The following is a 72,089-nucleotide window of genomic DNA, read 5'->3' on the forward strand; positions in this document are numbered from 1 at the left end:
AAGATCAATAACTCATTCAAATTAAAAATAAACTAAAATTAAACTAAAAATATAATCTTTATTTAAACTTTCATGTAGATTAAAATAAACTAGCATAGAACTAATGAATTGCAATCATAAAAGAGAGACATTTAATCTAAGAAAAATAAAAGATTGTTCGAAATCGAGATTTAAAAGAATTTATCACAAACAATTAATTAAACCAATCAACTAAAACCCAAACTAAAAAGAAACATTGTATCAAAAATCCAAAAACTAACCTGTATTGTATCGAAAAATACTCTCTTGATGTGTCGAAATGGCAGCCCAATTAGTCCTTCAAGTCCTCTACCACTCCCTCCAAAAGACTCTTGCGTGTGTTGATCTCCCCTCAAAGAAAAAATCTCCATTTCCAAGAAAAAGTCCCACCGCCCTTCTTCTATTCCTTTTTGTCCCATTTATATGGCAACCTATCCTTTTCATGGAATATTTTATTTCCTTTTGGGATATGTACGTGGATATATGGAAAGTGATGTTTTAATTGCAAAGTGGTATTTTAACTTTTATGGAAAGTGTTTTTCTATTTTATATACATCATAATTCAAAAATAAAATAAAAAATATTAACAAACCTTTTTAAAGGTAATAATAATAATAATAACTTATCAAATTGGTATAAACAAATATATATTAAAAAAAACTTAACTTACCAAAAAAATATATTAAAAGCACTTTAAGAAAATAACCAAATAAAATAAAATAAAATACAAAACAATTTACTCAAAAAATGTGTTAACGTACATATTAGTAAAAACATTTAATAGTAATAATAATAGTAATCATAAAAACAGATAAGATAATTGATCACATGCAATCTTGTAAAAACAAATAAATAAATAACAATAAACAAATAGCTAAAAAAATATAATAAATAAATAAATAGATAAATGAATAAGAAATCAAGCTCGTGCAAGTATTAAGAAATACAAATCATGCGAACTATGCAAGTCATACAAGAGTTATCTAAAAGGTAACATAGGTGGGCCAGGATGCCTAAGTGGACCTAGCAAACCAAAGTGGGCCTAGATATGCCTAAATGAGCTTAGGTGAGTCTAAGTGGGTTAAAGTGGACCTAAGTGAGCTTAGGTGAATCTAAGTGGGTCAAGGTGGACCTAAATGGGTCAAGGTGGACCTAAGTGGGTCAAGGTGGACCTAAGTGGGCTAGGTGTACCTAAGTGGGCCTAGGGTGAGACTAGGTGGGTCTAACTAAGTCTAACCTGAAGTGCACTTAAGTGAAGCCTAATCTAAACTTGAAGGGCAGCCAAGGTCATAATGTGGAGCCGGGTAAACCTCTCAACTAAAGTCTCCGAGGTGGCTCAAGAAAGGTAAGTAGCGTGAGTAGCTATGGGCTACCAAGAGATTATTGTAAAGTATTGGTAATGGACTTTAAAACATGTCTTAAAGGGACAAAATTGAGGGTCTACATAAGTATTATTAATTTCATGGTTTATTCAAAAGGGACCATGGTGTTCCTTAAGTCAGTCAATGCATCAAACAATATCAAATACCACAAGCATATATATAAGCTATTGAAGACTGTTATCAAAGAAGTCGATCAAAAAATTGTGGTCCAAATTGTCATAGATAACGGGTCGGTGTTCATGAAAGCAGAAAAACTATTGATGAAGAAGTTTAACTTGTATTGGACTCCATGTGCGGTGCACTGCATTGACTTAATCTTTAAAGACAATGGTAAAAGACTCAGTGTTACAGATGTGATAAACAATGCTCGCAAAATAACTAACTTCATTTATAACCATGGTTGGTTACTTGCACAAATGAGAAAGTATTGTGGTAGAGACATTGTTCGACCAAGATTTATAAGGTTTGCTACTAATTATATTGCTCTTGACAGTCTTTTTAAAAAAGAAATGTTGATTTAAAAAAATTGTTTATGAATGATGAATGGGCACAACACAAGCTCAGTCAGACAAAAATTGGATGAGATTTGGAGCAATTATTGTTTGACCATGCGTATTGGGATAAAGTGGCAAATATAGTTTCATTATATGAGCCATTATACGTGGTGCTTCAACTTATGGATTCTAAAGTTGTTCCTACAATGCCATTTGTGTACAAGCTTCTGCATGTGATGAAAGAGAACCTTATTCGTCAAGGAGATAGAGATTGGATCTTTAAAATAATAAAAGATCGTTGAGAGAAAATACTAAAACATCCACTTCATGCAACAAGTACTTAAGTACTATCTATCTTTATAAGTTTTTACTCTATATTTAATTTTTTCTAACAAAATACTAAATTTACTTAATTTCATTGTAGCATACTTCTTGAATCCAAGATTTCAATATAGGTGTGGAGTTGGTAGTGATCCGGAACTACTTCAAGCGGTTTATGACATTTTTGAAAAATTAGACCCAACTACTAAATCACTTGGTCAATTTGGAAATGAAGTAAATAAAAAACTGTTATTTTTTACAATAAAACAATAATTTCATTCATTAATTTATTTGAACGTTGACTAACAAATATGATATTAACAAATTAAATGTTGAATACATAGCTTGTACTTTTTTTAAATGCAAAAAGAGGATTCGATGATCGAGCGGCGATTGTAGCAAGGTCAACCATGGTGCCCGATGAGTATTTATAGGAAAAAAATTGATTATCATTATTGTAAATTCACTATATAAATATTTATATCATTATCAAATTGGTTGCAGTTGAATGGTGGTTCATGTATGGGAATCAAACACCTACATTGAGAAAGTTAGTCATCAAAGTTCTTTCACAAACTGTGTCATCTTCTATCTGTGAGAGAAATTGGAGCACGTTCGCTCTCATCCACACAAAGCAATGAAATCGTTTGGCTTACCCTCGACTGGAACAATTAGTTTTTTGTTACTATAATATGAAGCTAAAGTTACGCGATATGGAGGCAGAAAATGATCGAATTGCTGAAAAATATTACATTCATCTTCTTGACATTTTAATTGAGGTGGGTAAAGAAGAAGATAATCAGTTGTTCCAATGGGTTAGACCTATAAACTTAGATGATGAAGTTTAAAATCTTGATCCACGAATTGTCGCTCATACTCGAGAATTTGGAGTTAATGTTGAACGTGTGTTGTCCGAAGAAGTTCACTCTGAAAGTTTTAACAAAGATACTGATGATTCATTTCAGGCGGCATTGAATTCCCACCAAGAGGTTGACTCCACAAGTGTTGGCCACAGTAGTAGACCTAATACTGTAGGTACTTCTACTTCTGGTTACGATGGTTCAAAAGGTGGAACTAATAATGAAGGTGATAATATGGGAGGAGATATTTGGGAACGTCAACAAAGTCAATATCCAATCAGTTAGTTTACCTATGAAAATGATTTCCCACACTGCACACAATATGAAAACCATGGCTCTAGAAGAGCTAGTCCAAGCATAGGAGCTATTGGGAAGCCCTATAGAGGAAGAGAACGAACAATGGAACCATATAATGAGGAGTTATTTTCAGAGAGTTTTGAATCTATGAGTATAGGGATTCAATTTAGTGACTCCTAGAATCAAGCTAACGTCTACCCTCCTCATATGATGAGTTATGGTCAACCTTCAAGTTCAACCGATGAACAGTATGGTATGTCACGTTGCTCCCCTTCCGCACAAATGTCATACCAAGTTCCATATCAGATGGAAAAAGGATTTGACATTAACACATGGGTGAACCTTGAGTATCCTATCTATGTAAAGGCAATGTGTAGGACTCAAGAGATATATGCATGTCATGTTAGAATTTTTAACCAATATTATCGAGGCTCATTGAGTTGGTACCAATATTGTCTCCAACAACAAGACAGGGTTCCTTCATCTACTAATTCCATTGAACCACATCGATCCTCATTTTGGTACTAAAGGGACATTGCAATGTAATGTGTACAAATTATTGATATTTAATGAAATGAAGTATTTTATGTGACTTCATAATGAGTGTACAATTACAAAATTAACATTTCTTATAGATAGACATGATATAATTATATCTAATATCGCAAATTATATCATACATATATCAAATTCTTCAATAAAATAACTTTAAAATGTTTATTATACTTCTAATTATATTGTTATGAGATTTTTCTTGCATTTCCATGAGTTTTTAACAATTTTAGGCCTACTAAAATTTTTTTTCAAAATATCCGCCGATATATCTTTGATATATCCATAAAATCGAATTACCGATGTATCCGTGATTACCGATATTTTTATCCTTAGTTCTAGTTTTGAGTTAAAGTTGACGTCACTGTGTTGCCATGGATCCGAAAACAAGAACTTCTAAGAAGTTTTCTTTTTTCTTTAACCACCATAGAATCTCAAAACGAAACTTCAAAATTCTTTATTTTCTCTTGGGTCGTCATAGATGGATATAAAAAAATTGAAATTTTTTATAATAACAAAAATTCCTATGCTCCTATAATGGAGCTTACAACCCATCTATAAAAAAAGAAATATTTTTACAACCAAATAAAAATCCTATATCCCTTATGGGGTGTATAACCCAATATAGAGAAAGAGAAAACAAGATATCACAATTATAATCATCGTATTGATATTCATTCAATTGAACAAATAAAAGCATTTCATTCATTCATCCCTTTGGGTCGTGGGATGAAAAAATGCCTTGCAAAATAGAGTTAGCACACCCTAAAACAAATCTAACATGCTAAAACTTATCTTACGGCTCTAATACCAGTTGTTGGAAACCTTGGATTACTCCACTCTCATGTCTTGGATCTCATAGAGTGCATGCATCTATCCCAAGCATCTCTAAATCTAATGTAACAAAAAATAATGACTTCAAAACCATTTTAAAATAAATATCTAGATATTTGAAACTCATACCTATGATCTGGATGTTCCTAGATCAAAATTCATTCGTTGAAGAACATACCTAAAAAATCTAGAAGTCTCGTACACCCAAGATCTTTTGTCCGATGACTCGAACCACAATCCTGCCACTCTAAAGTAGGGTAAAAAGGAAAAAAACTTTGGCTCTCTCTCTTTCTCTCAAGGTAGAAGACGACTAACTAAAATTCATTAGGAAACCATAACCCATAAGAAGGTATTTATAGGGTTATCCATTGGGCTTAAGTGACTTGAGCCCATTAAGGCTTTGGTCACTTAATCTAGCCCAAAATGGGTCATAATTAATTAATTAATTAACGACATAGGGTAATCTATTTAATCAATTAGCCCAATCTAGAGACCTTGTTCATTATCCCTTATGCAATCTTGCATAATTACTAAAACACTCCTATGCTCAAGAATGAACCTAGAGCCAATACAACCCTTATAAATCGCATCATCATGGTATATGAGCTTAGAGTAGAGACCATCGGGACCCATAGGAGTACTAGCTCCCTCAAAATCTAATTTTGAAGTTGATTCAACATTCCACTAAAAAAAAAATCAACTACACTCCATTATCCTATGTAAATAACGAGACGAAACTCAGGTCCGTAATCTACTATTTACTACATTCAAACTCCTCATCAACTGGTGTTTGTAATTTAACTAGGTAGTGATATCACCTATCAAGATTACCTCTCCAATCCTTGAGTTATAGATCTCACTTATTATATGATCAATTGACATACCTTACCTCCAAGGAGCATATGTCAAATTTCACTAAAGGAATTACTATGGTCATAGATTTCATTATTACATATCTTTTGGATCACCCAATGAGACACACTATTTCAATCTTAATAGATATCATGGTGCATTTATTGAGAATACTTGATGTTACCAACATCCATCAACAGTGATCCAATCCATAGGGATATATAACCACTTTAGGGTCTCACCCATAGATCAAAACCTCCTATTGATTTTGACACAAACTCAATATCCTCTAGATTGAGAGTCCATGCAGCATAGTAACTTGGTGAATCATGACAATTGATAGTCTTGCATCATGATTTACCATAGGTCTTATCTAGTATGCATCACATACACTAGTGTACTTACCATATGAAACTTATCCCAACGATCAAGACAAGTTATCCTTCCAATTATGAGGTAAGGCACTATAGTCTCTACTGGATTGCCTAAATCCATGAACCGACTATGGACAACTTATCTACTTACAAGGAACCTATGACTTGTATCTTTTATGCAACTCTTAATGCATCCAAGTCATGTTCAATGTAAGAGATACGAGTTGAATGTTCAAATCAACGTCAATACACCAAAAATAATAGCAAAGAGATAGTTAAGTCTAACTTTGTTATATCATATCTTACTTTTAGGGGCTCAATCCCAATAAATTCATTGACTATATGTATAAGTCATCTTGGGTTCTCATAACATTTGACACTCGTATGATCTTACCTCCCATGATACTTAGATTTGTCACTCTACTATTTGGTTCTCCATTATGTCTTAACTAGGAGAAACATTATCATGAGATTTATACTAGATGTAATGGGACGTTATGCATTTGATGTTCATGTTTGCAACATCCCTTTTTTATCATTATTTCTTGTATTCTTCTAAAGGTGTGTTTAGAGTTTTAACATGAGGTTCCAATCCTCGAATGGTTGGCACTAATTGACAAGCCCTCCTAGTCTAAGAATGGTAGTCATGTTTCCCAGTTATTGAAAGGTCTTAGAGCAAAGGTTGAGAAAGAGGATGTAGAGATTTAATTAGGAGATAGAGTAGGGGTTAAATTAGGTAGAATCCTCTCATATCCTAATTACTACTCAAAAAGTGCTATTTTATAGCTTGTAATTAACTCTTTTAAACACTCTTGAGTAGTAATTATTATCTTTTAACCCAATTAACATGTTAAGGCCCCTTGCAATCAATTCTAATCAAATTGTGTTTAGTTTTGGTGTTTTGATAGCTTTTTGATCACCAAAGCAATATGAGATTGAGGAGAGTTAATTGAAATCCTTGGCAAAGTAATGGAAAGCTTAAAAGTATGAAGAACCAAAGCTTTGAAGTCCTTTGCCATAAGCAAAGTAGAAATGCAAGGAGGGGAAGCAAAGAGAATCCAGCCATTAAGCATTCTTGATGACAGTCATTTCAGCCACTTTTGGAGCACTTCCTGGAGTCCAAATTATGCATGCTATATGTCATTTGAAAGCTTAGTAAGTCAACAATCCAATGCTTCAAACCGTGTTCGATTTGGAGCTGAAATAAGGAAGTTACAGCCTTTTGAAGATAACTGCTCCAAAGTGAAGGAAGGCTTCAGAAAAGTGCTGCGAAATCACCATTTTGTTGCGGAATGATTTCGCAGCCTTTTTGCACAGTGCTATGGATTTCCCCTGAAGCTTCACGACGTGATGGAAGCCAAACACCACAAGATGAAAGCCAACTTTGCAGTAGTGCAAAATCAGCTGGTTGCTATGAAGAAATTCCGCAGCCCTTGTGGTTCATCTACGAAATTTCGCAGACCTCATTTTTCTCCTGCGAAATGGTGCTTAGTGCTTCCTGATATTTGTAACCGACACTTGGAGATATTTTTCATTAGATTTTTGTTGCCTAAATGCCCAAATTCTCCTTGTAAGTCACCAATGATAGGATTCCTTAGCTTTTAAGTTAGGAATTTGGCAAAAATATCTATGTAATAGCCATCAATGTAATTTTGGTATAAATATAGCCCGAAGAGCCTGTTCTGAGGGTGATGAACCTTTTATAAAAGTTTCAAAGGAAGTAAAATACAGAGCACTTGCTCTGCTTTTCATATATATTTTTGTTTTCTCATTCTTTTTCTTTCTAGCTAATCAAACTTTGAGGATTTTTCCTCAGAGGATGAGAGGCTAGGCTCTTTGTCTCTTGGAGCTAAGGTAACCGGGTAAGTTTCCACATGCATAAATAGGAAGTTTTGTTGTTTTAATTTTTAATGAAGAGAAAGTGTGACCCGTTAATGGTTTTTATCTTTTTAGTTAACTTAAAACGCTTTTAAATCACCTGGGCCAACACTTGGTAAGGCAAGTAATCTCCGTCCATGGAGATTCACTAGTTTACCCCTTGCGAGCCTCTGGGAAGTGACTTGAAGGTAGGATTTTCTAGAATTGTCAACACTTGGTAAGCTTTTGGACTCCAAGGAGACATCCATTAGTTATCTCTTGCGAGCTTTTGACGGGTAATCCAAGGTTAAAGATCACCTTGAATGGCAAGTGCTAGGTGAGAGGTATGAGTCATTGCAAGGTGCATCAGTGAGAGGGATTTAGTGTTTGAACCCATTAATGGGAAGCATCTATACAACACCGGTTGGAGAAGGAACTATATGTTAATTCTCTAATGCGAGGAAAAGAAACAAGTGACCGGAACTCCCTTTTTGTACAAGGAATCTGAGTCTAATGATCTAAACTCCAAGAAACATTTTTCTAAGTAAAATCCAGTTACTACTATTTTTGGTTAGTTTAAAACCAAACCTTTTTCATTCAAACATATTTATGTTTTCTTTTAAAGCTAACCTTGAAATGAAAAGGCACCAATTCAACTTTGAATTAATATCATTTGTGAAGTGAAAACCCATCCCAGTGAACGATCCTAGAGCCACTATGCTATAGTATCTTTGTCTTTGCTACCCTAGTATATGGTGTAATAGGTTATAAATTTTGTTGATTACTTCCTCAATCAAGGAGCACCAGCTGGACACGAATCAGCTGAGACACCAATTAGGCATGAATCATATCCTCTCTCATGGAGGACATATCATACTTCTTTGTCATGTTTTGATAGTCCTAGTACTCTAATGACTACTACTTTAGATGTTGTGTATGAGTTATCAGCACATGATATTGTTTAGTTGTTGTTTACTTAATTAGCAAGTTACCAAAGCAGTTAATAACTTGCATAACTACTTTGGAACCCAAACTTGGGTCGATAGACTCTAAACTCCAACATATGAATAAGCAATTAACTATTATGGAGCCTTAGGTTTGATTCTTAGTCGAGTTCAAATTTTAGATCTTCCCTTCACCCCCTCCTCATTCCTAACATGGATCTTTAATGACATTAGATTAGTTTTGGAGTGAAAGACATTTCTTTATGGATGTAAAAGATTATCAACTTGGATATTTTGGGTTGTATTTTGTTCCCTTTGTTGGTTGCATGGTGGATATGGCTTTTTTTTTCTTATGCATATAATATATTTTATAATGGTTCTTTTTTTTTTTATCACTTTGTAATACCTACATTCTTTGGTATTCTTTTTTTTTTTTTCCTAATTTGTTAGTTTTGCAACAAAAAAATGGGAGTAGTATATTACTTTATTTTATATATTTATTTCATCACTATTTATTTTCCACACTACTTTTCATGAGTATATTAGAGTTCATGCAGGTTATGGAGAAGTGGAAAGAGTAATTCAAGAATAGGACTTCATAAAAGTTTTTTTATAATTAAGCATATTGCGGTTAACACTTATATAAAATGTGGGTTTAGTAAGCTTTATTTTGAGAGTTCAAGGAGTTCATTGTAATTTTTAGCTTGTGATAAAAAAAATATCCAAGATAAAGATTGTCGGTACTTTAGATTATGTTGACAATTTTGTTCCATTCATGTATTGTTGACTCTACTTACTCTTTTGGGTCTATACCATCATGATCAACTCCAAGATGTGCAAAAAAAATATTTTTGTTGGGGTAAATAGGTGTTTGGAATATTATGATAATGCAATGACTATTTAAAATGTAATAGAATGGAAGTTTGAAGAAAAATACACTTGAAAAGAATGAAAATAGGAAATAAGGGAGGGATGTTTGAACATACTTAGGGGAACTTTCAAATTTTTCGTGAGCTTTGCCTATGGGCATTCAATCACTCTCTTATGGGTCGACAATTTGAGCGCTCTACTAATTTTTAACCTATTTAGCAATTTTTAATTTTTTTTAGATGTATCTTATTACAAAGATAGCTATCGTTCAACCTTAAAACTCCTAATTTCAAAGCTTTCAATATCATGTCTTGAAATTCCTTTTGGTAGAAAGGCATGACGGTGCATTAATTACAAGCCTTGGAATGGCATTGAATTGATATACTAAGTATCATAAGACATTAAATTAAAAAATGTGAAAAAAAGAGCATAGTTACTAATTAATATGAGACCCTTGAGAGTAAGTGAATTTAAATTAGGTAAAATTGTACACCTTTTTTTAGATTCAATATATTTGTTCTAGTCATTTGACCAATGATTGTTTGCATCAATAAAGTTTCTAGCAGACTATTTATATGGTTTTTCCTTTATATATATTGAATTAATTGATTTCTAAGAAAATTAGAATAAATTTAAAAAGTAAGATACATAAAACTTGGATTACCTTCCACTCCTTTGCCCTACCTTTCACAAGTAAGGACGAAAATATCAGCATATATCGGTGATATATCATCGATATATTGTGTATCGGAGAAGATGGATACAATATAGGTAAGATATACCATATGACGAAAATATCGGTAAATATTAGCAATATATTGATAATTACGGATATATTGGTGATACAAGCAAAATATCGACCCGAAAAAAATGTAGAAATTTTGGAGATATATTGGATATATCGAAAATATATCGGTGAAAAATCAATAAAAAAAATTAAATTATTATAAATAAGTTAATTTTAATTATCTTATAAGTTATTTTGCATACTAATTAAATATAAAACAAATATAAAATCATAAATAAAATTATCAATATTTTTAAATAAAAATATTTTGTATCAAAATGTACCAATATTTTTAAATAAAAATCATAAATATATTTAAATAACATAATTAGTACATTTGCAATAATTTAGTTTTAAATTAATAATTTTATTTTATTTTGATATTCAAGTGTAATGATGGTATATTGAGAATAAATTAACTCAGTACATTCTAAATTAGTATAACATTGAATTTAAATTAGTATATTTTTACAATTAATTAATATATTTTCAATAGAGATAAGTAAATTAACTTAACATAGTAATATATTTAAATCACATAATTAATATATTTGTAATAATTTAACTTCATAATGAGTCTACACTTACAAAATTTACATTTCTTATTAGCCAACACTATATAATTAAATTTAATATTGCAAATCATATCATATATATATTAATTTCTTAAAAAAAAACACAACTTTAAAATGATTATTATACTTCTAATTTCATTTTTTAAGAGTTTTTTCTTATAATTTCATAAGTTTTGATGAATTTTTTGTTTATCGATATTTTGTGTCAAAATATCCGCCGATATATCTCCAATATATTCATAAAATCTAAGTACCGATATATTCGTGATTACTGATATTTTCATCATTTTTCACAAGTAGTTTCATGAATTGAAAATAAATTTTCTAATATCATTTGACTAAACATTTGAATACAAATGTTTTTAATTTTATAAAAATATCAAAATGTTCACCATGCCTTTTTAAAAATAGATATATGTTAGATTCCTTAACTTACATGTGACTCATCTTTTAAGTCATTTTCTTTACTTATTTCTATGTTTTCGAAACTTATATATAGTGAAATAAACTATCATATGAAAGTATAAAAATAGTAAATTGAAATTTACATCATTTACTTTTCAATGAAGCGACCTATGTGCATCAAAGAAAAATGAGAATTTAATTCTTGTTTATTATATATATAAAAAAGATGTCATTAGTCTAAGATATACAACAATTACAAATATCTATATATGACAAATACATATGTCAACCTAGTGACAGAGATAAAAATTTGACGACTAATCTTCAATTTACTCCCCTCTACTAACATTCCTCTTCAAGTTGGTGTGAAAATATCAATAGAGCCAAACTTAGATTATATATCTTGAAATCTAGCTATAATTAATCTCTTTGTCAATATGTCAACTAGTTATTGATTATCGTGAACAAAAAAAACTACAAATTACATTAGCTTGCACATTTTCTTAAACAAAGTGAAAATCCACTTCAATAAGCTTTGTTCGCTCATGAAATACTATATTGAAAGCCAATAGGGATAAATAGGTGGTCTAGTAGAATAAGCTCAAATTATTTTTTTAAAATTCATAATTATTTTTTAGATTTGATTTATTTAATTATAACAATATTATGAAAAAATGATCAACCATACAATAAGACACAATGTATGTAGAAAACCACCTATATAATCTCAACATGTGTCCTGCATGTGTGAAAATGAGTCTCGTCAACTTCAAAACAAAACTACTATATAGAAAGAAAATACATAGACTTACTTGAACTCAAATGTTACCTTATCCCAGGAGACTTACTTTGACAAACACCTACACTCCACCCTCATGTTATTGACACAACACCTCATGTTTCAAACCTCTTTAAGGGCTATTTGTTCAATTTGTACATTTTTAGGAGGTACTTGTTCAATATATGTCTTTCCAACGATTATAGGTTCATTAATTTTGGATTGATCAATCATTTTGTGGTCTCTTTGAAAATGTCAAGTTGTTCATTTGTTTTCCTCTTTCGGAGAATTAAATTTGTTGATCCAACAAGTCTACTACGCTTCAAATGCATCTTGGATTCATTTACTATTATAATAATTGTTTGCCCTTTTAGAACGTTATCTTTTGCTTCAAATATTTTACCACACTCCAGGCATGTATTTGTTGTTTTATTAGTTAAATGTTCCACAAGGACATTAGTTTATCATATTCACTTTTATAAAAAAAAATCTAAGAAATTTCCTATCATTCTTCTAGCCCTAACAATATTTCATACTACCCTTTATGTTATAAATAGACAGTCACTATATAAAAGAAACATTTGGTTCTTTAATGAATATTCATATAGCATTGCAACAAGTTGATGTATCGTTGTTCACCTTTGGGGACTAAGTTAAGCAAAATGTTGCTCATATGGAAATGTATGTCATTAGTGACATAATATTTTTTTTTTGATGAGCAAGCGAATATATATAAAAAAGGCTTAGAAGCCGCAAAGCATACATGACGTATACGAGGCTACCAACCCCTCAAACAAAAAACAAAACAACCCAATCCCTATTTGGAGGCTAACCACTCCAAGAAGCCTATTAGGGAGTTCGACTCCATATCAATGTTCACTTTAGCCCAACCCCATAAATTGTATACAAACGAAGTTTTTAACTTCTGAAGAGCCAGCACACCCTCCTTAAAAGCTAGCCTATTCCTCTCCTTCCATATTGTCTAAAAAATGAATAGCGGAATGGATCTCCACACTTTTTTCCTTTTTCTCCCCACAAAAGAGCCTTTCCAACTACTAATAACCTCCTTTACAGAATTTGGAAAGACCCACTGTACACCACACAACGCAATGATGATGTCTCACAACCCTTTTGCCACTGTACAATGAATTAAGATATGATTAATCGTTTCCTCTTCGCACCCACACAAGAAACATCGGTTAGGGAGTTGCCACCCTCTTCTCTACAGCCTATCCAAAGTGAGAACCTTCCCCCAAGTAGCTTCCCAAGCAAAAAAAACAATTTTGGTTGGAACTTTGTCCACCCAAACATTGCTATGAGGAAAGTCCGCTCCTTCAGTATTTGCCAACACACTATACGCTTTCTTGACTTTAAACAACCCGTCCTCTCCTTTCTTCCAAAAAACCGAGTCTTCTTCCAAAGTTACTCTATAATCCCTCAACTCAATTAAAAGATTGCCCACCAAGCCCAACTCCCAATCATTAAAGTCCCTTGATAACCTTAAGTTCCACCCTCCTTGACCCAAATTCTGATCCCAACATTCCTCCACTGTGACATTCCTATGGACAGCCATGGAAAAGAAGTCCAGGAAGCCTTGGGACAGCACATTGTTTCCACACCAAAACTCAGTCCAAAACCTTATTCTATTACCTTTTCCCACCTTGAACGCCATATTTTCCCAACACTAAGCGGACTCCTTCAAAATCTCCTTCTAAACTCCAACTCCAAACACCCCATTTGCCTTCCTTGTCCTCCACCCAAACTCCTCTTGCCCATACTTAGCCTTAAGCACTTTTTTCCAAAGCTCTTCCTTAGCACACGCAAATCTCCAAATCCATTTGCCTAGAAAAGCTTTATTCAAGCAAGCAAGCTTTCTTAATCCCAACCCTCTATTTTCTTTATCCGCGCACACCACCTCCCATTTGATTAGGTGAGCCTTGTTCCCCTCATTGGCTCCTCCCCACAAAAAGTCTCTTTGAAGCTTTTCAATCCTTCTTACCACTGAATTAGGCATACGGAATACCGACATTTGATACAAGGGAATGCTGGCCAACGTACTCTTTATAAGAATCATTCTCCCTTTGGATAAGTATTGGCGTTTCCAAAGGGCAAGCCTCCTCTTCATTTTCTTCTCCACCCCATCCCATGCGGAAGAGACCCTATTTGATGCCCCAAGAGGCAACCCCAAATAAACAATAGGCAGTTGTCCTACCCTACACCCAATTTCAGCAGCCATTTCAAGCACCCCTTCCACCTCCCCTACCGGAATAACCATACTTTTGTCTAGATTAATCTTTAATCCTGAGGCTACTTCAAACCAAAAAAGGATCCAGCTCAAATGCAACAAAGACTCTTTCTTTGCCTCACAAAATACAATTGTATCATCCACAAACAGAAGATGAGAAATATTGACGACCTGCCCTCTTCCTCTCCATATCATGCAGCCATTGATGAACCCCCCCTTCAACGGCCCTTGTGATGAGCGCACTTAGAACTTCCATTCCCATGAGAAATAAGTAAGGGGAAAGGGGGTCCCCTTGCCTTAGCCCTTTTGTACTTGAGAAAAACCCAGTTGGAACCCCGTTCACCAGCACTGAATACTTGACAGTGGAGATACAGCTCCACATCCATCCTATCCATTTTGGCCCAAAACCCATCTTTTGCATGACCTTTAGCAAAAATTGTCAATTGATGCTATCATACGCCTTCTCAATGTCCAATTTACAGATTATACCTTTCTCTCCCCTTTTTTGCCAAGAGTCTATTACCTCATTTGCGATTAGGGAGCCGTCAAGAATCTGTCTCCCTTTGATGAAAGCATTTTGATCAGGAGAAATCACCTTTCCTATAACTTTTTTAAGCCTATTGGCCAGCACCTTAGCCAATAATTTATACAAACCCCCGAGCAAACTGATTAGCCTGTAGTCACCTAAGTCCTCCACCCCCCCTTTCTTCGGTAACAACACCAAAAAGGTATGATTTAGGCTCTTAATGAAGGAGTTCTGTTCATGGAACTCCTTGAACAAATCCAAAATGTCCTCCTTGACAATTTCCCAACAACTTTGTCAAAAGGCCATTGTGAATCCGCCCGGACTCGGGGCTTTGTCCCCATTCATCCCCATTAATGCAGCATAAATTTCAGCATCAGAAAATGGGAGCTCAAGGGCTTCCGCTTCTGAGGGGCTGATATGTTTCAGCAAAAGACCCCCTATATCCGTCTTCCAACCCGAGTTTTCCTAGAGGAGTTGTTGATACGCATTTGTAATTCCTTCCCTCATATCTTGTTCCTCTGTGATCCTCACCCCATTTATCTTAATTTTAACCAGGGCATTGACTCTCATACGGGCATTGGCCATGCGGTGAAAAAACCCCGTGTTCCTATCTCATTCCCTTAGCCATAATTCCCTTGATAGTTGTCTCCAGTGCACTTCTTTCATTGACACCCACTTTGCATAATTCTCCTTAGCTTCCTTTTTGTGACCTAACTCCTCCTCTGTTAAATTTCTCTCTTCTTCCACTAAATCCCAGCGCTCCACTTGCTGGAGAGCTTCAGCTTTGTTTTTCTCCAATCTTCCAAAAACCTCCTTATTCCATATTTTTAAGCTTTGTTTCAACCCCTTCAGCTTAGTCGCTAACATGTAGATCGGCCTGCCTCTAACCATTATCCCTTGCCACCACCCCTCTATCAGCTCTTTGAACCCCTCTGCTTTGAGCCACATGTTTTCGAATTTGAAAAGGGGCGGGCCTCTCCTTAGCCCTCCACCCTCAAGCAGAATATGGGAAATGATCCGATGTTGGGCGGGGCAATCTTCTTTGATGAACCCTACTGTATTGGTCTAGCCAATTGGGAGTCGCTAGGAATCTATCCAACCTGGCCCACGATTGATTATTGAGCCCCCCACTCCAAGTGAAAGATCCCCCTTGCAATGGGACATCAACTAGCCCTAACTCATCTATGATCTGGGCAAACCTCCTTATAGCTGAAGTAATCCTCCCAATTCTATTTCTTTCAGCTTGGTACAGCGTTGTGTTGAAATCGCCTCCTAAGCACCACGACTCCTCCCACAATCCTTTGATTGCCCCAAACTCCTTCCACAAGCTCTCCATATCTTCTCTGGAGAAAGGCCCATAGACCCCTGTGAAAACCCAAATTGCACCATCTCCCACATTCCTAAATCTACAGGAAATGGAAAATTGGCTTTTTTCCACCCCCAACATCTCCAACGATCTTTTGTCCCAACAAATCAAGACACCTCCTGCCGTCCCCATAACATTCAAAACCTTCCATTCAAGGAATCTCCCTGACCCTAGACTTCTCACCACCTCTTCAGACATCACTTGCATCTTCGTCTCTTGAATACAGAACAGGTCCATCTTTTGGTTTCTGATAACTGACTTAATAACTTTCCTCTTGGATCTATCATTCACTCCCCTTACATTCCAACTCAAGATTCTTAAATTCATTGGACAATTGCACTCTGGTTCCCTCTACCCTGGATAGGGCCTTTCTTCTTAGAGTCCCCCTCATAGTTAACAGAGCACTCCAGTCTCTTAAGCTCCCTTTCAAACCTTGAGGTCTCCAACAGACCTTTACCTACAATCTTTTCCCTCATTTTCTTGATTTTGCCCAAAAAGCTTAGTATTTCCTTCTCCATACCTTCCGTTGAAAAACCCAAGAAGTGACTGAATTTAACAAGGTTACTCTCCTCCCAATTCAGCTGATCTTCCTTTCTACCCTCTTGGAACTCCGTCTGTTCTACAGTCCACCCCAAGTTTCTTCCTAGAGGGTTGACACTGTTGACCTCAACCAAGTCCCAACAGTCATCCCTTCTCCCCATATGTTCTTCTGCATTTGGTCTTCGTGACCCACTTCCAATCAAAACCCCCTCCTTTCGCACCTCAGCATGGTCGTAACCCTCTCTCTCCGGAGACCGACCAAAACCAAAGAAATTAGAAGAGGAAGACTCTTGTACCCTGAAACCCCCCAGATTTACATCTAAACCATACCTTGCAACTTCTTCCTCTAGCATCCTTTCTGCTCTCTGATGTTTTAGATCCGGCTGCTGCCTTCTCCCCATTTCTTCTTCTCTGCATCTGACGAACTCTCTCTCCATATTGTCCTCTTTATTATGACTGTTGGAGTCATAGGGAAAAGTTTTTAAAAGGAGCCCACTGTCCATTATATGGGCCTGGAATAGGATGGTTTTCCCCTTCTAGAGGTAGCCCAGCCCAGAGCCTGCAGCCCACCCCGAGCTTCTAGGTTGATGCAGCCCAATCTGATCCCCATTTGAGACTTCACTTCCTGGTGGCAATGAGGGCCCAAAAGTCCAACTCATCTCCCGGCCTGGAACCGCAGGCCCAGTATTCGATCTGGGCCCCCGCAGCAAGCCCACTTGCGTCTGTGAGCCCATTACTGTGGAGCCCACATCCTGCGTCAGACGACCAATCCCGTCCTCTGACTAACGCCGCGCCTTGAACCTCGCACACGCCATCTCCTCCACTCGCAACCCGGCGCGTGGAACTTCATCACCACTAACCCCCCCTCTTAGACAACTCCACAGGCCACGCTTCCTCCCCTCTTCCTACCTTAACGATGGCACCGCCTCCCACCATAGGGTTAGGACATATGTCATCCCTTCAACCCCTATCTCCAACGAGCTAGGGATATTCTCGTCGTCCGATATGACCAATATCCTAGCCCACTGCAAATCCTCCATGCTCTCCGTCTATGGGTTAACGTCTAAAAACCCACCGCAAGCATCTCCCACCTTTTTCAACACCGACGGGACCCATAGCGAAATTGGGAGCCCCAATATCCTCACCCACACTTCCTTTCTTGCCTCACCTTCTTCCAGACACCCCGATCTTTGATTCCAATTCTCCAAATCCAATTGAATTCCTCCCACCGCCTTATTACCCGAGAGATGTACCCGTCTTGCTTCTTCCGCGAGCTCAAATTCCAGTAGTACTCGTCTTTTTCCCATACTTGCAATCCCCATATTGCCTTTCAAACCCCATGCCTTTGCCATTTTCCAAATCTTCCCCTTTTGCATTGCTAGGGCTCCAACTTCCAATCAAGCAATGCTCCAGCCTACTAATATTTCTACTTAACTCTTCCTGTTCCATCTCCACTCGAATGATATTGGACCCCTTATTCCCCCAACCCTTCACCGTGTCCACAAACGACCTTCCCTTCACCATGTCCGGACACGACCTTCCCAATGCCCTCACTTCTTCTTGTTCCTTCTTGCCAAAATTGAAATCCATCTGGTGAAGAGCCTCCACCATCGTCGTCCAACCCTCCTTATCCCCTTTGCCCTTCGGGATACATATACTCTCTTCAACTCCAAATCGACGACCCCTAATCGCAAAAAACAACCCGCCCTGTTAGTTACACGCACCAGGGAGAAGCTTCTCCCCATCTCCTTCCATCCCTTTTCCCAACTTCCTACCTTCACATCCTCGATGCACTGCTGTAGGCCTTCCATAAAGATCCCTACGCTATTCAACCCCATTTGCACCCAAGACGACACCCCTTTCTTACTTTTCGTTATGATTAGGGTTTTACCTCCCCTCTCCACCATTTCCAGCTCAAAAGTCTTGGATTCCACCCCAAAACTGCTCGTCTTCCTTTTCCTCCTATTCTCCGCGCGACGAACATTCTCATCGCTGACGACCTCTCTTGCTCTCTCGCTCTCAGTATCTCTCGCTCATTTTTTGCGGCTTTTATCGAGTTTTCATTACCTAATATAGCTACTATCAGTGTTATACAATTGATGAGACAATTCCTTGAAAACATATTTATTAAGCAATTGATATGTATAGGTAAAACATAGACTTGTATTAACAAACATAACATGTATTTTGTTAAAATAAAATGACTCAGTATAACAAAGTAAATATTATAGGTGATAGTTTAAGAATAAACATTACCTATCAATTACTTAATTTTATTTTAAATAACATTTGGTAAAGATCAATGAAATACTTGATCATACCGCTAGCACACATTAAGTATCATTGCATGTCACACCTTTAATACTATATATATATATATATGTATGTATGTATGTATTTTATGATTTTTGGTAGGTTTATTATACAAAACGGGATTTTTTAATCATTTCACTAATACTAGTGGTAGGGTGCGATCTTTTTAACAATAACCACGATAATATTAAAAGTTATTTTTAATGAAAAATCATATCATGTCTAACCGATAAGGTATTGTAAAAACTATTATAAATGAATTTCTTATTTATTTATTTTTATTTTTTTTCCGAGTTTTGTATTGATAAGGTATTGTAAATGTAAAGAAAATAAAGAGAAAATTTGAAAGAAGTTAAATAGAAACAAAATTTCGAAATTTATCCACAAAATTTCGTATGTATTTATAAGATTATCTAACATATTTTAGAAATATACAAAATAATCAACAAAATCTAATAATCTTTAAAATAATCAACAAAATCTAATAATGTGCAATAAATTCAAGGGTGGAGATTTGATGGCGAAATAATAATATTATTTTATAATTGGAGAAAATAAAATGAAATAAATGTGCTTTGATTTCATCAACCCAAATTTACAAGTTCTATTAGCCTCCCATATGGCATCATGATAGGAAAAAAAATTAAGTTCAAGTTTTTAATATATTATTATTATTATTATAATAAAATAAGTAATACAAATTTTCACTAATTAATAAAAAATAAAATGAATATATATATATTTTTATTTTTTAATTGAAAATTAGAATTATTTTTTTTCTCTCAAAAAGGAAAAATAGAAGGGGCATGAATGAAATGAAATGAAAGAGAAGAACGCAAACGACAATACAAACAGAGAGAAAACCAAGAGAAGAGCTGGTAGAAACCCTAGCCTTGTATTCTCCGTCTCCCTCCTGAAACCCCAATCTTCTCTCCATGTTTGCATCTCTTTCTCTTCAAATCTAGAGTTTCTTCGTTTCGATCTTTCCTCTGATTCAATATCTTCAAAATCTACACCTTCCGATCCAAAAAAACCAATCGATTTCGAACATCGATCGAGCGAGATCTAGGGTTTCTCTGTCTCGCATCCGAGATATGTTTGATGAAAAGGTTTGAGAATCTTGTGTTTTTCGTGAACTTCTGAGGTGATAAACGAGGACATGTATAGAGAACGAGGCGGTGGATCGTCGAAATCGGAGATCGTGGGGGGTCCGCTCGATCGAAAGCGGATCAACGATGCGCTAGACAAGCACCTAGAGAAATCGTCCCCTTCGACATCCAAGGGCCTGAGCAGCAAGGACAAAGAGAGGTTGTCGGTGCCGTCGACATCAGCCGGAAAATCGCAGCTCGACCACCGCGACACTCGCGCCGCGTCTCTCCCTAAGAACAAGTGCTCTGATGGTCAGTGCTTTTTTTTTTCTTTTTTTTTCCAACCATTTTGTTATTTGAGTGCGATAAAGGTTGGTTTTTATGGTGAATTGTGGATGTTATGTTTGGTTTTGGGTGATTTTGTGGTGTGCCCCGTTGTCGAGGAGTTAATTTGTGATATGGGATCTGGGTCTATTTGTTTTTTGCGGCCTTCTGCATTTTTCTTTTGTATCCGAACCCAGAAAGGGTAAAAGGGAAAAGGAGAAGGAAAAAAGAAAGCTTGTATTTGTTTGATTGTGCTTATTTTCTCAATGTTAACTTTTACATGGACAGCTGGAATTGTGTTCTTTGGCTTTGGTGGAAGATTAGGTACACCATATGGAGATGTGTAGGGTATTGGCGAGCAACTGGGGGAAAAGGGCTAGCTAAGACAGCAAAAGGATTTTTGGATATGCTAGTTTAAGAATTGGACAGATATTTTTGGCTTTGCTAATGGAAGATAGAACTGTGGAGAGAAGATCTTTTTCTAGACATCGCCATTCACTTGGATACCCACCAATCAAGTGTATCTTATTTTTCTTTCCTTCTTTGCTTTGGTTTTGCTCTGTGTGTTCCATGTACATTTTCTAGGCCCATAGGTTGCAACATGGATTTGGGTTTCTGTACAATCACTTATAAAAAGCATATCTCATATTCAATGATGGATATTTTTACCATGGGAAGTGGTTGCTTAAGAAGTGTGCACTTGGGATTGGGTTTAGTGTCATTTGTATTCATGAGTAATGTTATTGGGACATGTAAGTGTAGTTATCTGATAAATGGACACTCTACAAATGGTTTACAATATCATGATACTGATTTTTTCAAGTTGTTGTAGATGGTAGCAGCCAGACAATTGCAAGGACTGCGTTGAGTACATGGTGAAGGCATATAACTTGGATGAGCTATAGAAATAGGTTCTGTGTAGCAATAGTTTTGCCCTATTTATATTTTTGTATAAGTATTTTGAGGGCAATCTAAAAATTGAGGACCTTGACTTGTGTAAAATGGCAGTATGCATACTATTTTATGAGATTGTCCAATTTTTGTCATTATGTAAGCACAAAAATACATGCACCTCAGGTATCTCCCTTGCTTATGTTTTTGGGAGCAACAGGCTAGAGTACTATGCTGGTATTGTTTACCCTGTTCTATTTGGTTTGTGGATGGAAAGTCATCCTGTCTTTGTTTTTTCCCATTTACTTGTGATTGGTTTAACTCTGACTAGAATGATGTCTGGTTCTGTCCTGTTATGAAGTTGGACATGCTTGTTTGTTTTTCTCCTTGTTGAAACTATCAGTTACTAATCATAATTCATAGGATTGAAAATTATTTTTGGAAACTGAAATGCGTATCTTTGGAATGTATACATCTTTTGTGCTCGCATGCTAATGATGATAATACTTGCATTAACTGCAGAGGAATCTGAAACTGACAGTGAAGAGTCAGATGTCAGTGGTTCTGATGGAGATGACACATCTTGGATCTCATGGTTCTGCAATTTGAGAGGAAATGAATTTTTCTGTGAAGTTGATGATGAATATATCCAAGATGATTTTAATCTTTGCGGGTTAAGCAGTCAAGTTCCATATTACGATTATGCTCTTGACCTAATTTTGGACGTTGAGTCCTCTCATGGTAAGCATCGTTTCTATGTTTAGCTTTAATCACTTTGAAATGATGTCTTTGGGTTATAGCTCTAAGATAATATGAATACCGTGTTGTCAATTTTCTTTTGATTTTGTATAATTGAACTTAAGTTTACCTTTATATTAAAGCATGCAATTTGGTAGTACTATTTGAACACAGAGTAGCAATTTTCTTCTATGCATTGTTGTTAAAAACTTATGATAAATGATATGCTACAATGATACAATACATTTTTTTTTTTATTTATGGAAATTGATATGTATGGTAATCTGTAGCTTAAGATGCATATCTTACGATACATATACGATATGTGATACTATGATATAACGATGCATACAACTTTAATTATTTTTCATAATTTTTTAGAAAATCAAATTCAATTATTATATTAATCGTTTAAAATGTACAAAAAAATGTTTGAAATTGATCATAAGAGAAAGGAAGGGTCAATAATCCTACATAAAACGTGACATTCTTGTTGTCAAAGGCCATAGTAGAAGTTAGTAAATTTATTCTTACAATGAATATTGGATATTTTTCCTTTGAATGGTTTGAATATTAACATTGAAAATAATTATACATGTGTCTATGTGTGTATGTGTTGGACAACCAATTTTCCTTAACTCTTAAGCTTTTAGGATTTGGACCTACACGGTATATTGTCACTCCAATGTCCTTCCTCACATGTGCTTCCTTTGTGCTTATACGCGGGCTTAATAAAGTGGCCTTTTTTTTAGGCTTAATAGATTGCGGAAATATGAACACATGGCCTCCTACCAAACAAGGCTCTAATGCAATGTTAAACAACTGATTTTGCTAAAAGCTTAAGTTTGTACATATGACTAGTTAAAATTTGGAACTAAAAATCAAATAAAAAGATTTTAAAGTTTATTTTTGTGGATTTTGTTATGAATCTATTTATTAAATTCATATTTTCTTTAATTGAACTTTTTAAAACTCTAGTACTTAATGATTTCATATGGTATGATGTAGTTTAATTCTTTAAATCCTGTTATATTTTATAAAATTGGTTATATATTACTCGATACTTCATGCATCCAATATATATTTACATGTTCGCATATTTTTATATTTATTTTTTACTGTATAAAAAAACTTATAATACATGATATACAAAAAGAAAAAGCAAAATGATGCATGATATGTTTTACCACTTAATAACTAAACTTCACCATGAAATCAGTAATTTTAAGATACAATTACAAAGGTCTGGTACTAAGCATGGGAAGCTAATTTCACAGCAATTTTCCATAATCCACTAAGAAATGTACTGCCCAAGAAGAGTTGCTGCCCTAAATATTTTTATTGTTATTTTTATTTAATATCCTTGCAAACTTCGAACAAACACATTCTTTAAGAAATCACTCAAGTGATGATGTGAGTAGAACATTTTGAGGAGAATAATGAGTGGTATCTAACAAGATTCCTGGATTATAGATAATAAAGCACCAAACTACTTAAAAATATTATTGACATCTGATTACTCAGGAGGAACTGTTTAAGGACTTCCGCAATTTGTTTACTTTAATGTTTGTTTCTTACTGGCCTATTTAGCATGTCTGAACCTTTCATGCATCAATCAAGATGAAAATCCGTTGAATATTAAACTGGGCTTGCCTAATTGCATTTTTCTTGATTGTATATGTTAGTTTATGCCTCATATGAAGAAATAAGTCCAATCCCTAGTAAAGAAACATATGGAATCATTCCAAAGTTGGTCACTACAGAAGAAAGCCAAAAACATGGGAATAGTCCTCTCAGTCCTAAAATCTGGCTTTCAAATCAACCTTGGAAGCATAGGTCATATCTTAGTACTAGCTTTGAAGTGTCTAGAAAGGAAAACCTCCTTCATAAGAGGGATAGATAGAGATTTACTGACTGCATCTAGAATGCTCATGAATTAGGCATTGAAGGTTCATAGTTTAGGTCTTCAACAGCCAACATTTTAACCAAACAAGGGCATTCTTTTGGGGTGTCATACAGGTGCTTCTAAAAAATTTCCCGAGCTCAAGTAAGCTGTCATGCAAGACTAACTACATAAAGATGAAATCCAAAAAGTGGCCAAACACAATTTTTTTAACTCAACATTGTCAACCTCATACAGGCTAAAAGTTGTCAAGTTGATTTCAAATTTTAATCTCATCAATTTTCTAAAAGACAAGGAGATCAAACAAAAGAATAATTGTTCCTAATATTAATTTGTTTAAGGTAAGATGGTGATGTTTTGGGCCAATAGTTTCCCAAAGAAACAACACCGTGTGTACCATGGTGCTCTCCTTTTGACGCTTTTATTAATACTATATCCATTTATCTATCAGAAAAAAAAAAACAAAAGTTTCCTAAAGAAACGATTATTGAGGTTTCTTTTTTAATCAGGAACTTTGATGTAGAACACTCCTAGGTGCTTGTCTACAATTGAATAAGGTGGACTAAGGCTTCATTGATTTTGTATTCAAGGCAGGGAACAAGGAATAAAGGTTATGGGATTGGGAAAAATATAAGAAGTGAGAAAATAAAGAAAATGTATAAAAGAGGAAAATTTTAGAATCTCACTAAGACATTGAAGCATTAAAAGACAGAAGATTATAAAGGAAAGTAAAAGGCCTATGCCATTTTAACTCTTCCTCCAAGCCATGATCAAACTTCACACTAAAAGAATTATCAACTAGCAAAAGATCGATAGACCAAGCAAAAAAAGATTTGAGAAACGAGTCCTTTGCCATCTGCTCTAATTACTCCACAATAGAGTTTCTATTGTTACATTCTTTTTAAACACACCAAAACATGGAAAGGAGGTCATTGTTAACACCTTCCTTTGGATGAACCCTATGATAAACCTTTTACTTTGCAGGAACACTTAAGAAATTCTAGAAATTCTAATGATTGGGAGATGGACGCCTTGGAAGAGTTGTTGCATATGTTGAGGGATTTGAGGATCTCTATTGAAGAGGACGCAGTGATATGGAAAGGAGAGGGACACGGCCGCTTTCGGATTAGAGATGCTTACAAGTTGTTGACAGGATCCAATGTCAATTCCTTCCCGAAAAAGAGCATTTGGGTGGACAAGGTCCCAACCAAAGTCGTTTTTTTGCTTGGGAGGCTTCTTGGGAGAAGGTCCTAACTTTGGACAAGCTTCAAAGACGGGGCTGGCAGCTTCCAAACCAATGTTTTTTGTGTGGTTGTGAAGAGGAAACTGTAAATCATATTCTTTTACACTGTACAGTTGTAAGAGCTCTCTGGGAGATTGTCTTGGCCTTGTTTGGGGCCAATTGGGTGTTCCCAGAGAAAGTCAAAGAGATGTTAGTAAGTTGGAGGGGCCCTTTTGTGGGGAGAAAGAGGAAAAGGATTTGGACTTCCATTCCGTTGTGTATTTTTTGGACGGTTTGGAAGGAGAGAAATAGATTAGCTTTTAGGGGGGGCTCTCTAGCTATTCAGAAACTAAAGAATTCATTTGTTTGTAACTTGTGGAGTTGGGCTAGGGTGTACATGGGAGAGGAGTCCTCTTCGCTTTTAGGTTTTTTGGAATGGCTTGCCGTTCCCTAAGGGGTGGTGAGTGTTGTTTTTGTTTTTGTTTTTGCGTAGGCTACTATGTATACCTCCTGTATGCTTTGTGGCTTTTTGCCTAGTTATATATATATGCGCTCACTTATCAAAAAGAAAACAAGGAAAATAGTGGATATCAGAACATGTGCGACTTTTCATAATGGATGGGGGTATAATTAAACATTGTCTCCCCGTGCACCAGCAGCGTAGGTTAAATAAGAAGCAATCTACACTTACGAGTCGATTGGTTGTCCTAAACCTCCTTAGTTGGCAGGAAATAGATAGGAAATCTCCAAAGGAAGGAAATTATGGAAGGATTTGACAGGGAAAGAAACCCATTATTTTTACACCTTTTTGCCAAACTATCCTTACTGCCCCATAAGCAACCATTTTTTAAATGTATTGAAGAATCAAACTAGCCATCTCCAATTCCCATTCATGAAAACTCCTATAGATACAAGTATTCCAATGGCCCTAATCCACCCTCCAACTCATATGATCACTATTCTAACAGTTCTGTTAGAAGATATGGTAAAGAAGTAGGGAAACAATTTCAGCCCCTACACAAATATTTGTTTTAGACAATAAATGAACTCAATGTCTTCAAATGGCTTCTCCCAAACCTGCTCAGAAACCTCCCTCACCTCCCTGGAACACCAATTTCCATTCACGTGCTGAAAATTACCAGTTTCCATCTGCTCACCTGCATACACCCACTGGCACTTACTCAGTAATCCAGTACCAAGGATAGAAATAATTCTGATTTTGAATCCACTCTTGCTCTTACTTGGAGAAATGGTTGCACACTTAATTAAGTGCTATTTTCTGACCCACTAGAGGTCACATTTAATCTTCCTCGGGTGAATCTTCAATACCATAAGAATCACAAGGAAATGAAGTAAATTGGTAAACTGGAGAGGATACTTTTAATAATTGTGATTCTCCCTTTTTGGCCAGTATTGCCTTCTACAGGAGGCAAGCTCCTTCTTATTGAGGCATAGAATCCATGCTGAATGATATCTTATGGACCACCCAAATGGAGGCCTAAATAAGCTGTTGGCTTACTGTTCACCCATGCAACAACATGAGCTCATTCATGTCAGCAACATCCCCTTCCAGTATGAGCTTACTCTTCCCTAGATTTTACTATAAGGCAAGACACCTCATTGAAATGAAGAACCCGCCTCAATAATTCAACTAATCTCTCTAGCTTGCAAAAGGAGGAAAGATGGATTATTGTGGTGACAAATGGTCATTGGATTTTTTCATAATGTCATCCTCCAAATGTGGCTTAAACTTGAGATGTAGGGTTTTGATGAAAGGTGGGGTCGGTGGTTGTGTGCAGATTGAATAAGGTGGGAGCATATCTGGTTATTCAACTATTTGCCCTACCCTTGCCAAAAGAAGAAAGATTGATTGTTGTTTTCATAATGCCATCCTCCAGGTTTGGCTTGAACATGGGATCTGGGGTCTTCATTGAAGGTGGTCTTATAGAATTCCTAGTAGAGATGTTTAGTTTGAGACACACTCTCTCTCTCTCTCTCTCCATATGTGTGAGTTTGCATATCTGGTTCACACATTTCCTATATAAAAAAATTTGATACTCCCTCTCTGTCTGTGTGTACAATTCCTATATAAAAAAATGTATAGCTTGTTGATATTGCCATATTGGGTTTCATCAGTTGTGCATTCCTTAGAACCTTAGATGTTGATTCTTGACTACATTTGCACCATCAAAAATACCTTCTGACTGTTCATGTAAATCTCGACTTTCTGTGCTTTTAGGTGATATGTTCACTGAAGAGCAGAATGAATTGGTTGAATCTGCTGCAGAGATGCTGTACGGTCTTATTCATGTCCGGTACATTCTTACCAGCAAGGGAATGTCTGCAATGGTAGGATTTTGTGACAAATTGTTTATATTGTTACTAATTGATTTTTTTGCTATATGTTTTATTCATTTGACTAACAAGAAAATCTCTGCAACAGTAGGATTTTGCAAGAAATTCTCTTTGGTCATTCTTTTTGGTGGTTGTCTTTTTCATATTGTCTTGGTCAATTTTTTGTGCTGGAAACCTCTGCAGTTAGAGAAGTACAAGAGCTATGACTTTGGGAGATGCCCAAGAGTTTACTGCTGTGGACAGCCCTGTCTTCCAGTTGGTCAATCAGACATTCCTCGTTCAAGTACTGTAAAGATTTACTGTCCCAAATGTGAAGATATATATTACCCTCGATCCAAGTACCAAGGCAGTATCCTTCTATTACACAAATATTTATCAACTTTTATTTCATTCATCTAGTTAAACACTGCATTCTCATTGTTCAGTTTTTCTACTTACTATTCTTATTGAGATTGTAGGGAGAGGAATTTTTGTTCCTGATGATACTGCAACATTGTCTGATGTTTCCATTATTTATAGGACTTTCTAAATGACAGATCATGAACAAATAGGTACTAAAAAGCATGCACCCAAGCATTGATAAATTCCTGGTCCCTGGTACTTGTGAAGTATACAAGATCCATGACACCCGTATAAGATGGGGGTAAACCAAGAAAGATACTGGATGACAGAACCTTAGAGCTTAACCATGGTCCCAGGCATCGATAAATTCCAAGATCTTGAATCTGCGTTATGATCTATTGTCCAAACATAAAGGTGTTACAATGACATTTCCTGGAGCATTCCACAGCATTCAAATTTTTTTCCTCTAAACTCTTTACCCAATCCCTGAGCAACACTTGAAGGGATTTCTCTCCATGCCACCTCCTCAAACTCTACATGCCAATTACATGTCATCTTGGCTCATTGTTTTTAGAACTATCCAAGACTCTTAATATAAACTCAAAAATATTGATCGCAAGTGGAGCCATCGGAGAATGGAAGCAACAAATGATTAGCAATATCCCCATCCCTTCTGCACATGCAGCACCAATTTGGCGTAATCTTTCTTCTCCTCACCACCAATCAATAGTTAAAATTTTTGTCATTGATGTCCACACATTGATGCTACCTACACGACCATAGAATCGCAAACACCTTAGGCTTTGGCCATCCATTCTGCATTATTTATGTTAGCATGCATGAAATGCTGGACACATGTGCCCTTTTGAATCTCAGTTTACTGTTTTTTAACTTTGCCTAGACATAGCATATGTGTTTATAGTTTTTTCTTCAGCTTGTTATGTTATTCTTTATGCTGTTCCTCAATTATTGATCATGTCCTTATATATTGAAATCAAATAGCAGTTTAACATAGGAAGCTTTTGACTTCAAACCCTGGCTATTTACCAATAGCCAGGGGCCCATGCTCATCTTCTACTGTGCGATATTGGTTCTAAATTTGCTTTCTTTGTGGTGTTTTGATTCAATATTTCCCTAACATTACCAAGATATTGATGGAGCTTACTTTGGAACCACATTTCCTCATCTATTTCTGATGACATATGGTCACCTGAAGCCACAGAAGGCAGCGCAGAGCTACGTCCCAAGAGTATTTGGCTTCAAGATCCACAAGCCATAATGCTGGAGCTGTACGATGCATTCTGTGTTGAGATCTCCCATTCCCTATCCATCAGTGGTGGTCCCCTTCTTCCGTCTGCTGAAATACAAGTGGTTCTAACTCTCCTGGTAAAGGTGCAGTAGTTTCAAAAGTGTTACAAAATTAATTCATCAGTGAAAATGTCTAAAATGCAAGGTGGTGTATCTGTTGAGCATATGCAGCTTTCAAATTTATTCATGAATTTAACAGAGCCTTTGTAAACTTATTTTCTTATCTCCTATTTCCCTTTTTTTCTTTTTCTTTTTTTTGGTGGGTTAACATTTGTTTGAAGTGCTTTGCACTGTAGTTCTTGATTTTGCCTCCCCTTTCTTTAATCATTGAGAGCACATAACAATATTAAGTCATCACTTGAAGACAGCTCCATAAATTCCAACAGGGTACCCATGTCTGTTAGATTCAAATTTCTTTGATGCCAGTATTTGCAGTGTAGAGACATATATACATGTAGAGGATGATTTGGCTCTTTGTGTTTGCTTCATTGAGTTATGCTTACCTGTATCCTAATAGTGATTTCCGACAAGTCAATTTCTAATCTGTTTAATTAAGTCAGCCAAATCTAGCTCCTGCTTGTCATCAGCTGAGAAAATAGATGTTGTCTGATATAAAAATGTAGAAGATCACATTCCATGCCCATTCTCTGTTGTAAAGAATTCTGACATTATTGTAAGGATTGCTATATGATGTTAAACATAATTGTTTGGATTTTTTTATGGTACCAAGAAGTGGCTTGTTTTTAATGATACTCAAAAGTAGCTCTTTCATAGCCCTTTTTCTCTTTTTCTTTTTTTTTTTTTTAGGTTATATTTTTTCATACTTGATCTCATTTTAATTCCATTTGTTTATATTCAAGCCTTGGCTCTTTGTAAGTTTTTTTTTAGCTGTAATTTAAAGTTTAGTATCAATGGATCAGCATGAAAATAATGTCTGATAAAATGCTGTAGGTTGAACAGATTAGATGTAGCAGGTGAATATGCATGGTGGTTTTTTACTATGAAAATTTCATTTTAGAAATTTTATGGTAAATTAGGTTTTTGGGATTCGGATGTTGATTTAGATATCGGATTATGGTGCGATTATTATCAATTTAAAGTTGAATCATATTCTCAATTGTACCAATTTGTTTACTTTTCATATCAATTTCATTCATAATTTTGCTTATAACAAATATAATCTAATATCATTGAATCTACTGGAAAGGAGTTAACAAGAGAAAATTATTATCACGAATGTAATTGGCAATTAAAGTTGGAGGAAAAAAAAACAAAAAAAAAAGGAGAAAATTTCACTGTTATAAGAGAAAAATTCTCACACCTAGTGTTTGGCTACCAAGAAAATAAAGAAAATAGAAGAAAATTGAAAAAGGGGGAAAACTTGATTGTCACAGCAATACTCATATTGCAAGAGGGTTCATCCAAAATCAAACCTCAAGAGCTCGTTGTGTTTCCACATGCTATAAAGTCTAAAAATGTCTCAAGAGCTCATAAAAGAAAATTTCCAAAATCAAACCCTAAAGAGGGGAAAAAAAAAGTCAACAATAATCCAAAAGAGAAGGAAAAAGGTTCATCCAAGAATAAAAAAGTTGAGGCTTCAACTATGGTGGATTATGACATATGGTTGCAGATTGTCCTAGTCCTAAAAGATTACAGATGCAAATTTTATAAATTTTGTTGTTTTTTGTCATTTATAATTTTGATCCTATAAATGAATACATTTTAATAATGAGTCTGAATGCAAGTTTGATACTACTCATGATGCCTATAAAGCTCCTTTTGAAGAAAGCCCTAAAATTAAGATTGAAGGCGTAAAAGTGAATGATAGGGTACATTAGTAAGGTTGAAACTCCCACTAGTGGGAAAATAACCTCTGTAAAGGCTAGGGGGTGTTCCTTCTATGGAATCATCCTCTAACACCACTCCTATTGCACTACATGATCAAAGTGCTACAATAGACTCCTTAATAGGTTTTAATCTCATGTAAATGGATTAGTGAATGAGTTCAACTTCCTTAGGAAAGGTAAGGAGTCCCACACTAGGTGTAGGAATAGGAAGAGTCTAGTAGTCACACCTTCCAATGTTGGGCAAATTTGGGCTGATAAAGATGATTGCATTTCAAAGTAAAGGCTTAGTCATTTCAAATGTAACTCCTTTAGATTCTCATAGGACTTCAACTCCTAATAAATATTCATCTCCTAGGAAATCTATAAGAGCTTCCTCTTCTCAATAGAACATTTTGTTCCATACCATAAGGTCTAACCTCAGTGTCTTATTCTCATCCCTAATTCTATGTCAATTTTCAAAGTGCATAGGGTTTGTATGTTCTCTTCTTAAGAATTCATTGTTCGAGTGTTATTTTTCTTCTTTGAGTCTTGGTCATGAATTTAGGGGAGTTTAATCTTTGGAATATTTTTGTCCTTTAGATTTCATTAGGTTTGATTCCTTAGGAAATATTTAGGTACTTGTCCCATTGATCAATGTCTTTTCATTGGACCTATAATCATTTATTTAGGGGAGTCATACTTCTTAGAATCCTAGGCTCACCAAACTCCATGTTTATTGCTTGATTTATGTTTGTTGGATACTTGATTTATCATTGTTTTCCCAAATATTTTAAGCATCTTATGCATTTGATATTCGTTGAGGTGTTTCTTCTTCTTTCTATCATCCCTAGAGCACTTTAATTTCATTTGAGAATTTGATTAATCATGAAAATAGAGAATTGGATACGATTGATCTATAAAATCTATTGTTGTTTCTAACTAAAAGGAAGTCTTCTCAAGATCGGACTTTTGTGTGTAGTTTCAAATTCAAGGAATTCATGAACGTCATACTTATATTGAATTGATTTGTAATATCATGTTTGATATAGTTCATAAATTGAAATTCATGAAGTGAAAATGGCTACCTTGGTCAAATCTATATTTCATAATTTTAAACCAAGAGTAAAAGTCATCACTTGCAAAATTGGGAAAACCCCTTAGTAGAAAGGCTAGCCAGTACATGAAAGATTATTTTCTATATTTATGGGATAAAGACTCTACTTTAAAGTGAATTCATCTAAGAATAAAAAATTAATTCATGAGGGATAATTGAAGTTATGTTTTAGAGATCAACATCTTGCCATGTTAAACAGAAGTATGATAGAAGTAACTCAAATTGAATGAGTGTTAGATTAATTTAAAATTAGGCATGATCTAATAAATAAAGTGGATATGTAATATCAATCCCCTTAATCAAACTGTAAGTCAATGACCTTGATATTAGTTGCTTTTGGTTAATACTGTTATTATTATAATTCACTCTTGAAAAGCTTGAGTCTAATGTTTCAATAGTTTACTTCTCTGAATAGTTTTATTTTATTGTAATTTTTTTTTTCAATAATGGGTTGTAAACTCCATTATAGGAGCACAGGAATTTTGTTTTTATTGTTGTAAAAAAAATTCTTGTTTTTTATCTATCTATGGTGATCCAAGAGAAAAGAAAGATTCTTGAAGTTTTTTTCTTGAAATCCTATGGAGATTTAAGAAAAAAAAGAAAGATTTTTGGAAGTTCTTGTTTTTGTGATTCATGGCAGCATAGTGACATTAACTTTGACTCGAAATCAAGGCTGCCTCCCATGAGTTTCTTGAGGCAACCCACATATGGTTTGCTTGGGAAATCAGGAATCAAACACTTGAAATGGTTTGTAAATCAGAGTTAAAACGAGGAAGATATGGCAATTGAAGTAGAGCCGGGTAAAAAGCATGTTGTTTTGGGGATTAAGTTTGGGTTAAATTGTTTTTGGTTGTTCAGACTCAATTTTAAGCCTTTTTTAGGCTTTTTGTTTTTTGCAGCACTTAAGCTTTTTTTAATGTGTTTCAATTTTTACTAACCCTGATATTTGGTCATAGGGTTATTTTGATAATTTAGATTTTATTCAAATTTTAATGACCAAATATGCAACAGAATCCTCAAAGGCCATGAGTAAATTTTTATTTAATTATTTCCTATTTTATGCTATTTTTATTAATTGTATATATAGTCTTAAAATATTTTGGTATTATTAATTGGAAATAAATTTTCATGATTTTTTAAATTTGAAAACTTATTTAAATTGGAATGTGCATGATTAAGAAATTGTTTTTAAGAAAAGATAAGTTGGAAAAGAATTAAGAGTTTTCTTTCCCTTTTAAAATTAATTTTTAAATATTTTAATTTTATTTAAAATTTTCTCAAAATTTTAAGATCTCTAAGAGTAAAGAATTTTTCCTTTTTGGAAGAGTTCTTATTTTTCTAAATCTTTATTTTATATATATATATATCATGTATAAGATTTTAATTTAAAGAAAATAACTCTATTTTAAAAATTCATAATTAAGAAGGTTACCAAAATAAATGTTAAAATTTAAAGAAAAGTGTTTTGATATTCTTATTAAATTTTCATGATTTTGTCAATATTGTTTATTTAAACTAGTTGTTGCTAATAAGAATGGTATTCTTTTTTAACTATCCACTAGGTGGTTCTAGAGGCTCCCCTCCGAGAAACTGTTCAATTTGGTTTTGGATGGTTCAAAAATAAAGAATAAGAAAACAATTTTTTTGGCATAAGAATCCAAATTTAAAAAGTAAATAATGAATTTAGAAAATCTTACGATAAAGAATTTATAAAAAGAAATGTTGCCAAATTATTTTCAAAGCTTTAGTAATTTAATAAAGATATAAATATTTTTAAAATACTTTCCAAAATGAATTAAATTAAAATAAATATTTTTGAAATTTTTTCATAGAAAATACTTTATTCATTAAGGAATTACTAAAAGGTTGTGATTTTGGTAATATTTAATAGAATAAATTATTATAAAGTTTTCATGAGAATATTTATTAAATTGGAAAGGTGTAGGGATAAGGAAAATAAATTTATGAGTAATTTTGAATATGAGAAGCAAAAGTTTCTTATTACACTAGAGTTTTCAATTTAGAAAATAAATATTTTGGAAATTTTCATTAGAGATAATTTATCATTAAAAAGTTCTTACAAAAAAACTTAGTAATTAGATGGAAATAAATTTCTTTAAAAACATTTCAGGGATAAAATACTTATTAATTATAATTATGTAGAGAAGGAGAATTTTATGAAAATATATTTTAAAATTTTGAGAATATATATTTTATCAATTTTTTTTTAAATGCTCTCATGGAAATTTTAAAATTTTCATGTTGACAATTATACTAAGTTTCCAATTAAAAAATAAATATTTTTGAAAATTCTCAAAATGGATAATTTATTCATCGGGGTAATTACTAATGATTTAAAATACTATTATTTATTTCAAAAGATTAAGTAGAAGAGGGTTTTAGGCAAACCCACGGCCTCCATTGTTGAGCCCAACTTTATTTTTTGGTTCATCACCTCCCCCATAGTGGGTTGAGGCTTAGGAATCAAGAGATATGAACTTTCCACATAGACGAGACTAAATATGTCTGTAGTGGGAGTGACCACCCCTATAATGGGGTTCTTTACTTTGTGATACTGATAGTTCAAGGACAATGATTATACATTTGGCATTGGATATGAAGTGGTAGAATCACCCATGTGGTCCCACTTGCATAGTCCATGTGCCAAACTTAAAAAACATGTTAATCTTGTCTTTCAACACCTTTCATGGTTAAGGCAAGGAGAGCAATCTAAGAGGGTCTCTAACTAGCAATAAGGTCCCCACATAAGCTTGATTCTTATGATACTAGGATATCTAACAAAAAAACATGTGGTTTGAAAGCATTACATTTAAAAAAAACTAATTACTAATTGCCTTGAATGATCAATTATGTTATATGCATGGTCATTGTTGAAGAGATTTGAAATAGCATAGGATCACATGTTAACATTTAAGCATGCATTTAATAGCAAAAAATGAACCGGATACCTTGGTTTATGCCATGGGAAGCCATTTCTTCCTCCTTTGATATCTAATAAGCTGCTCCAGGTGCGTGATGGTACGAAAATTAGGGATCAATGAGCTCTTCCCTTGCTTCCCGAAAATTCAGTCCAAGTGCAAGTGTGTGTGCGTGCAGTGCTCTCCAAGAGAAGAAAAGAGAGTTGTCTCCACGAAAATTCGTGTGTGTGTGTGTGTGTGTGTTTGGACCACTTGACTTAATGGGCCAGTCAAGTGAATTAGGGTGAGCCCATAAAAAATCAAGCAACAATATGTGTCCAGTCTCATTATGGACCACAATGCAAAAATTAAATTAACACTGATTTATGATATTATCAAATTGATTATGTAAGTCCACACATAAAAATTCCAACAATTTTTTGTTACAAATATCATATCAATTATATTTACTAATCACTCTCTTTCTCACAATGAACCTAGCCTAACTAATCACTTGGATTGAATTATTATTTAGGATATAGTAACTAATTGCATAGAAGCTAGTTTAAGTAGAACTAGCTATTCCTTATGAACTAACTTAGTAGAAAGAAAGACTGATATATCAAAGATAGTATTAGATGGATTAGAAAACTAAGTATCTAATACTTAGATCTTTGGATAATGTGTTAGAATACAAACACATGTATATTACCAGGGACTTGCATATTCTCTTTCTAATATGCAAAGGTTATTTAGTGATAAGGGTAGGTCGGATAGACAAGCTTTTCTTAGGACTGCTATAAACACCAAAGTCCATACAATCTTAGAGACCTTGCTAGTTTCCTTTGAAATGGCTAGGGGAATTCTCAAAGAACATAAGGTTGTTCATATGAGAGTCAAGGCTTCTTTAGGTTCTTCTACCAAGAAGAACAATACCAAATAAAGAAAGTTCAGGAAAATGAATAAGAGAGCAAACTCAGGGACAAGTGATTCCTTTATGATCTTTTAGGACACTATAAAAGGAATGTCCAATATACCTAAAGGAAAAAAAAAAAAAAAGGAAAGTATAAATCATTTTCTCGTTGTTGAATATTTAGAGATGAATTTCACCATTTTTGGTGGATAGATTCTAGGCCCACTATTTATAAGTCTTTATAGAGTATTTAACAAGTGAGAAGGTTAAATGATGGGATTATACTTAGGTTCAATTGTGAGATAATATCTTATTCTTTTATATGTAATTCATTATCACTTTGCCAAGTAATGAGAATAGTCAGATCATAGGATTGAACCTAGCACTAATCAACTATTTGGTATCTAAATTTGGGTCATATTAATCTAAATAAAATCGAAAGATTGTCAAGTTTAGACTCCTTTCTAGAAGATTTTCCAGTTTATGAATCCTACATAGATGGTAAAATGACTAGAAGGATTAAAGCCAAGGAATATTTAGTGTTGTTGCATACTGAAGTGTATAAACCTTCTTGTGTTTATTCATGGAAAATGTATTTCATCATTTTACTAATAAATATTTTAGGTTTGAATATGTATATAGAAAATTTGATGTCTTGAATACATTCATTGAATTTAAGACGGGATCGGATAACGTATTGGGTAAACATATTAGGCACTTCAATTAAATGGAAGTAGTGTGTCTAGTAAGTTTGATTCATTCCATAGGGAGCATGAGATTATATCCCAGTTATGTGCCTAGAAATTCTATTGCAAAATAAAGAAGTGGAAAGAAGATATCAAACTTTAATAGACACATTGAGATCGATAATTGATTTCTCATTATTTTTCATATTATTTTGAAGATATCTCTTAGAAACTGTGCAATACATCTTTTTCTTAAGAGGTCTATCGGTTTATAGGATATTTAAGAGGATTTATGAGTTATTGCTTTTATAGTTTGAATCATTAGAAGATATTTGTTGGTAAAAATGCCAAATTTCTAATAAAAACTATATGATAAGGAATAAGACAAAGAATGATATAGATTGGAGCATACATTAGAAGATAGTCCCACTTTTGCAAAATTTACTATGGATCTAAAGAGTTAGAGACATACCATTCCTCTAATTTCTAGTACACTAGTACCTCATCATAATGGGAGGTTTATATCCCATGGATGATGAAGTACTGAACAATTTTTGTGTTCATTCTTGGCAAAGAGCTATGAAAGGATAGTTAAAATCTTTGTATTATAACATGGTTTGTGTTCCTATAGAAACACCTGAAGAGATAAAACTCATAGGTGTAAGTTGGTCCATAAGATGAACAAAGGAATATATGGAAAGCTTGAGTTTTGGCTAGTCTGTAGCTAAAGGTTATAGTTTGAAACTTTGTTTCAACTATAGAAAATCTTTTCAACAATAGTCATACTACAATCCATCAAAGCATTCCTATTCATTGTTGCGTCTAATTTATGAGGTACAACAACTAGACATTTTCATAGCAAAGGGTCTTGTGTATACAAAAAAGCACAGAAAAGCATGGTAGTGCTCTTAGATCTTGTAGGTAGATGACAATCTACTAATTAAGAATGATGTAGGGATATTGTCTTCAGTTAACATCTGGTTGCCTACTCAATTCTAAATGAAAAACTAGAATGGACGCAATATATTTTTGGGTTTAAGGTCTTTTGGGACTATAAAAATAGGAAAATTGTGTTGTGTCTCCTACACCGAAAAACATTTGATTAAGTGCATGATGTGGGACTGCAAGAAGGGCTTTTTACCCTTAGGTTTGGAGTTTTTTTTCTCAGGATCATTGTCCTTGGACATCTAAGGAGAGAAATCGCATTAAGGTAATACCTTATGCCTTTGCAATGGGTAGCCTTATGTATATGATGCTATATGTTAGATCGTATATTTGCTTTGCTATAGGAATGGTAAGTAGATGTTAGGCTAATCCAAGATTAGAGTTTTAGGTGGATGTCAAGCATATACTCAAAAATCTTTAGAGAATGAGGGATTATATGTTTGTGAGTCTTTACATTGAGTTGGTATTCTTTAGGTATCAAGAATTTGACTTTCCGTCTGATGAGGACTCTCATAGGTCTACTTCTAGGTATGCGTACTTTCTAAGTGGTTTTTATTACTTTTGAAACAACAAAGGAAGTCATTTAGCTTAAGGGTAGTTCCCTTGGTTGTATCATCGAAGATCCTATTTTTTATAATAGTAGGATGGTGGCACAGTCTAAAGAACCAAGGTACCATTGGAAGGGAAAACACATAGAGGGAAAGTACTTCTCACTTTGTGAGATAGTTAAAAGAGGTGATGTAACTATAGAGCAAATTTTTTCTGCGATGCTTAGTCTACTTTTGAGGCTAGTGGAAGTTTGTTGGGATTGAGCCCCTAAAAGCAAAACATGATGTAACAAAGTCAAACTTGTTTATTTAATTTTTTGTTATAATTTACCATTTTAGGCAATTTTATTACTAAACCTATTTTGAGGCTTAATTCATTTTTGTAATATTTCCCTTTGTTTTTGTAGATATATATCACAATTGGCTACATTACATGCTTCGTGCTATTAGATGTCAATTTTCAACATCAAAATTGCCACATTCTCCACTCCATGGGTTGCCACATGGATTCTCCAAGCTTCATCCTTCTCTTTTACCTTATTGAATTGGTTTGAAATAGCTCTATAAAAGGGGGGCAAGGCTGGTAGCTAAAAGTATGAAATATGGAGTAGAATAGAGTAGGAAAGTAGAAGAGAATGTATGAATAAAGAGAAATAATGTATTCTTCTTTTAGTGTAATTGTAATCTTGTGTTCATATTTTGTATTTTTAATTTCAATATTTAATTTTCAATTTTATCTATTTGTCATGAGTGTGGGATTCTTTGGTTTAAGATGGGAGTCAGTTTGGGTTCCCGTTTAATTCAGCAAAGCTAAGTTTGGGCAAGTTGAGACAATAATTAACACATTCATTGTTGTCAACATGTGTCACTACTACTTGAAAATGTCCCTGACCAATTAGTAGTTAGTGAAGTGATGACCAAGGTGTAGGGCCTCCACAAGACTTGATCAATTTGGTTTCATAGGAATTAACCAAAAATAAGAGAACTCTTCTAGTGGCACCAATCAAAGACATGGGTCACAAACTTTACATTTACAAAGCTTGGCTTAATTTGGTTTTTGGTGTCTTAAGGAAGCAATAGGTAGAAAAAGTACAAACTCTATGGTGTAGCTCTTATCTAAGAGCTACAAGGGAAAATGCCTAAAACAAACCCTTAGACATTTTCTCTACATTTGATTTCTCGATTTAGCTCCATCATCTTATAAATTGAACATACAAAATACTAAAGAAAATTCCCTTACAAATCCTTGAACTAGTTTTGAGTTGCTTCCTTTGGGTTCAACTACCCAAATACTCAATCGATACTACAAATTTAAAGTCTCTGTGCTTGAGGACTTGATGTCAATGAGAACATAATGTTGAGTCGCAAGTAAATACTAATACATTAACATAATGCAATAATTAGAAATGAGCATTGCTTAAAAATTGTCTCAAACAAAGGCCACATCATGACATAATCATTGGTTGATGTTGAGCTAAGACGAAAGGTCAAGCTAGCTTCAAGCATTGTTCCATAGTCCAAGCATAATAAGTGTTTCATTAAGGAATATTGTTGGACTAAAAAAAAGGGATATAAATATACTTCATGATCAAAGATTAAGAATCTCTTAAAAATCTTATGCAACAATCAGATCATGATATAATAATTACTTATTGCTTAGCTTTTTTCTTTTTTCTTTTTTTTTTTTTAAAAAAAGAGAAATTAAACATCATTTTTCACTTCTTGGCAACTCTCATTCTACCATTGGTTAAAAATCTTTCAAACTTTAAAACAATGGTCGCATAACGTAATCGTTAGAAAATGCTTAATACCTGGAGCTAACCTTGAGCAATCATAACCATCATCTAGCTAAACTCTAAGTAACTAGAATACTTTCCAACCAATCTCGAGCAACCATAACCACCTTCTCACAAACACTAACTTGATACATATGCAAATTTTTCATATTTTAATTATTTATTTATTTATTCACAAAATATAAGATGTTGAGGGTAGCATTTCCTCTAAAATAATGATAATAATGACAAGGGCATAAGGATAGAAAAAGAGAATGGCATATGGGTAATAAGAAAGAGATGAAAGGGTAAATAAAGAAAGAAAGGAGGAATACAAATCCCTAGTAGTGACGTGGGGCATAGGCCGGCCATGTCTGGGTTTCAAAATTGCTCTCTCCGCAGGAGCCATCAACTCTACGCATAGACCGCTTTATAAGAAGGAAAATTTCAAGACATCGCCAACAAAGTGTTTGACAGAGAAAGAAACGGCAAATCCACAACCAAACACACACAGAGAAAGACCTCATAGCCCATAGCCTCATTCAAACTAGAGACAAAGTGGGAGAGAAATTCAAGTTTTCTTGCCTTTGTGTAATGCATCATAAGAAATCCGAAGTTCAGATCGGAAAAGAAAGCAGCGGCGTCTCTTCCGATTACAATCGCACCCCTTTTCACACCTCTTCTTCTGAATCCAATGCCCCTCATTTTCTCTCCTCCCAGGATGACCCCGTCACTCCCACCCCTTCCACTACGCCCATTCTCTCCACTCCCCACAAACGACCCCTCATGACCCACATCCCATCTCTCACCAAATCCCCAACCTTCGCCTCCGCTCTTCACAATTACCAAGCCTCCACAGCCCCACAATTCAATTCCCATTTCCCCGCAACCCCACAATTCAATTCCCATTTCTCTTCCCTCTTTTCCATCTCTCCCTCTCTGAAGACAATCGCTGTCCGCCTTTTCCACCGCCTTCGTCGTTTTCGGGTTCATTTTCGCTTTATTCTCCTCCTCACTCTGCCTTTTTTCTGGCTCCTGGTTTCCCACCCGACTCACTCGTATTTCCTTGACTTCTTCTCCGCGTTCTTTTTCTCCGCGGCGCTTCTCTTCTCGCTCAATCTCGCACTCCCTCGCCTGCCCTCGATACGTCTGTTCTTAGCCCGATCGTTTCCAGTTAAGCTCGTTTCGGGGTGTGCTATATCGAGGCCAGCTTTGCCGGTGTTTTGGTCAATTGGGTCCAGGCCGAAACCTGAAAAGAAGGCGAATTCAGGGTGTTGTGTTGAGGTTTACAATAATGGAGATGTGTATGAAGGGGAGTTACATAAGGGTAAGTGTTTAGGCAGTGGAGTTTATTACTATTACATGAGCGGGAGATATGAGGGGGATTGGGTTGATGGCAAGTATGATGGGTATGGGGTGGAGACTTGGGCGAGGGGAAGCCGGTACCGCGGTCAGTATAGGCAGGGTCTCAGGAATGGGTTTGGAGTGTATAGATTTTATACTGGTGATGTTTATGCTGGGCAATGGTCGAATGGGCAAAGTCATGGGTGTGGAACCCATACTTGTGAAGACGGTAGTCGATATGTGGGGGAATTCAAGTGGGGTGTTAAGCACGGCCATGGCCACTATCATTTTAGGTAATTTTGTTGCAGAGGTGGTTTCATTGGGTTTCTTGGTTTAATATGACTTACTGGTTTATTGATATTTGATGCTTTTGGTTTTGAAATTTTATGCTTCTAAGTAAGCTTCATGCATAGGATTTGAGTTTTAGGTGTTAATTTTGGATTTTGTTATGTTTGGTGTTTGAGTATAGGCTTGAAGGCTGTTGGATTTTTGCTTGGTCCTTTTTACTCTTGAATGTGAATGGTTTTATTCATGTTGTTGGACTCATCATGTGCTTGAATTTGCATATATTGAATTGGCTCTTCAGAATTTGTTGTTCTTTTCCTTATGCCATGGTTTGGAGGTTGTAATGAATGCTTATTGCAAGCAATTAAACATCTAGATGATGACTTTGTTTGGTTGGCTAGGTGCTAACCTTGGCGAGTAGGTAGTTTGCTCTAAGCTTGTGCATGTTATATGTAATTTGTCTTGCATGATCATTGCTGAATTGGCCAATGATTCTGCACTTCTGTTATTTATGGTGAAAACACTAATGAGAGCTTTTGAATAAGAAATTCTGTATCTAATAAATATTTTTGTGAAAAAGCATAGGTACTGGCAGGGTAGAAGACAAGAATTAGTTAGTTTTGACATCAAGCAATATATGACACAAGTGCAGAATAAGGATGGTGCAGAGAGAAGGAAAACAACTAATCTGCGTGATATGCTCGGAGAGGTTATTGGTGCATCTTAGCAATAACGAATGGCGACAAAAAATGAAACCGATGAGTCCATACAATATTGTGGAGAGGATATTCATACTCCTTATATTAAGAATTTAAGTGACAGGTGATAATGGGAGGGAGGGAAGGCGACTAATTTTCACGAATGAATGCTGCCAAAAAAAGGAAAACGACTAATTCTCAGAGTTTATGGGGACGGTGGACTTGATACTCTCCCCCTTGTATATCAAGACTTGGGAGATTCTTCCACTTATATTAAGCATTTAAGGCTTAGTCGCTTCCTAAAATGAGATCAACAAAATCACAGCATGATAAGAATTTAAGACACGGGGGAGGGAGGGAGGGCACTAACGAATAGCACCTGAAAAGAAAGTCCCACATAAGTGCAATATAATGACTTCAAAGATTTTTCTACTTATTAAAAATTTAAAACTTGAATCTAAGATGTGGGAAATTTTTGTGGATATCTCCTTTACTAGTTATTTTCGTATAAGCAGACTGTTTGATAAGAATTGGATGGGATGCCATCTCCATATTATTTTTATGTGCTCCTACCCTATCGAGGATTATGTTTCTCTCAAGTAAATGGGTGTGACTCACTTTGTAAGTATCCTTTTGGCCTTCCATTGGCATTGTAGACCCTCCAATTTGCACCTTTTGTGCGTGTGAACAACCAAATTGTGTGATTCTAAAGCTTGATCCTTTTTTTAACTCAATCTATGAAACCAAGTTCATCTACCTTGGCTTCCTCGTACAAAATGGAACAACTGAATCTTCTTGATATAGACACTGCAGTTTATTTACAACTATAGCAATTTGGTTGTCTGATGCAGTGAAAATATGTCTGTTGTGGGCCTTGTGGCATTAAATGCTTTCTCTCATGTTGCTTCTAAGAAAAATGCATTGCCATATGTAAATTCAATTCAACCTGCTTGGTTACCAACTTATCTATATATTATATCCAGAAATGGGGACACATATGCTGGAGAATACTTTGCAGACAAGATGCATGGGTTTGGAATTTATAAGTTTGCCAACGGTCATCGGTATGAGGGAGCCTGGCATGAGGGTAGAAGGCAAGGGCTTGGAATGTACACCTTTAGAAATGGAGAGACTCAATCTGGGCACTGGCAAAATGGGATTCTTGACATCCCAAGCACTCAAAGCACAACCTATCCTGTATCTCCTATTGCTGTTTATCATTCCAAAGTACTCAATGTTGTTCAGGTACCTCTAGATTTCCTGCCTAAAATTCTATAGAATGGTGCTTTCCAAGTCTTATTACATGATATTTCCATCTTGCCTTATCAGAACAATTTTTTATAAGAGTGCATGGCTTTAGAGTTGCAATCTTCAAATTTGAGTTTTTTGGCCTACATTAGCTATTTATAATGCGGGGTGTAACTGCTCCGTTTGCCATGCTTATTCTTTTACTCATCTTTTTTAAGGTGTGTCATCACCTGAATTTGTATTCTCATCAATTTCTTTCTTTTCTAAACATGTGTTATCACCTGAATTTATGTGGCTGAAGTGGAAAATCTGCAACAACCATACTTTTCTGGTTGCCAATAATCCTTGGTTTTGACAGAGTACAATCTTGTGGTTCTTGCAACTTATCTTAAAGATAAAGTGAAGTACCTCTTTTCTGGGTTTTTTCCTTTGGTGAAACTCCCCTGGGAAATTTCCCTTCTAATGATATGGTGTTTTTCTTTTATTTTTTGCCATTTAATTTTATCTGCAAACCCCAACAAATGAACTGATGCAGGATAGTGGAAGCTAAGCTTTATTTTGTTATTGGGTATCAGGAAGCACGCCGAGCAGCAGAGAAGGCCTATGATGTGACGAAGGTGGATGAAAGGGTGAACAGGGCAGTCGCAGCAGCTAACAGGGCAGCTAATGCAGCAAGAGTAGCAGCAATAAAGGCCGTCCAAAAGCAGATACATCAGAATAGTAACAATAACCATATCCCAATTCCAATGGTGTAATATTGTGGATATCAACTTACTTAACACTACAAAACTGAGACTTCTACGTCCCAAAACAGCAGCAAGAGGAGGATGGATGATGTGATTTTCCCTCCCAAGTTGCATTCTGTCCTTTACTTTTCGATCTTCACTTTTGAAATCTCCCATCTTTACTCCGGAGGATATAATCCAAGGTGCAGACTTGGAACCCATTTCTAGAAGGGGAAATGATGGGTGAATCAAGGAGAGGATCAATCTTCCTTTTTGGTACAGCATCGTATATATATAAATATATGATAGAGAGACATGACACCCATAAGTTTATTAATTTTGTTCTTTTTTCCTTTCACTGTTGTAAAGCTTAGCTAGTTGTATTATAAGTGCTGGTGCCCAGTGAGAACTTGACCCAGCCAGTGTTGTATAAGTCATGGTCTTGATAAATGGAACTACTATAACATTTGAGCATTGTACCACTGGAGAGCAGGCTACTTTTGTTTCTCATTTTCTTTCCCCTCCTTGGTGGTTGTGTTGTTGGATGATTGTGACTTGGGTTTTGGGGGAGAAGTATTGGTGGAAGGTGGAACTTGTGGGGGTAGAGTTACCAATTTATGTTGTTCATTTCACTTCCTCTGCTTAAATCTACCTTTCCCTTTATCACTTATATATAATCCATAGGTTGGGGCTTTCCCCGAATACTTAAAGCAATTTCAATTAAGGCGTGTTTGGTATGCGGGAATAAGGAGTGAGAGTAGACATTTATTTTTTTTCTCTTTTATTCCCATGTTTAGACAACTTAAATAATAATGAAAATTGAATCAAAATGATTTCGATTCATCAAATAATTTTTATTTTGATTTAAAAAAACACAAATTGTAAATTTAGTTTATATAATGTAAACTAAATTTAATTCATGGTTTATGAAAAACAAAAACAATTTTTTAATTAAAAATAAATATTTTTTATTAAAATATGAATATTAATAATATAATAAAATCATAAATTATATTTTTTTTATAAATTTTATAAAAATATAGATATTAACATTAATTGATTTATTTTATTAAAAATAAATAATAATAATAATTTAAAATTAATCATTTATAATTTTATAAATATTATAAAAATATTGATATTAACATCTTATAAAATCATAATTAATTTATTTTGTTAAAAATAAAGAATACTAATTCAAAATTAATAATTGCTAATACTATTCTATTTTAAATTAATATAAAAGCAAATATAATTTAATATTTTTAAGGTATAAATGAGTTAAAAAAATTATTATATACATACATTTATTATTCAATTACAAAGATGACATTCAAAATTATTTTATTTTATTTTTAATTAATTAAATAATTTTTTAAATTTCAAAATATTTTTAAAAAATTACAAGATTTATTAAATAATTTAAAGCATTATATATATATATATATATATATATATATATATATATATATATATATATATATATATATATATATATATATATATATATATATATATATATGTTTTTTTAAATTATTAAAGTTATTAATAAGTTGAATACAAAGTCTCACTTGATTTAAAATTTATTTTCTCTAATAAAAAAAATGGGAAGAACAATTTTTTATTTTTTTTATTTTTAAAGATTGTTTCTAAAGAACAATCAAATAGTGGTATAAATTTTTAATAACCTACAAGCTGTGAGAATTTTGGGGAATGAGGAAGGAATCAGTTTGAAATTGGGTTGAAGTCAATTGAAAAAACAATTTAGGATTCTTGTTTTCATGATTAGGATGAATTGAATTCAACTCAGATGGAGACTACACAAGTGAATGGGGGCCTCTCCACAAAGATCTTCACATTTAAGATTATAGTTTTACTTGAGGGCTTATAAACACAAATTTAACTCCCCAATGGCACCCAGAAATGGCAAGTAAATGAGAATAGAAATGAAAAAAATTGATGAAAATATGATAAAAATTCAGATAAACAACAATACATTATAGTAAATTTTTTATTCATATTAATATTATGAAAAATATTCCAAACATATTAATGAATAGGAATGGACCTATTCTTCATTCCAACATTCCAAACATGACTCTGGAGTATTTCTATTCAATGAACTGCCAATACATTAAATAAGAACATAAGTCGTAGTGGGAATGAGAATGCAGAATAATATCCTTCCCATGCATAAAGATAATGAGCAGCTTAAATTGGACCTGGTAAAAGCAGGCTATCCTAGATATAACCTACATACATACAAACATGCCAAATAAGAAAATTCAAAGACTGAACTGGTAAACAATCTTAAGATAGCCATGAAAATCCTCTCAACAACCTACACCAGTTTCATTTGTTTCAATAACCCGAATCCATAAGTCTAACCAAATGTCAAAATTCAAAACAGAAAATTCTTCTTGGAGCTAAACCCATTTAGCACCAAGAATTACACTCAGATCAGATCTACATACTAAAAAAAACATGCAAGTAAAATATATCAATTTCAGCTCTCGGTCTGCTCCCGCAGCCTTCGGATGGTGCTCCTAACAGTAACAGCACTGGCAGTGCTGTCAAAAACACAATAACTGTGATTAGAAATATATAAAATGGACGAGTATTGAAGCAGAATATCCAAAAAATATTATCCTCACTTCAATGTGTAAGCACCGCCTGCTTTAACTTTGCCACAGTCCTTGCATCCCCAAATTCCCACAGCCTTCCTCTTCACTGCATACTGCAATATTGCACCTTTGATTGTTAGAATATTATAAAGAGCATAAAAGCAGGATTCTCCAAAAACAAATACACAACACAACTGGAATCGACACATTAGATGGGGAAAATACCTTCCCGCAGAACTCGCAGAAGTATTTGCTGTGCTGACTAACTTCCATCTTCTTAATCTGCTTCCGCAGACTAGCCCCATATCGGGTTCCTGAAATATCATAAGAGAAGAAGAAAGCAATGTCATTCACCTATGATGGGACAGTCTACGCAGCATCTATAACCTTTCCTATTTCAACACAAAATTCCTGTACACAAATCATCCTCCAGGAAATATGAAACAACTAAATGCCATAAACCAAACAAGCCAGATTGATTATAAGTTGGTGGCTAGCTTCTTTGTAGAGCAAAGCCCAAGGACCCAAACCAGACAACTTCTAGTTTCTGAATTTAATCCAGGACTTACATTACCTTCCATTTTCACCAGGTAAACTTTGCTCTCCATTTGGTTGAGGGAAGGGATGGAAAAGAAACTTTTGTATTTCCTCAGCATTAAGTTGCTTGTAGGAGATAAATAAAGAGAAAAAGGTAAAACACAATGTAAAGTTCTTAATTTTTCCTCCTGTCCCACAAAAATCTCTCACAAAATGAGTTGGATTTGAAGGGAAAGAAGATGTTTAGGTAAATACAAAACTCTAGTGCAAGGTATAAATGCTACCCAAAGGCCAAGAATTTTTCTTTTCTTAATACTTGCATAAAGAGTGAGCAAACAGCGATTTTCCTTTCTTTTCTTCTTCCTTCACTTCCTTTCCCTATTGCATTTTTTAATTTTCCATTCTCTGTAAGTAGTGGAACAAGAAGAGTCTTATGAACCAGTTTAGAAGCTTCAATCTAGCACAACAACTCTGCAATAATTAACATAGGCAGGCACTGCGGCTAGGTTTGAAAATTCCAAAGTATTGTTTACCATCATACTCCAAAATTTTGCTTTATGGGAAAAAAAAACCTATAGCAGTTATATAACAATTCTTAGTATTGCATCCAAAGAATCTGCTCTATTACCCCTTCTGATATTTTCTTTTTTCCATTTTTTTTGGGTAGGCACCTTTTTTATTCTCTTTTCCTTTCGTAATTTACATTTGCTAAATAACTCAACAAAATGAACAATTCTAAGAACATACCGTACTTCCCGACAATACCCGCCTTCTTGGTTCTCTTAGTCTGTATAAAATCAAAGAAAAAAAATATCAACCAACTCTGAAAAAGACACAAAAACTACAACACTTCATATGCGATAGATATCAATCAACACATTAGTACAATTAAAAAAAAAAAAAAAAAAAAGCCAACTAGGAAAAAAAAAAGGAGCATTCTCTTGCCCTCCTCTTTTTTGACATAAAGGTTAAAACTCCCAAAGAGAGAAATGCTTCCAATCTTGAACTGGATAATTTCCTAGGATAGTCACAAATATTTGTTTCACATAATAAAAAATGATTTGAAAAGTTATTGCAATCCGGACCAACAATAGTAGTATGCCTAAATATTATGATCAGGAAGGAGATAAATCCAAAGCAACATTAAAAATATGTTTGGGAAAGAGAAAAGATTGACTAAGCTTCCAGTCAAGTTTCTGAATATGTATATATATAGGGAACACATGAAAGGTTGATGCATCAATTTTAACAAATTAGAAGACAAAAAAGAAAAAAAAAAAAGCACAACTCTCTCCTCTGATGAAATAGGAATTAAAAAAAAAAAAAACAAAACAAAACTAATTTAGCTCTAAGCAAGTGTGAAAACATGAATCCCAATCTTTGGCCTAAGTCATAAATTGTAACATAAATTGACAATAAACTAGTAAGATATCCTATCAACAATATCATAAAGGTGAATCTTAACAAGGGTCATCATTAAATTACATAATTGAACAATTTAACTGACTCTAAGCACAGATTTGATAAAATTGCTTAGAACCGTATCTGCATTACAGTCTCCATGTTTTTCTAGAGAAACAACCAGAACATCCTCCCACTCTCACTACAAATTATTTTGGGGGCCCGTATTAAACAGGCCTGTTTGGCAGCCGAGAAAAATGCAGGAAAGGAAACAAAGTAAACACAACGGCAGCGCTTCCATTTTTGTTCTTTCTTGATTTTCTAAGAAAAAACAAAACCCAATAAACGAAAATATATGAAAAAAAAAAATCATAGCTTCAAACAAGCCAATGAAGATAAAAATCATGACTTTATTTCAAGATCTATGGACGAGACCTTGGAATCAACAACAAAACCATAATGAAAATTAAAGAAAATGATGAAAACCCATAGTGTAAAGATAGAAATCAACAGAATTCTAGAGAGAGAAGGTACCATTTTCGGGTAGCTTGAAGAAGGAAGCTGAGAGAGGAACAAGGCAGAGGAAGCACAAACCCTAAAATTCACGGCCTCCAGGATTTTATAGTAAGCGAAAATGGAGTGTTGCCCTAGAGCCCAAGGGGCTATGAGTTGGGCCGGGTTTGTAACGGGCTTGTGTGATGTGGGTCATCATGCTCGGGTGAATGGGCCCGACTGAGTTTGATGTGATCATGTGAAAGAACTGAATAAACATATTGTACAAAAAAATTTATATTTTCACATCCACTTTAAAACATGAATCCTATAAAAAAAAAAAATTAATATACCTAAAATACTCTCTTTATTATTCTCTTCGATATCTATCTTCTTCTTTTTTTCTCTTGAAAAAAAATAGAAATAATAATGATTTTGTGGTATTTGAACCTGTCTAAACCTACAAAGTCAAATATAAAAAATATAGTTCCAGATACTCTCAAGGATCTTCGAAAATATAATTCTAGATGCTCTTAAAGATGCTAAAAAAATATAGATAATCTGTCACACCCTATATTTAATCACAAGGGTATTTTAGTCATTTTATTAATAACCATTTCTACCCTTAAAAAAAATTAATTGAGTGGATGTGTAAAAATATTTGGTGGATGCAAGTATAAACATACATATTCAACCCTTAAACTATACTTCTTTGTCATTTAATTAATGCTAGTCCATTTTATTATTGACACGACATTTATTGTTAAGGGTACTTAGGGTATGTTTCCAATTTTTTTTGAAAACCTTTTCAAGTGAATATATGTGAAGGTCACATGTCCCAAATTAGGGCACTAAGCTATCACAAAATTGCAAATTTCAGTTAGGGTTTGAATTTTGCATAACATTTGCTATAAATATGGTGGAAGATCATGGGGAGAAAACTTGCAACAATGGACCAAGATACATGAAATTTTCAATTCAAACCAAAATATGGTTCATGTTTGTTGGGAATGGATAAATTGGGGATTTCACTTAGAGTTTCATTTTTTCCATTATTTTTTGTTATATGTTTGTTGTTGAATCTTTAAATTTTTTTTGTATATATAATAAGAAATGGTATACATGTAATTAAAAGGTATGTTTGTTTTTTCTTTATTTGTTTGATTTGATGTAAGTTTAATTTTTTTTTTTTAATGAACAACATGGTGTTGTATTTCTAGACGAGAAAAAAAAATGTTTATTAATTTGTTTGATATGGAGAAAAAAAAAAAAAAGTAGTATACGAATACTTAGGTTGAGTATAATTTTTTATTTTTTGTAAAGGAAGAACAAGGCTCCCTGTGTTGATATAGAAAGGACAAAAATGCAATCCCCATGTTGGCAAAGTCTTATAAGATTAGATTTAAGAATTTGTTTTGGTAGTGATTTTAAAAAGTATTTTTAACCTTAAAAAAATGTTTTTGAAAAATAATTAGGTGTTTGATAAAATTTTAAAAACAATTTAAAAATATGAAAAATCACTTATATTATTGAAAAATTACTTGTAGCATTTTCTAGAGAAACACTTGACAAGTAATTATCAATGTTTTCAAAATCGGACTAGTCAACAAATTGGAAAAGTTATCGGTTCATAATTTAGTGGCCGGATGGTTGAATTGCGATCAAATCAGTGACATTATAAATATATCATTTATATTTTATTAAAATTAAATTTTTTAAAAAATATATCAATAATATTTATTTTTTCATCTTTTATATAAATATATTAATATTTTAAAGTTTATTAAATAAAACATATATGATATTACATATAGAAAATGGAAGTGTTTAAAAAAAAAAATAGATATTTGAGATGATTTTATTATATTTTTTACAACCCTTAGCACAAACCATTGGTGCAACCATGCTCACCTTGAACCCTTGGTCCAAGGTTCAAGCCCTAGGGCCGTAAACTGTGCATATATAAATGTTGATTGTTTTATGTTAGACTTGTTGTCTCCCACATAGGAAAAGCAAGAGCATAAAAATACCTTTAAAAACCTCATTTAGTTGCTTGCATCTCAATTGGTTGTTGCCCATCGTGGGTTAGGCCATGAAAGGGGGTGGACTAGGGTCTGGGCGGTTCGGTCCGGTTTTTAAAATAGTGGTAATTATCCTAAAAACACTTATACTAAAAACACCTTGAGTGGAAACACTCCCAAACACTCTTAAAACTTATAAGTTATGGTCTAGAAGTGTATTAAAAAATTGCATTATGTAGTGGTACCCTATGCAAGTGGTGTGTTGTCTTTTATACTCCAAACATTATGGCTACTAGAGGGGTTGATTATGCCTTTTTTTTTTCTTTTTAACTCCATGTGCATTTTATTAATGTTGGTTAAGCATTTATATTGATTTGTTGCAGATAAACATAAAAAATAAAAAATAAAATAAAATAAAATAAATAAATAAAAACAACATCATAGTGGGAAGTTTATTGGTTGTAGTAAAAAAACATATGTGGGTGGCATGGTTGAATATTATGATTGGTAAGAGGTGGATTGCATGTCATTGATAGAACTTGATTACATTAAAAAGAATTTAGGGTACAATGAACCAATTGACTATGTTTATAGGGTACTAGCAACTGATGATAATCGTGGGCTTAGACCCATGGTGATTGCTAGTGATATAATGACTATGATTGCTTATTTCCCCACAAATAGGGTGATTGATTTATTTTGCACACACAAACCCTACATTTAAGTTTCATGAGGGCTAACAATCTACTATATGAATTGATTAAAAAGGGAATGATCAAGATGGCATAGTATTAAAAAAAGTTTATTGTTGGAGTAGTTGAAATAGAAAAGGAAGACAATGATGGCAGGACAAATTTAGACTTCGTGGACAATGACTATGACTAATCACATTGAAAGTTAGAAGATCCGATAGGGTAACACTTAGAGGGAGGTAAATAGGTGTTTAACCTCTTTCTTAGCCTAATAATTGATTATTTTTTAATCCTAAAAGATTTTTTTTTAATTTATAAAAGTTTAAAAGCAAATAACATAAGAATACAAAGATTTTTTATATAGAAAACAACTCATACAACATGTAGATGTAAAAACCACGGGGTCAAAGACATCTAATCACAAATCTACAATTTGAAAATATAGTACATGTGTAGACCCCCTCTTTGGATTTGTTTTTTTTCTATATATATATGCACTTATATTTAGCCTAGAGGTCACTTTAAGGATCACCCGGAGGAGGACATCTGAAGTGGAGGACCAACTTCTTGAAATGGAGCTGCTGGAGACGCGTAGCAGAGCAGGTGGCTAGAGCCATGGTGGTGGTTGGAACTGCAGGGTTGCTGAGGTGAGGAACAGCACGGCAGGTGCTGGTTTTCCGGGGTGAGGTTTTTGAAGAAAAGAAAGCGAGCAGCTGCTGGGGAAAAAAACGAAGGAGAAAAACAGAGGAAGGCTGAGGGAAGAAGGGAAGCAGAAGCCAAACAAACTGCTGTTGGAGGAGTGCATCACCTGGTAAGATTGATCAAGTTTATGGATTATTAATGATCATCACATTCTCTTATCACTTCTTCAGGTGATAGTTTTGCATTATTTGTGAGGTCACATTGGTTGGTCATGGTGGCTAGTTTTTGTTTCTCGGACTCCATTTTGGAATAATCTAATTACACTTTGTTTGGTCATTTCATATTTAAAAAGAAAAAGAAAAAAAAAAACCTTCTTGCATCCTGTTTTCTTTTTTTCTTAAGATACTTTCTTGGTTCAATTTGCTGATCTTTAAATCCAAGTATAAAGAGGAATGAATCTGGTCTCTTCATATTTATTGGGTGTTTGGTCTATATTCATTCTCCTTTAAAGCTCTGTTTTATTGTATTCTCTGTTTCTCTCTATTATGTACGTGGGTGTTCCAATCCGGATGCTCTGTTTTTTTTTTTAACCTTTAGCTCTCTGCTCCTGTCTTCCAATCCTCTTTTTAGTTTCATTATTTTTTAGGGTAATGACCGGCAATGCCGGCTGTTTATTTTTATAGCTTTAGTGGTTTGTTTGTTTGTTCTTGGCCGTCACCGACACTAGCAATGGAAAAGAGAATAGTATCGGTTTTGCTTCTTACGAATTTAGATTTTTGTGATTGTTTTCTCCTATAATTTCTGAAAAATTCTGGAGGCTTCTGTTTCACAACAACCGATGCCCTTGGCTTTGAGGGTAAGAGACTTTCAATGGCGTCTCTACTTCAAGGGTTCCTCTCGTGCTTCGGCAGAACCAAGGGGTTCTCAGGTTGGGCAAAGATGAGGTCCGTGCAGAGGAGGACAGTGGGTTGTCTACTTTAGTTTCACAATGACCAAGATTCAGATTGTGAACATGAGATATATATATATATACATGGCTCTAGTGGTTCATGGGAAAAAGGAATGTGTTGCATGGCATGAAACTATTTAAATAATTGGTGAATGAAAAGTCAAAGACATGGGTTTTTTTTCTTTTATTGGTGGCATAGTTCCAGTGGCCTCAAGGTGAGTTGTTATTAGTTTTTTCCTCCTTTCTCTCACGTGCCATCTTCTTAATTCCACTTAAAAATTTCATTTTTTGAAAATTCTGTAATCAAATATTTCTTCTAAAATTTCAACATTTCAAATTCATTCATTTTATTTATTTATCTATTTATTTATTTATTTATTACTTTATTTAAGAATATATATATATATATATATATATATATATATATATATACACACGTGCCATTTTCAAAATAATCTCGTCAAATTCAATTTTTAAACTTAGTTTACGAAACTTCAAATCTTAATTTCCATTTTCCAAAAACTCCAATATTTTAAATTTAATTTTTCAAAATTCAATTTGCGGAATAATTTTCCAAAACTCTAACTTTAAATTTAATTTTTTTCAAAATTCAAATTTTTTAATTTTAATATTCCAAAAATTCCACAATTCCGAATTTAATTTTTAAGATGACACCTTCAAATAAATTTTCGAAACTCCATTTTCTTTTACATCAAGTCTTCAAAAATTCCACTATTCACTTTCATTAGTTTAAATATCATTTTTGTTAATTATTATTATTATTTCATATTTATTTATTTACTACCTTCAAAAATCTCAATCATTAAAGTTCAATTTCTCAAAAATCCGACTTCCAAATTTAACTTTCCGATCTCAAAAACTCCGCTATTTACATTCAGTTATTTAATGATTATTTTCGGTATTATTATTATCCCATCCGTTTACTTATTCACTTATCCACTTATTTAAAATCTCCTCTTTAAATAATTTTTCAAAATTTCGATTTTCAAATAATCTCTAAAACCCCAATTTTCAAATAATCTCTAAGACTCCAATTTTCCAATAAATTTAAAAAAAATCTAGTTCTCCATTAAACTGTTTTAATTTCTGTTTGGTGATGCATGTGATATGTTTTGTGCTCTTTATTGTACACTGACCCCATCTCTTGATAGCGCATAACGACTCGTTGCCCAGGTACGCATCTATTCCCATTCTGGTCTTTCTATATGCATGCTTTGATTCTCATATGTGCATGATAGTTCCGGGTATTCATTGTTTCCCTCATCAATTGTCATGATTGCTTCATTTTATTAGTAGAGACCCAACTTTAGGGACTTAAAGGGGTGCTACGGTCTGTACCGTACCTTCCCGATAAGTAACCTGACCCCCGAACCCGATCCGGTTTTTCGCAGATCACCTTTTCCAAAATAAGGAGTCACACTTAGGGTTTTTCTTTCTTATTTTGTTTACCCTTTTAAAATAAAACAAAAATAAGTGGCGACTCCAAGTCATTTTTTCTAATCAATAAAATCAATTTTTCAAAGATAAAAATCGAGCTCGCCGTCGAGTGGGAAACGCATGAGCCGAAATGCGGGGTCCACAACATGGTTTTACTTGGCGAGAGCTCTCTCTAACTCTTACTCCCTAACACCTATACTACATTTCACATTCGTGACACAACATCACCTATGCTCTTAATGAATCTTACCTCATTGCCTGAAGGGATGCAAATCTCCTTCACAATCTGGTAGAAGCGAATATGAACATAGACACGTATTTTTCATTTGTGTCCCTACTCAATGACAAGACTCACTTTTTTAGTGAAAAACTTCTTTTTTGTAAAAAATGAAATTGTCACTTATTATTTTTATTTTTAAATGGAAAACAAAATAAAAAATAAAATCTTAAAAATAAGTCCTTATTTGAAAAGGCTTGTCTTTGAAAACCAAATCCAAGTCCGGAGGTGAAGTTACCTATCAGAAAGGTACCATAAAATAACATCTCTCCAAGTCCTAAAACACATATCTACTAATTAAATTGAGGTAAATATGATAATTGATTTGTAAATCAGTGAATACCAAGAATCAAGAAATATATAACAAGTCATTAATAAAAGCATTATTATAAGTCACTCAAATAGGCCATGCATATCCAAAGAATCATTAATCAAGAAAAGGAAGGACTGTATCTTAATAGCATGTTAAATGCATTCATTAAACAATAGAGTTAGTTCACAATTAATAATAATGAATATAAACAATTATGGTAAAATTCCACATCATACATACCATGAATCAACTGTTATCAAAGATCAAAAGTGATAATAATGAATTCATCATACATACATCCACAAAACATACTTAAATGAAATATAAAAAAATGGCATAATAACATAAAAAATACGTACCTGATGTGTGTGATATGCCCTTAATATAAATCAAGATTAAAAGGATTCATACTTATAAAAAATATATATATTTAAAATGAACAAAATACTCAATAATAGGGTAAAAATGAAATGTTTGCAAAATAAATTGAAATGAAATATTTAAAGATAATATTTTATTGAAATAAAAATTAGACATCATCCTAAAAGTGTTTAAAATGTAACCCAAGTATCAAAATAATTTAATCAATCACCGATTGTTCCAAATTAAATCAAAATTTTCATTTCTCTTCAAAACATTCAACAACATGGTAGAACAAGGGAACATACAAAATAAATTGTGGAAAATATTTAAAAATAGAATTTCACTAGAAAAAAAATGACAATATTTTCTATGTGTTTAGATTACAACTTAAAATGTAAAATCATTAAATCATGTCTAGTTTAATGCCAAATTTAATCATAAGCACATTAGTTAGAATCTGGGCAAATTTCAATAATATATCAAAATGAATTTATTTGACTAAACTAGAAGTATAATAAAATCAAGAAAAAAAAATTGTACAACACATTAAATATTTTTGTATTATAGGAAAAATATCAAAGTAATTAAATCACATGAGAAACATATTTAAATTAAATCAAACTCCTCCTAACTACTGAATGGGGTCGATGTAGTAAGTGTAGGAAAAAGATTTTTTTCTCCCGTTTGGGTAATTGATTTTAAATAAAACAGGATTCTAAAATTAACTTTAAAAAGTGTATATTAAGGGAAAAATATCAAAACAAATTAAAGAGCTCATCAAATAATTTAATTTCACAAAACAAATTTAAGTATCCAAAACAAAATGAAAAATGAACCTATTGAAAGATTAGTTTATATCTCTTAAAAAAGATTTTAGACTCAAACAAAATTCTATTAACACATTTAGGAAGTCTAAAATATCATACAATCCTAAGAAAAAATTTAAAAAGACTCTAAATAATCTGAATCAAGTTTTTCATTATAGAAGTTCAACAATTCAAACCAAATGGTAGAAATATGTTTGCTAATTTTAATGTAGGAATCTTACAATTCCCCGATTAATGTCCATGAGATTATCCATGTTTCCTTAACCTCATGTGCTCATGGATAGACTCACGAAGGCAAGGAATTACTCCTTTGATGTGGAAGTATGAATTTATTTCATGTGTTTCAAAATCAAAATTCATTTGAAAACCAAAGTAAAAGTGCATATTGATTAAAATTGGTTGCATGTCTTTTGGAAATTGATTTTTCAACCTAAATGACCTAAAATGAACTACAAAGAGAAGTTCGAAGATTGATCTATTTAGAAAAAGGTTTGAACATAATTTTAAAAGTATTAAAACACATGAAATATCAAACACAAGTAACTAGGAAAAAGTGTAAGTGTATGAAAGTGAACTTTCTAATGAACTAATATGAACTTCAAGTGACTTAAATATGGACATAAAGTGTAGTTGTATACAAGACTAATTGTGACATAATTTATGTACCAAATCAAAAGCCAAAAAGTATCTTAAGCAAGTGTCTAATAAGCTAAACATGTGATCGTCTATAAGTTTTATATGTGTGTAGATTGTGAGAAGTGAATTTACAAACATCAATTAACTAAAAACACAAAATCAAATAAACATAAATCACATTCTTATATTCATTTTAAAGCTAATTTTCAAGTGTTTATCCAATGGCTTGAATCAAGAGAGAATAATTTCAAAAGAAATTAAGTTTAATCTCAATTCTAATAGGTATAAATGATTCATGCCTAATTGGTGTCTCAGCTGATTTGTGTCCAGCTGGTGCTCCTTGATTGAGGGATTAATCAACAAAATTTATAACCTATTACACCATATACTAGGGTAGCAAAGACAAAGCTACTATAGCATAGTGGCTCTAGGATCGTTCACTGTGATGGGTTTTCACTTCACAAATGATATTATTTCAAAGATGAATTGGTGCCTTTTCATTTCAAGGTTAGCTTTAAAAGAAGACAAAAAGATATTTGAATGAAAAAGGAAAGGTTTTAAACTAACCAAAAATAGTAACTGATTTTACTTACAAAGAAAAGGTTTCTTGGAGTTTAGATCACTGGGCTCGGATTCCTCATACAAAAAGGGAGTTCCGGTCACTTGTTTCTTTTCCTCGCACTCTAACCGGTGTTGTACAGATGCTTCCCATTAATGGGTTCAAACACTAAATCCCTCTCACTGATGCACCTTGCAATGGCTTGTGCCTCTCACCTAGCACTTGCCATTCAAGGTGATCTTTAACCTTGGATTACCCGTCAAAAGCTCGCAAGAGGTAACTAATGGATGCCTCCTTGGAGTCCAAAAGCTTACCAAGTGTTGGCTATTCTAGAAAATCCTACCTTCAAGTCACCTCCCAGAGGCTCGCAAGGGGTAAACTAGTGCATCTCCATGGTTAGAGATCACTTGCCTTACCAAGTGTTGGCCCAAGTGATTTAAAGGTGTTTTAAGTTAACTAAAAAGATAAAAACCATCAACGGGTCACACTTTCTCTTCATTAAAAACTAAAACAACAAAACTTCCAATTTATGCATGAGGAAACTTACCCGGTTACCTTAGCTCCAAGAGACAAAGAGTCTAGCCTCTCATCCTCTGAGGAAAAATCTCTTCCATTAAAGCTTCGTCGGTAAGCATTCTAATCTTTGGCGTTAGAGGAGACGAAACCTGCTAGAGTCCAAAAACAACCCCGTCTGGACTCCCCCAGATCTCCTCTCGGCATCCCCCGCAAGTCATAGCCTTAAGAGGGTCTTTGACAGTGGGCGTCCCATAACTAGGCCTTTATGAGCTTCCAAAGTGGGTCGGCCCACTTCCACGCAGCTCTTTAAGTGCGTTTTTGGTGACGGGCCTGATTGGGGCAGCCCACTGTCCTCCATTGATCTTGAATGACCCTCCTTAATGGGTCTCCTCTGGAGATTTGTCTCTAGCCTGAAAGCTGTTGGGCTTAAGTAAGATGGCCCACCAGCTTCTTTGCTTCCAAACAGGCCCTCCACAATGGGCCTCCTCTCCACGTCCCCACCCAAAATTCCCTTAGCTTTAGCTGCAGGCCCAGGTTTTGAATTAATCCCCCAATCAGACTGCTGCTATCTTTTAGTCTCGTCTGTCTCTGTCCCTCTTGTCGACATCAAGTCAGAAAGAGAAGCCTCCATGTCTGTCCTACAGAGATTTTCACCATCTTCAGACGGCACAACTCTTTTTGCAGGCTGTTCGTTTGGCTGCATCTTCTTTCCCACTCTGCCGGCGCGTGACGTCCCCCCTTCTTCTTTCTTAGCCACTTGTTCCTTCCCCGACCCATTTCTGATCGCCGGAAGCACTTCGAACACCCTTGGCAGCACCTCCCACCACAATTGCAAAGCAAAACAAGTATTGCCGATTACCACTTGTAGGGAGCTTGGCCATTCCGTCCCCTCCGACTTCATTAGCAATATGGCCCATTGGAGCTCCTTTAAAGCAACAATGCTTTCATCCAATGTAGTGAAGCCCCCACAGCAGTCTCCAATTTTCTTAAAAACTTCCCAGTTCCAAAGATGCAATGGTAATCCCATCACTCCCACCCAAACCTCCTTAAGATGCTCACAACTTTGAGAACAACCCGTTTTTGGGTCCCACCTTTCCAAGTACATAACCGAATCCTTAAAACATCAGATACCTCTTAATAACACTTTGTCTGCCTCTGTTTTTTTGAACAACCACTTTATTCCTTCAACTATCTTGAAAATTCAGTTGTAAAATCACCTCATACATAGTTATTTGATTCTCTCATTTTCCTTGTAGATTCAACTATCAATCTCATTCATGCAACCATCGAATTCACATTATTCATCATAAAAAAAATAAGTCATGAACCTCGTTATAAAACTACCACCAAATTCACATTAATCATCATAAAAAATTCAACCATATAAAGCTATCGAAACATCATTAACTTCAACCGAATTTCAACCATGAGGTCTCCATTTTAAAGCTACTGAAATACCATTTATTTTTCATCGAATTTTAGCCATGAAATCCCTATTTTAAAGCTATTGAACATCATTTATTTTTTACTGAATTTCAACTATGAAATCTCCATATGGCGGCCACAATTCTCCACATCAAAAGACCACTACATGGTTGCAACTTCTTCCATGAAAGCCACACTTCAAATTCCCTCTTTTCTCCACTTAAATTTCTTTCCAAGAATTTTCTCTTCAACCAAAAAAGTTCCCACACAAACCTCTTTCGCTCTCAAGTCTCTTGAAAATTTTCTAGAGATATCTTCTCTCAAAATTTTTCAAAATTCCAAAAGTCTCTGTCTCAAAATTTCCTTTTTTTCTCTTATACTCTTTTCTAGAATCTTCTATTTTTTTGTTTTCCTCTCAATTTTCACTCAAAATTTTAAAATTCCTCTAAATAATTCTTACCCTCATACAAAAAATATGAAGATCTACCCATTTTCTAAAAAAATGACTTCTAAAAAATCTTACATGCAAGAGACCACTCATTATTTTTGTAATTTCTTTTAAGTGAATCTCAAACTCTCACATACTCTTCACATTAGAGAACATTATGTACAAATTACACACTAAAAATTAAAACTAATCTCATGCAAAAATAAAGTTAAAGCTAGTTCACATGCAATTTCAAAATTAAAATCAATCTCATACAATTAAAAAAATCCAAAATCAAAAATCAATTTCATACAATCACAAATAAAAAATCAAACATACAATAAATAAAATAAAAAATCACTCATGCATTCCTAATAAAAAAAAAATCAAACGTGAAGGCAAAATTAAAATCATTATACACTAAAAAATTATTCATGCACTAAAAATGTTAAGAATCAATCACACATTCAAAATACCATAAATTAATCACTAAAATTTAAGAATCGAACATGCACTAAAAATATCAAAAATCAATCATGCACCTAAAATCATAATCAATCACATACTAAAACTCAAATATTAAGCCAAGACTCATCTAACTTAAAATCATTCATTCAAAATCAAAATGAAATCTAATGCACTAAAAACATAAACTAAACAAAAGGTCTTACAAGAAAAACATACTCCTAACTAAATCTAGAAGGCATTGAAAAATTACACTATGAATCCACATAATCTCTCCAAAATATATCTCCAAAAGAGGTTCAGAAACAATGATAAAATGAGTAATAGTTGACCACTAATGAAGACACAAAAAGAGCTCAAAAATAAATCCTAAGTGTTTAATGAGAAAATATAGGATAAGGGAAGATAAACAGTAGATAACATGTGCCAAGAAGACAAAATTGAGGGTTTACAACGAACTTCTTTAAGAGTTTAGGGAACAGGAAGACAAATCAAGTTTTCTCAATTATTTGCATCAAAAACTCAAAATCCTTTTTAACATGATATTTACAAGATATAAGCCTTAGTAGACCCAAATTAGAATTTCCAAAATAAAATTCAATTAAAATATGGAAAATAAAATGGTTGTGGAAATTTGATTCATTTCTCAAGCACTTGAGTGCTCTTTTCAGTGCTTAAACTCAATGAGATTTTTAAAAAAAATTTAAAACATCTTTTTAGCTCAATTTAAAACTTTGGTCTACATCATGCATTACTAAATATCAATTTGTCTTTCCAAAACTTTGTAAATTTATTTGTGTCATCTTGATTGAACAGTTAGTAACCTAAAATCTTCAATAAAGAGTAAGACATAATCTAGAAAAAAAGTCATAATGCTAGAATGAATGAAACAAAAATTTTAATCTTAAACTACCTATTCTAATATGTTAGAAAATTTTGGTTAATTCAACCTAAGGTAATCACTCTAGAAGAATGGTGAATATGGTGATGGTCTCTTTTTGCAAATTTAAATTATGTGAATACAATAGATAATTATATGCAAATATATAATAAAAAAATATAAAGAGAATTGCATATATAGTAAAAAAGTAGGGAAGAGAAAATACAAACACAAGATTTTAATAGTGGTTCGACGCAACCTAGCCTATGTATACTTTCATCTAGTTTCAATCTCAAACTTAATGTTCCACTATTTCAAGGCTTCCAAACCAAGCCTTCAAACAGTACAATTGGATTATGGTTTCAATCCACCATCTTGAACTTTTGGCTTCAAGCACCCCTTACAATCTTCAAGAGAGATACCTTATTCTTGAATAACTTCTCAAGTGATACCCCACACTTGAGAATCCCTAAATGATACCTTACACTTAGATTCTTCTTCTCAAGAATTTATAAATGAAGATAAGAAATAATCTCACAAAATCCTAGTACAAAACTTTACAACTCAAAGATTCAAGAAAACTAGGATTTTAATGTGCACTAATGATATGCAAGTTTTAGAATAATGGATCGCTCAAAAAACACTTTTCCAAAGATCAAATGTATTCAAGAAATGTTTAGGAAGGTTAAACTCTTGAAATAATGAAGATTAGAGCTTTTTTATAGAGGAAAAAAATCGAACTAGCTATTGAGAGTTATTTCGATCGAGCTTTGGTTCGACCAGTTCACTAACTGTTAGCATTTAATGCATAGCAGGTGATCGTTGGATCTCGACCAGTTGAGGTTCAACCTTGATTGGTTGAACAAGAATTTTGGAAAAGAGAGAAGGTTTTTGTACACTTTGACCAGTTGAGCCAAACCAATCAATCGATTCCTCATTCGATTCAATTGATTGAGTCCTTTTTGGCTCAACAACCATCTTTTTCAACTTAAAACCTTTTAAACAAGATTGGAAAGCATTGATATAAGGTTTTAGTTGAAAATATGAAATCATCAAATTTTAAAATATTTAAAGCAAAATAACTCTTGGATAATTTTGGTGCATAAATAAAGAATATAATGTATGAAAAACCTAGTGCACCAACAACCTTACAAAAAGATCCTATGAAGTTTAGGTTCTTTTCTTTTTCATTGATTTTCCTTTGGTTTGATCTTGTTTTCGTGATTGTCATTTTGAAAATCTTCTTGCCTAATTACATTTGAAATATAATCATTAGTTCCAAACTTTGTTTTGTTATCATCAAAATCGAGATTAACCAAACCTTGGTTTCACATAATGTACCAACACAAAATAATTTGTGAGGAATGAACCTCATAAAGTAAGGGCAATTTGTAATAATGGGTGTCCCTAATTGACATACGCTTTCAAAATTGATAAAAACACCTACTTTCAAGTGAAAGCTTATAAGTTAACTTACAAATGTGGAATAGTAAAAATAATCACTTTGTAAATTTAAGGTAGTTGTCAAAAAAAAGTATATTAACCAATTTAAAAGTAATCATAAATAGTCACTTAGTGAGTTCATGGCCAAGGTGAGGAAGGATTTTGTTGCCTAAGTTGAAGAAGTTCTATAGACATATAAAATGCAAAAAATGTTAACAACAAATCAAAAGCAAAGATCTTGTTCAAAGAGAAAAAAACAACAACAACAATAAATAGGTCTAAACACAAAGCCAAAGAATACTTCACCTTACGGCCAAGAAGCCACCATAAGCATGAGACTCTCCCCACCAACTAGTAGCCAATTAAAGGCTACTATAAGTAATTTCATAAGAGCCTTAATTGGTTGATTGCATTCATTACTTATGATATCTCAATGTACTAATGTATTGCATGTTTATATTTATTAAAAAAAAATTGATAGTTTTTATTTATTCTTCAATATAAGATTAGAACTAAAATTTTATAATGAGATTCATGCTATTGTGGGTGAATATTTATGCTTAATTGAAGGTTCAAATGTGTCCAATATAATATCAAGAGAAACAACACAAATTCTAGTTTCTAGTTGTCTTTTATGTGTCTCGTTATTTTATTGAATTTTAACTTCAATATTCACTCAGTGCATGTTTCGATAGCTAAATTATCTTATTCTAATGTTATAATAAATTAGGTTGGCTTAAATGTCAACCCTGCAAAATGTATTTTGCAACCAAGAAAGGTTTGTTTTTTTCAATATGAGTTATACTTGTATAAGATCCAAAAACTCATAGACTTAAGAGAAAGAAACAATCAAATGTGATTACAATTATTGTTTAGAAACCAAGAAATTGGCTTCATTTCTTAATGTTGGAAAAACAAGTTTTAAGAGGATTTTGAGTTGAAATTTAATTTTCCACACTTTGAGGATGTATTACCTATAAAGTCATGCCTAAGACATTTTCTTTATTTAAAAAAAAAAAAAAAGAGTTTTCCATGTTGGATTGAACTTAATATGTTGAGCTTTATGTGAAAATTGCTCATAATTTGCTTGCATTTAGGTATTAGGTTATGTATTAAGCATGGTATTATTAGTTATTGTGTATTTCTTTAATAGAATTGCTCAATTAGTTAACAATGCCAATGTGTTTGAGGATTCAAAAATGGTTATGATCATTATTTTGTTGAATTTCAATTACAATAAAGAAAAATGTTTTAGCATATTGTCACTTCATATTACATAACTCATATCTACTTATTGCTATTATATAAACCCTCAGTTTAAACCCATTTCAATAGCACATAGTTTGCACTTTGTATTAGACATAAAAAATAATAAAAAAAGTCTTGAGCGATACATAAAAATCAAGCATATCCATAGCTTGTTTTCACTTTTATATAAATCTTTAATTTTGTTTTCTTTCATTCTCATCTTTTGTAGGTTGATGATGTGAATTGAGCTCTCACATAGTGATGATCAATCCATTGAAAATAGCAATAGTCACCATTATTCTACATTTGAAGAAGTTTTGTAGTCAAACTAAAAAAAAAAACATATTAAAAAGGAAAAAGAGAGGTATATGTTATAAATCTTATAATTTTGTTATATATATAGAAGAAAACCAAATTAAAAGGAAAAAAAAGAAGAGAGGTATGTGTTATGAATCTTACAATTTGTCTATCATACACATAAAACCTTCTTTTCAAGGTTTGCATCTGTCCAAGGGGTGTCTTTTGATGTCCCACATTGAATAAGGAAAAATGTTTATAGCACTATACATATATAGGTTCATTTTAATCTTGTATACATGTTTTAAACTCATGAAAGTCTTTTGGGCCCAAAGTGAATAATATCTATACAATTGGGAATGAGTCATTATAAATGGTATCAAAACCGAATCCCAACCCTAATATAGAAGTTTGTTTGGTCCCATAATAGATATATGTCTATTGGACCGTGCAATTTTGTTATACATGACTAAAACATTATTGTTGGTACACGACCAACTATTACGAAACTCAGATAGTTATCTTTACTCAACTGCTATGCGAACCTACAAAAAAGAAGTGGTTGAATGGTTAGTCTAGGCATGCCCCTCTAATAGCTAAGTTAGCTTGGGGAATTTTAAATAGAGTTTGTATGAATCAACATGCGTACCTTTTGTTTCAGGTGTCGTTACCTTTTTATAGCGAAAGGTCTTATAACGTTGTTTGCGCCTTTATGATTGACATTTATTATTGCTTCAATGCACATTAATGCATAATGGCCAATTACTTAGTCATCAGAAACGACTAGTGATTGACATCATAAATGATTACTTGTCTTGAGTGGCGTATAATGGTTGCATTTATATCCTTGTTGCCCGGAGGGTAATTAAGGTCTTTGGTCGGGTTTTACATTGGATGAACAACGCCATTTGGTGAAGCCAAATGAATGTCAAGGCCCACAATTATGTTGTGATATTTCACATTAAATATGAGAAAAAGTTTTTGGTATTATATATGTGTCGACTTTTCTTAATCTTGTAAACACATTTTAAAGTTACAAGGGTCTTTTGGGCCTAAAGTATCAATATCTATATAGGAGAGAGTGAGTTGTTACATGTCTTGTTTATAAATCTTCTCATAGTGGCAATAAGTGGCTTGCATTTAAGTTTAAAAAATATTAAGAAGTAAAGAAGAAATGATGAAGTTGGGAGAAGATGTATATCACTTATTGATTTTGAGGGAAAATTAGTTTTGAGGGAAATTATGCTAATTTCCTATCGAATTAAACTTAGATGTCAAGTTAGTCAATAAAACACTGTATATAAAATTTATTTATTTATTTATTTTAAAATGGACATATAAAAAACAAGTTAAAAACATTCTAATTTTTTAAATAAACTTTTGTTCTAGAAAAAAAAATTATAGAACCACGTTTTAAAAACTATTCTCAAAAACTTTTTTTTTTAAACTAATCTTTGAAAACATTATCAAACAAACCCATAGGATTTATCATTTTATTTAAATGTCTTTTTACATAATTACTTATATATATATATAACATAGTCAATGGAAGTAATTATTTATTTCTATCATCTCAATATTTCTTTATTTTGGAGATAATGATAACATAAATATCCAAAATTCTTAAGCATGATGGACTAATGGAATTTTAACTTAGTGGAAGTGAAGGCAGAGTGCACCTTTGAAATGATGGCTGAACAATCCATGTTCACTCCAACTACCAAGTTGGAATAATTTTCAATATTGAGATTGAAAATTTTGCTATAAATAAATATTAAATAGTATAAAAAAAATTACATAATAGTTAGATTAAGAAGTGAATTGAATCCAAAACCTTCCTTTGCATATATTTCCTAAATAAAAATCTACATAAAAACTCCCGTACAAAATGTATAGATTTTTACGTTATGTTTTTAAAAATTTTAAATTTTGGAATAGTAAACATTTTTAATACCTCATTTTTTTAAAATTAATTATTAAATATTATTACCTTTTTCAATGTAACTCTTATATTTTATATAGAATTTACTACTAATTTTATATTTTTAAAAATATAAATACCAAATGTATCATAGGAACACCAAATTATTAGCATATTATGGTTAAAAATAAACCTCCTATATATATAAACCTTGACTTATATCCAATTTTATTATAATTAAAACATTATATATTTCATTCAAAAATCAATTAATTATAGTTGTGATCAAATTAATCAATTTTTATGTGGTTTAGTTTTACACTCATTTAAAAATTCAAGGGTGTTCGATAAAACTTAATACTTATTGCTTATTGATTTAAGTTAATTTTAAGTTAAATATACTTAGATTATTAATTTAAAATTTATTACTTAATTCTTGCTTTAAATATTAAGGTTATTTGATAAAATTAACTTAATTTTTTTAAAAAGATTATCAAATTAATATATTTATCCTCATAAATTATAATAAGGTATAGGAAGTTGATGAACAATAAAGGTTATAGAGTAGAAAAGGAAATTGTGGGGCTAATTAGGGCAAATGAGAGTAAAAAGGTAAAATAAAAATGTTGACTTAAAAATAAGTTAATTATTTTTACTTATTATTTAAAGTTATTTTTAACTTTAAGTTATACCATTAAATTATTTTATCAAATATATTTAATTTACTTAATAATTTAAATTAAATTATTAATTTATTTTAAGTTAATAAGTTGGTTTACCAAACACCCACTGATACTCATCTTAAGTAGGGTTTAAGACTTTATTGGAGATGCCTTTCCGTTTTTGACTTTCCGATGAAGTTAAAACCAAAATCATGATTTTCAAAAGATAATATTGGTATTGTAAAAGTTTTATTAAACTCGAAAAAAGTTTTTATATAAGTCAAAATTAAACTAGGTTTCATATTAAGTTATTATTATTATTTAAGTTATAAGCTCTTTAAATAAAATTAATTACGCAATTCTAAAAGTTCTTATTTAATTTTAAAAAGAATTAAACTCAAAAGATGAGTCAAATAGATAATAAAGGAGTGTTTGATAAAACTTAATACTTATTACTTAACGATTTAAATTGACTTTAAATTAAATTATACTTAAATTATTAACTTAAAACTTATTACTTAATTTTTTTATTTTTAAGTATTAAGATTGTTTGATAAAATTAAATTAAAACATATTTTAAAACATCAAATTGATATATTCATCCTTATAAATTATAATTAAGTTAAAAAATGTTGAATAACAATAAAGGTAGTAGAATAGTAAAAGAGATCATAGAATTAATTAGGGTAAATGACGATAAAAATGTAAATTAAATATCTAGAATTAAGAATAATTTAATTAGTTTTACTTATTACTTAAAATTATTTAAAATTTTTTAAGTTATACCATTAGATTATTTTAACAAATATACTTAATTTATTTAATAACTTAAATTAAATTATTAAGTCATTTTTAAATCAAATTAGTTTACGAAACATCCATTCCTTCCCCCGTAAGTCTTATGAAAAACGGCATTGTTTTATACACACTTTCTACTTGTCATCACCCCTCTTCACCTAGTAATAAGTATTGTTAATAGAATTCTAGTCTTTGTGTTATATATCTATATATATATATATATATATATATATATATATATATATATAACATAGTCAATGGAAGTAATTATTTATTTCTATCATCTCAATATTTCTTTATTTTGGAGATAATGATAACTTAAATATCCAAAATTCTTAAGTATAATGGACTAATGGAATTTTAGCTTAGTGGAAGTGAAGGCAGAGTGTACCTTTGAAATGATGGCTGAACAATCCATGTTCACTCCAACTACCAAGTTGGAATAATTTTCAATATTGAGTTTGAAAATTTTGCTATAAATAAATATTAAATAGTATAAAAAAATGACATAATAGTTAGATTAAGAAGTGAATTGAATCCAAAACCTTCCTTTACATAAATTTCCTAAATAAAAATCTACATAAAAACTCTTATACAAAATGTATAGATTTTTACCTTATGTTTTTAAAAATTTTAAATTTTGAAATAGTAAACATTTTTTAATACCTCATTTTTTTAAAATTAATTATTAAATATTATTACCTTTTTCAATGTAACTCTTATATTTTATATAGAATTTACTACTAATTTTATATTTTTTTTTAAATATAAATACCAAATGTATCATAGGAACACTAAATTTTTAGCATATTATGGTTAAAAATAAACCTCCTATATATATAAACCTTGACTTATATCCAATTTTATTATAATTAAAACATTATATATTTCATTCAAAAATCAATTAATTATAGTTGAGATCAAATTAATCAGTTTTTATTTGGTTTAGTTTCACACTCATTTAATTGATTTTAAATTAAATATACTTAAATTATTAACTTAAAACTTATTACTTAATTTTTACTTTTAAGCATTAAGGTTGTTTGATAAAATTAACTTAATTTTTTTTAAAAATAATCAATGTATATGTTTATCCTCATAAATTATAATAGGGTATAGGAAGTTGAGTAACAATAAAGGTCATGGAATATAAAAGGAAATTGGGGGGAAGGGAAGATGTTAACTTAAAAATAAATTAATTATTTTTATTTATTATTTAAAGTTATTTTTAACTTTAAGTCATACCATAAATTACTTTACCAAATATACTTAATGATTTAAATTAAGTTATTAAATCACTTTAAGTTAATAAGTTGGTTTACCAAACACCCACTTATACTCCTCTTAACTAGGGTTTAAGACTTTATTGAAAATGTTTTTTGAAGTTAAAACCAAACTCATGATTTTTAAAGGATAATATTGGTATTGTAAAAGTTTTATTAAACTCGAAAAAACATTTTATATAAGCCAAAATAAAGCTAGGTTTCATATTATTATTATTATTATTATTATTTTGTAAGTTAAATAAAATTAATTACACAATTCTAAAAGTTCTTATTTAATTTAAAAAAGAATTAAACTCAAAAGATGAGTAATATAGATAATAAAGGGATGTTTGATAAAACTTAATACTTATTATTTAACGATTTAAGTTGACTTTAAGTTAAATTATATTTAAATCATTAACTTAAAACTTATTACTTAATTTTTTACTTTAAGTATCAAGGTTGTTTGATAAAATTAAATTAAAACATATTTTAAAACATCAAATTGATATATTTATCCTCATAAATTATAATTAATGTAAAAAATGTTGAATAACAATTAAGGTGGTAGAATAGTAAAAAAGATAATAGAGTTAATTAGGGTAAATAACGATAAAAAAGTAAATTAAATATACAGAATTAAGAATAAATTAATTAGTTTTATTTATTACTTAAAATTATTTTAAAATTTTTAAGTTATACCATTAGGTTATTTTAACAAATATACTTAATTTATTTAATAATTTAAATTAAGTTATTAAGTCACTTTTAAATCAAAGTAGTTTACGAAAAATCCATTAATTGTAATTCCTTCCTCCATAAGTCTTATGAAAAATGACATTGTTTTATACACACTTTCTACTTGTCATCACCCCATCCCGCAGACAATTGCCCTAAAAGCTCTTCACCTATAGGTTATATACTAATTTTATAATTTGATGAAATTAATGTTAAATTTATGAAACCCATATATATATATATGATTGGAAATTTGGTATTAAATGATTGGATAGGAGGTTTCTGTCGTCTAGACTGCAAATTCGGAGGCTTCTTTTGACCTTGTATTTTCCGTCAAAGTCCCACCTCTCTTTTATGTTTTCTTACCACTTTTGGATAAAAGGAAAAAGAAAAAGAAAAAAAATTAAATTAAATAAATTAATGATGACGTAATACTTCAGAATTTTGATATAAATTTCATATTATATGTTTTTATTGATGAAAATATTGACGCGGTATCGTAACGTGTGAGTTGATAAAAAATAATATAATATTCGTCTAATTACATATAGCAAAAATAAGCTTTTCTTCTTCTTCCTCTCTCTGTCTCCCACTAATAGCATTTAAAATTTTCAATTTTGCCCCTCGCCGCCGGTAATGCCGCCGCCGCCCACGATGATGTTAGTGAACTGCGCCCACTGCCGCACCCCGTTGCAGCTGCCGGCGGGGGCGAGATCGATAAGGTGCGCGATATGCCAAGGCGTGACACAGATCGCCGACCCGCGCGCCGTTGCTCCTCCTCCTCGCGCGGATCACGCGCCGCCTCCGCAGCCGCAGCTGCCTGCTCTGTCACCGTACAACCACGCGCCTCCGGGGCCTCCGCCCTCGGCTCACGGCCGCAAGAAAGCTTTGATCTGCGGCATATCGTATCGGTATTCGAGGCACGAGCTCAAGGGTTGTATCAATGATGCCAAGTGTATGAAGTATCTTTTGATGAATAAGTTTCAGTTTCCTGAATCTTCAATTCTTATGCTTACTGGTACGCTTCATCGATTAATTAATCTCCAAATCTCCATCTTCATGTACATATGGTATGGATGTGTTTGATTTAGCCACTTAGGTTGTGTTTAATGTGACTGCTGTTCAATTTATGAAAATACTGTTTGCAATCACTTTAGAGTTTTGAAGATATTTCCAAGTCTGATTGATTTAGGATTTGATTTATCTTTTGTAGTTCTTTTTTTCCTGTGGAACGCTGAGAAGTTTACTGGTATAGTTTATATTTGACGTTGGGCTTTGATATAATATAATGCAATTTGGAACAAAAATGGGAAGGAGAACAATGAAGCCCAACATTTTCTAGGCAAATAAGACATGTAATAATGTAGCCCGACTTGATTGATTTTTTCTTTTTTCTTTTTTCTATTTTGTGCAGTATTGTTTGCTTTTACATGTGATTTTAAAACCTTTCTTTGAATGTATGGCTAAATCTCCATCTCTCTTTTAGGTTTGATTAGTTTTAGGTCATTCATCTTGTCATCAATCATATCTTGGATTATACTTTAATTGTCAATTCTTGTGTTGTAGTTTTAGGGGCGTGGAATGCTTAGAATTTTACTGGTATTGTGTCTATTTGATGTTTAGTTGATATGTGATAATGCAATTTGAAATAAGTTTTTGAAAAAAGAACAAAGAAAAAAAGAACAATGATAGGAAACCTGTAATGAAATTCAAATGGAGATCTCTGACTGCATAAAATATTTCAGCTTGAAGAGTAATATTTACTTAACTAGGAATCCGCCAACCTAAGCTCCTTCGACATTGTTCAACCATGAAATACTTTATCAT

At 32.9% G+C, this 72,089-nt stretch overlaps 4 protein-coding genes across 5 annotated transcripts in view; 3 read left to right on the forward strand and 1 right to left on the reverse strand.

The window, feature by feature from the left end:
- Positions 1-20,010: 20,010 nt before the first annotated feature.
- Positions 20,011-29,849, forward strand: LOC117932229 (putative casein kinase II subunit beta-4). The gene is made up of 5 exons (XM_034853360.1): positions 20,011-20,590; positions 22,016-22,234; positions 27,596-27,705; positions 27,895-28,060; positions 29,202-29,849. The coding sequence occupies exons 1-5, from the start codon at positions 20,350-20,352 to the stop codon at positions 29,330-29,332; spliced, it is 867 nt and encodes a 288-aa protein (XP_034709251.1). The 5' UTR covers positions 20,011-20,349; the 3' UTR covers positions 29,333-29,849.
- A 10,598-nt stretch (positions 29,850-40,447) lies between these two features.
- On the forward strand, positions 40,448-44,896 carry LOC117932642. 2 transcript variants are annotated; one of them, XM_034853921.1, is made up of 4 exons: positions 40,448-41,723; positions 43,397-43,658; positions 43,963-44,060; positions 44,237-44,322. In XM_034853921.1, the coding sequence occupies exons 1-3, from the start codon at positions 40,681-40,683 to the stop codon at positions 44,014-44,016; spliced, it is 1,359 nt and encodes a 452-aa protein (XP_034709812.1). In that variant the 5' UTR covers positions 40,448-40,680; the 3' UTR covers positions 44,017-44,060; positions 44,237-44,322. The 2 variants fall into 2 exon arrangements, with proteins under 2 accessions (XP_034709812.1, XP_034709811.1); XM_034853920.1 differs by lacking the exon at positions 43,963-44,060 and having other exon boundaries at positions 40,450-41,723; positions 44,237-44,896.
- A 1,774-nt stretch (positions 44,897-46,670) lies between these two features.
- Positions 46,671-49,562, reverse strand: LOC117931529 (60S ribosomal protein L37a). Its single transcript, XM_034852494.1, has 5 exons — positions 49,483-49,562; positions 48,295-48,334; positions 47,236-47,324; positions 47,041-47,123; positions 46,671-46,956 (listed from the first exon to the last, which is right to left on the reverse strand). The coding sequence occupies exons 1-5, from the start codon at positions 49,483-49,485 to the stop codon at positions 46,893-46,895; spliced, it is 279 nt and encodes a 92-aa protein (XP_034708385.1). The 5' UTR covers positions 49,486-49,562; the 3' UTR covers positions 46,671-46,892.
- Positions 49,563-70,828: 21,266 nt separating this feature from the next.
- Positions 70,829-72,089, forward strand: part of LOC117932301 (metacaspase-1) — a 19,150-nt gene continuing 17,889 nt past the window's right edge. The window contains exon 1 of the mRNA XM_034853485.1: positions 70,829-71,280. Within this exon, the coding sequence (XP_034709376.1) occupies positions 70,899-71,280 (382 nt within the window). The 5' untranslated portion in view covers positions 70,829-70,898. The remainder of the gene's footprint in view (positions 71,281-72,089) is intronic.

Source organism: Vitis riparia, chromosome 15 (genome assembly GCF_004353265.1).
Source record: "Vitis riparia cultivar Riparia Gloire de Montpellier isolate 1030 chromosome 15, EGFV_Vit.rip_1.0, whole genome shotgun sequence".
Lineage (NCBI taxonomy): Eukaryota > Viridiplantae > Streptophyta > Magnoliopsida > Vitales > Vitaceae > Vitis > Vitis riparia.

Coding starts and splice junctions, on each gene's coding strand:
- LOC117932229 (XM_034853360.1), top strand. CDS start 20,350: ATGTATAGAGAACGAGGCGGTGGATCGTCGAAATCGGAGATCGTGGGG. Junction 22,235..27,595: donor GGACGTTGAGTCCTCTCATG/GTAAGCATCGTT, acceptor CTGTGCTTTTAG/GTGATATGTTCACTGAAGAG. Junction 27,706..27,894: donor GCAAGGGAATGTCTGCAATG/GTAGGATTTTGT, acceptor AAACCTCTGCAG/TTAGAGAAGTACAAGAGCTA.
- LOC117932642 (XM_034853920.1), top strand. CDS start 40,681: ATGCATCATAAGAAATCCGAAGTTCAGATCGGAAAAGAAAGCAGCGGC. Junction 41,724..43,396: donor CATGGCCACTATCATTTTAG/GTAATTTTGTTG, acceptor TATTATATCCAG/AAATGGGGACACATATGCTG. Junction 43,659..44,236: donor AAGTACTCAATGTTGTTCAG/GTACCTCTAGAT, acceptor ATTGGGTATCAG/GAAGCACGCCGAGCAGCAGA.
- LOC117931529 (XM_034852494.1), bottom strand. Junction 47,325..48,294: donor GGGTATTGTCGGGAAGTACG/GTATGTTCTTAG, acceptor ATGATATTTCAG/GAACCCGATATGGGGCTAGT. Junction 46,957..47,040: donor GGCGGTGCTTACACATTGAA/GTGAGGATAATA, acceptor TGTTTTTGACAG/CACTGCCAGTGCTGTTACTG.